This window comes from Cucumis sativus, chromosome 1, assembly GCF_000004075.3.
Source record: "Cucumis sativus cultivar 9930 chromosome 1, Cucumber_9930_V3, whole genome shotgun sequence".
NCBI lineage: Eukaryota > Viridiplantae > Streptophyta > Magnoliopsida > Cucurbitales > Cucurbitaceae > Cucumis > Cucumis sativus.
In genome coordinates, this window is record NC_026655.2 from 21,233,502 (window position 1) to 21,305,590 (window position 72,089).

At 29.8% G+C, this 72,089-nt stretch overlaps 5 protein-coding genes and 1 long non-coding RNA gene across 12 annotated transcripts; 4 read left to right on the plus strand and 2 right to left on the minus strand.

Annotated features, from left to right (window-relative positions):
• Positions 1-7,427: 7,427 nt before the first annotated feature.
• LOC105435939 lies at positions 7,428-9,852 on the plus strand. Of its 5 annotated transcripts, none has more exons than XR_004215678.1 (3): positions 7,428-7,911; positions 8,462-8,702; positions 8,804-9,604. It is a non-coding gene; the product is annotated as an uncharacterized LOC105435939 (long non-coding RNA). The 5 variants fall into 5 exon arrangements; XR_004215679.1 differs by having other exon boundaries at positions 7,429-7,911; positions 8,483-8,702; XR_004215680.1 differs by lacking the exon at positions 7,428-7,911 and adding an exon at positions 9,667-9,852 and having other exon boundaries at positions 7,943-8,702; positions 8,804-8,955.
• A 4,432-nt stretch (positions 9,853-14,284) lies between these two features.
• LOC101217620 (inner membrane protein PPF-1, chloroplastic) lies at positions 14,285-20,074 on the minus strand. Its single transcript, XM_004150134.3, has 11 exons — positions 19,597-20,074; positions 19,220-19,330; positions 19,004-19,078; positions 18,817-18,877; positions 18,618-18,691; positions 18,417-18,521; positions 16,570-16,677; positions 16,380-16,483; positions 16,054-16,200; positions 15,854-15,980; positions 14,285-14,551 (listed from the first exon to the last, which is right to left on the minus strand). The coding sequence occupies exons 1-11, from the start codon at positions 19,936-19,938 to the stop codon at positions 14,444-14,446; spliced, it is 1,362 nt and encodes a 453-aa protein (XP_004150182.1). The 5' UTR covers positions 19,939-20,074; the 3' UTR covers positions 14,285-14,443.
• Positions 20,075-20,637: 563 nt separating this feature from the next.
• On the plus strand, positions 20,638-26,407 carry LOC101217858 (2-dehydro-3-deoxyphosphooctonate aldolase). 2 transcript variants are annotated; one of them, XM_004150135.3, is made up of 14 exons: positions 20,638-20,754; positions 21,747-21,854; positions 21,981-22,078; positions 22,351-22,447; positions 23,091-23,156; positions 23,438-23,497; positions 23,602-23,676; positions 23,805-23,889; positions 24,237-24,295; positions 24,446-24,490; positions 24,730-24,828; positions 25,697-25,744; positions 25,845-25,892; positions 26,106-26,407. In XM_004150135.3, the coding sequence occupies exons 2-14, from the start codon at positions 21,822-21,824 to the stop codon at positions 26,160-26,162; spliced, it is 870 nt and encodes a 289-aa protein (XP_004150183.1). In that variant the 5' UTR covers positions 20,638-20,754; positions 21,747-21,821; the 3' UTR covers positions 26,163-26,407. The 2 variants fall into 2 exon arrangements, with proteins under 2 accessions (XP_004150183.1, XP_011658088.1); XM_011659786.2 differs by lacking the exon at positions 20,638-20,754 and adding an exon at positions 20,811-20,996.
• Positions 26,408-30,598: 4,191 nt separating this feature from the next.
• On the plus strand, positions 30,599-32,032 carry LOC101219515 (WUSCHEL-related homeobox 2). Its single transcript, XM_031886605.1, has 2 exons — positions 30,599-30,794; positions 31,686-32,032. The coding sequence occupies exons 1-2, from the start codon at positions 30,599-30,601 to the stop codon at positions 32,030-32,032; spliced, it is 543 nt and encodes a 180-aa protein (XP_031742465.1).
• A 6,684-nt stretch (positions 32,033-38,716) lies between these two features.
• Positions 38,717-39,980, plus strand: LOC101218094. Its single transcript, XM_004150136.3, has one exon. The coding sequence runs from the start codon at positions 38,928-38,930 to the stop codon at positions 39,732-39,734; it is 807 nt and encodes a 268-aa protein (XP_004150184.1). The 5' UTR covers positions 38,717-38,927; the 3' UTR covers positions 39,735-39,980.
• Positions 39,981-57,357: 17,377 nt separating this feature from the next.
• LOC101218334 (dof zinc finger protein DOF3.6) lies at positions 57,358-59,431 on the minus strand. 2 transcript variants are annotated; one of them, XR_969913.2, is made up of 3 exons: positions 59,049-59,431; positions 57,843-58,878; positions 57,358-57,639 (listed from the first exon to the last, which is right to left on the minus strand). XR_969913.2 is itself a non-coding variant. In XM_004150137.3 (2 exons), the coding sequence occupies exons 1-2, from the start codon at positions 59,103-59,105 to the stop codon at positions 57,904-57,906; spliced, it is 1,032 nt and encodes a 343-aa protein (XP_004150185.1). In that variant the 5' UTR covers positions 59,106-59,430; the 3' UTR covers positions 57,358-57,903. The 2 variants fall into 2 exon arrangements, 1 of the variants encoding a protein (XP_004150185.1); XM_004150137.3 differs by having other exon boundaries at positions 57,358-58,878; positions 59,049-59,430.
• Positions 59,432-72,089: the final 12,658 nt, after the last annotated feature.

Below are 72,089 nucleotides of genomic sequence, written 5' to 3' on the forward strand. Positions count from 1 at the left end.
AGTTATTTTCTGTCGCGAACAAAATTTGTAACAGTTATTTACAATTATAGAAATAATAGTCATGGAAAGTCCTTCCATGACAGTTTTTGAAAATTGTCGCAATAAGCTTTTTCATGACAACGAATAAATGTCGTTAATTACTATTTGATGACAACAAATAACTGTCATATTTTATATTATGACAACAAATAACTATCATAATTTGCGTATTAATGACAGTTAAAAAAATGTCATAAATTCATTTCTTATGACATTTTTTAAATGTCAAGGATAGAACAATTGTGACAATTTTTTTAGAAATAAACATCATTGTTTCGCTATTGACGATATTTTTTTCTTGTCAAATATAGGACAGTCGTGATAGTTTTTTTTTTTAAAAAATTAAATGTCATTGTTTTGCTATTGACGATATTTTTTTTCATGTCAAATATAAGACAATCGTGACAGTTTTTTTATAAAAAAATGTCTTTGTTTTAGTATTGACGACAATTATGGAGTGTAATGAATTCATATATTATGACATCTATTTCCTGTTGCAAATTCTTCAATTACTACCATTTTTTTCTGTTCTCCTTGTCGCTTCGCCATTACACAAACCATTTGAATGACAATAATGTTATAATACATAAGACCCATATAGAAACAAATAATCGATACTTCAATATATATATATATATATGCTATAATACACTTTGTAATATTCGTACATTTCTAATCAAGTTTGAACAATTTACAAGTATGAAATTTACAAGGTCTTTAAAGAGACATACATGCAATATCCTTTAGCACCAGAATTATCACTCAAGTATTTGGTAAATTTCCTCAGGCCTCCTCCTTCTTCTAAAATTGTTGCAATCCTCCATTTTAAAAGGTAAGCATATGTTTCTGCATCCTGTAGAACATATATATCAAATGTTCAAACATGAAAAGAATCCATAGAAGGAAAATAAAAACATACACTATTGAGAACAAAACTTGTATGTAGTACACTATATCAAATAATAAATTAATTTCCAAGTCAACTTCTTCACCTTTGTTTTGGAAAAAGTAGAAGGTTTAACACGAATAAGAAATAATAGCAGATGTGGAATTTATTCATGTATACAATTTACTTCTTAAATGTGAACATAATCGATTGCATTTATCAAGCACTAGCAGATATAGAATGAATTTACAGTTTCATGTTGTCATATGGATCTTTGAATATCCTAACATAGTAATAAGATAAACTCAAAACAGCAAACAAAGGCATTTATGCTAAAGGGGTCTTACATTGGCTTACTGATACCGATCAATACCATATCGTGACCACTATTTAGTTCTTTAAATTAGACAAAAGATGCAAATAGACATGGTTGCCTAACATGTAACTCGCAAGTATCTTAAAGAATAGAGAAGATCAATCTTAAGCACACCAACAAATACATCCACATTGGAAGAAAACCATTTTTTTAGGAACAAAAAAACAAAGAGAACCAGAGGATTAACCATGACGACAAAAAAACAAAGTTTACTACTTGTATCATTATTTGAAGCTTTATACCGTGGATTTATACTACAATCAAAAGAACATACTCAGAATACAAGAATTTCAGCCTCTGAACTAAATTCAAATAGTCTCACATCGAAAGCGCAAAAGCAAAAAAAAATAAAAAATAAAAAAGCTCAATTAAAATGAAAACCCAAGACCGGATAAACAGTTTAATTCCAACAACTAAAGAATCTCCATACAAACATACCAATATGGATGAAGAATGAAGCTAACACTCAAATATTAAACTACACTCTCTATCACTCTTTCCATTTCTCTCCATTTCTAATAATTTTTCAGCGCTTTCTCAAGAAAAATAAAAAGAGTTACCTCTTGAAATTTTTGAAACAAAAAGGCCATTGAAGGAGTTGAAGTGTGTAGCTAAGAATTCAAGTGTTGGCAAATTAAAAGCTGAGGATTCAAGTTACGGGAAATAAAGAATTGATATCAAGATATCCTCAAATTCACAAAAAAAAATCCAGAAATTATAAACAACCAAAAACCATGGAGAAAACTAAGAACTATTTTTAGCTGAAACATAACATACTCTACCGTACATATGATATACACGGTTGACCAATAATACCCAAAAACATCAATATAAGCATAAAATCTAAAAATGTAATGAAAAAGTAAAAAATACTGCACAAGTTTCTGTCAAAAAATAAGTTCAAGACGTACAGGCATTAATATGAAAAAAGCTTTCCACACATTTCAACATACCTGTTGAACCAGGGTATCTGTAAATGAGAATATTTAGAACTCCAAAACCAAGGAATTGAGACATTAGTGAAAACAAATACAAAACTGTATAAAATACATGAGTAGACACTATCTTTTTAAAACCAACTGACCAAGAACACATAATCAAAAGCAGGACTTCATCAATCTACAATATGCATTCCACAACCATTTCAGATGATTAATATGTATGAGACAGAAGAATTGCCTTCATGTTGCCATTGATAGAACTGGCTGCTTGGCTTGCCATTTCTTTCCTTGTTTTCACATCACAACAAGATATTTATTAGTACCCTCAATTGATAACAATTAACATCAAAGTAATTTTCTCTTAACAAGAGAATCAACATTTTCAAATACAAATTTCATCACTCACGTAAAGCAAATTTTTAACAACTGTCAAGACCACACATTAGTGTAAATTTTCATCACCAACATTTCTTTTAACAACCTTTGAATAATATTGAAAGTGATTTACAATAATCTAATATAATTGCATTTACCTTTTCATCATCTAGGAAGATCACATTATAAAGAACAATAACTCATTCATCAAAGATTCAAATCAAAATCTCAAGTGTATTTTCTTTCTCATTCAAAAAAATCTAAACTTTTCACTAATATATGAAATATTGCAAATCTTTCCTCCTATAATAAGACATATTATTAACATACTTATTTCATAAGATGAAATGTTAAGGATACCTTCTTTTTAAGTTTGGACCTTTGGTTCCATTCGGTTGTTTGAATTCATTTGGCCCCTAAATTTTGCACATGTCATTGTCCTCCTGTAGACATATATATTAAAACATATTGTACAAAGAGGTCAAAAGTTAATACTCTCAATCATGTAAGATTGAAACAAGACAATAGTGAGATTATAGGAAAATAACTAGATTGCCAAAAAATTTGTGAGAACATTTTCGGCCCTTGACAGATGAGGTCGATGGGCGACGATAGCCGATGACAAATGATTATGGAACTACAACCCACACTCACATCATCACATCCCACACATGAGTTACTATTTACCAACTCAATGAATTAACAAGAAGATCAAATGTCAAAACAAAGGTATCTTATAACGAAAAAAAAAAAGTCAAATATATATAACCCCAAACTGCAACTTTCCTTCCAATTGAAAACTTCAACACAGTCCTTCAATGTTTATAGGCTTTTGATGTACATATTGTTCTAAATTATGATGATATTTGGATTATTATATTTATGTTTGATGTAGTTTAGGAGCTTCCGTAATCTCCAAGAACAATGTAAAGCCATTAAACAACATGGAGAAGAAAATAAATAAACACGTGACAAAATAAAATAAAGTTAGGCATTTTCTTCTTCAAAATTAAAATTTATTACATGTGAATAAAAAAATTAAGAGAAATAATTCAGTCCATATGAACCAAATATATTATTCCTAAGTTTGATAAGACCTTTCAACCTTAAGGAAGATATCATGCTCTTTCAACCTTAAGAGAGGTTAACATTAAAAATTATGGATTATTCTCTTTTACGTAGCCAACCCGTTATTCTTAAGAATCTCTGCAATTGTGATGGGGCGGTGGAGGTGACGACACCGGGAGATGGTCGGATGAAGATGGTTAGATGTAGATGGTCGGATGGAGATGGCCTTGTTCGCATGAGGGTTTGGGAAAATGTTAAGGACTTTATATTTGGGGTAAAAGCTTTAATAGACTTTAATTTTCATTTAAAATTAATTTTATTTTAATAAATTAAATAAATTATTTATGTAACTTCTATGACATCAAGTAACTGTCACAGAAAGTGTTATCCGAAAAATTCCATCTTTTCCTGCCAAAAACGCGGATTTTTACTTTTTGTGACAGTTTTTTTTCCTCCCTTCTATTTTTTGATGTACACAACTGTCGTAGTATGTAGTTTTTGTTGTAGTGCGGGCTGTAAGTGATCTCGTCGAACCACACATCAAAACTACCCACACGGACATAAATAGGTGGTGATCCCAAGGGACACCCATATAGTACAACTCTAACAAGCCGTAAAGCTAACAAAACATCATAATCTATACATATAGCATAACATAAATATCATAAATCAAACCTATAGTATCTCAACCATAGCATATCTCATTTATCTCGATCATGGTATATCCCATTCATAAAACAATGATTTTCTATGTAGCTATCATTATATTATCTAACATTCTTAACAGTCACATCACATGCATCATAGCTACATTAATGCATACTAAGAGGAAAACATAATATAAGGGTTTCAACGGTAGAATCTCTTACCTGGAGATTAGCTAAAATATAGTCCCTTCTTGATAGTAAATTCCAAATAATTTAGTCCAAAACATAAACAAAATCAAAATTATTAATTTTGACATTTATCACCCAACTAATTAATTAAGCATCCAAATCCAAACTTACCCTAAGACTAATGTTGAATCCAACGCAACCTTAAATGGGAAAAATTCACAGCCTCAATTCCTCAAATTAACACTTGAACCTTCAATCAAACATAATTCAACTTATTCCAATTGCAAACTCATTTAAGATCCCAAAATATTTATTTGGACGTACCAAACCCAACATAAACTCACCTAAACCCTAAACCCTAAACCCTAAACCCTTGATGATTGATTGCTATGATGGTCAATGACCAACCAATTGTCTTAAAATTGATGACTGTTGATCATCTTCACCATTGATCAACGAGTGTCTTCAGTAAGGCATCTGACACTCTTTTCCATGGAATTGAATAGTAAACACTATTCAAGCCCATGGATTACATTTTTTTTAATTCAATCTAAAAAATTCATCAACCAACTCCAAACACCACTTTAACGACCATTGTTGGTCGACCACTAGGTGTGATTTCTAACAAACTCGATCAATAAACTTTCGACCACCACTTTTGCTATTGCTAGAAACTTTGAAAATTAATAAAAATGAATTTTTGAAAACAATTTTTTTTGATGTGAGTCATTCCATATACGCTTTTGATTCAATCACAAAAATTCTTTTAAAACACACATTTTTCAATCTTTTATTTTATTTTCTTTGGGAGTCTTTTTTATAATAATTATTATTATATCATTTTTTTAATTATCCATTTCTTATTCTTTATTTAAAATTAATATTTCCTTGGTTTTAGGAGATTTTGTTTATTTTGTTTTATTTTTTCAAGGTGAAAATTAATGACCTATATATTGTGATCTCGAGTATAAATCAAATATTAATATATTGGTAATATAGTAGAAATTGTAATTATATACCACATATATACCATGGTTTATTTTTAGTTTAATAACATTTTTTTTGTTAGTCAATTTAATTAGAAGACTTAAAGACTTATTTTGATTGACTTAAGAAAAAATGCTTTTTTTTTAAAAAAAAAAACTCATTTTTATTTAGATCTCTTTTGATAAAATTGGTTTAAATTGCATGTGTGTCATAAAAAGACAATTATAACTAAATGTAACTCTACTTAACTGTCTCTTTTTTGCACATGTATTGTAATAAATACTGGGGTGTGAATTTGAACCTGAAACCTCTTGTCCACAGGAACATACAAGTGCTTTTAACTTTCTCTTTTGCAAGACCCTTTTGGTTATGTTTATTTCGAATCTTATTAATTAGACTATTTTTAATGTTACTTAACTAGAACTTTCGTAAACTTCATACGATTAAATGATTTGTTATATTTTGTGAATGATTTGTAATATTCCTACTTAGACCATTCATGTTAATGCAACTGCAATCAAAATTATTATTGTCTAATATTAAATTTTTTCATTTTAACAATATTTTCATCGAAATCAATATAGCCAAAAAAAAAAAATTAATTAGAAGTACAAATTAAAAAATATATAAAAAAATCAATTAAAATTATGATATAAAATAAATTTAGGATGTACAATTAATAAAAAAAACCAAACAAATTAACTAAACCCAGGAATTCAAGATCAACACCCGAACACAACATAAAAAAAATTCACATTTCTAATTCTTGTCTCTAAACACAGGTATTTGTAATACCCAGACATCAGAACCCCATCAAATAAATGCATTTGATTCTGAACCTCCATGTCAAACACTTCTTATAGTACAAATTTTGGAGAAGGGATAAAGCTCAAAAGTCTCATCTTACAAACATGAGAAGAAACGTTTCTAAGATCTTAAAAAAAATAATAATAAAAGCCTCTAAGTAGTTTTGTTATTAATCAAGAAAGATTAACCATCTTGAAATAGTCTAACTCCATAGTTACCATCAACTAATTATTACTCGATGACATTGAGGCTAGACTCTAAAAAATGGCCATCGCTTTAATATGTCACCACATTCATCTCATTACTTCAATTAAGACAGCATTCATAATATTTAATTTATTAGGTAAGATAGTGATCAAGATTATTATCTTTTACTTTGATAACTTTGATATATTACACTAATGTTGATGGAAATGAGAAAAGTGATGATAAAGAGTAGGATTTCATGATGAGGGATAAAGATTATTAATTAAGATTATTCAAAGTTAAAACACAAATTGAATTTTTGAATGCTATCCCTAAAATCTATTATTTTGAATGTGTTTATAAAATTTTAATCTAATAATTATAAGTTTTGTTGTTAACATCATTATTTACACATTGATATGATTATATTAGTGGAAATCAAAAGAATGATGAAATTATATATTGCTTACTACTCTTACATTAGCCAATAGTAATAGTAATAAGCTCTTAAAGCATACTTGAAATCGAGTTAAAATAATTACTTTTGTCTTATTTAAAATCACTCCACTATTAGAAAAAGTGGTGTTATTGACGTTTGTAGTTTTAATGACTTGAGAGATGATTTCAAAGAAAAAAACGTCAAGAATTTCTATGAAAAGGCGGAGATATGTCAATCTTCAACTTTCTTGACGTTTCTTAAACGTCAAGTAATATTTATTTATCCTTGATGTTTTAAAACATCAAGTAATATCTATTAAATTTTTGACGTATTTAAAACGTCAAAAATTTTATAAGAAGCAGAATGGAGGTAAAATTTCTGAATTTCTTGATATTTTTTAAACGTCAAGTGAGATGTTATTCTTGACGTTTTAAAAACGTCAAGTTCTATTAAATAAATAACAATAAAAAAGAAGAAATGCGTCGTCTCCCTTCTTTATCGAATTAATTGTTTTGCGCTAGAAATCTTCTTCTTCATATTTCCAAATTTCGCATCTTCTTCTTCACGACTGAGTATTCGAAATCTCCACCTTCACATTGTCGTGGCGCTCTAAGCTTCCAAAATCTTCTTCTCCACGCTGTCGTTCGTCACGCCGCCGTCTCTTCACGATTCTCCGTCTTCGAAAAGTAACCATCGGACCTTCACTTGATCCTCTCGTCTTTGAAAAATACACCCTCTGTCATATGAAGTTGGACATTAGAAATCGCCGTTCTTAACGTTGGGGAAGCCCTATCCCACATCCGTTCTTGAAAATATTCAAAATTGGTTTTCACACTCGTTCGAAATCACCATTCGAAATCGCCACCGGGGATTAATTCCATCTCTTCATTCTGAAACATCCTTGATGCTTTTGACCACCGACTGAAGTCCTTCAAACAAACACATTTTGTTCTGACCACAAATTGAATTAGGTACGTTGTTTTGTTAAGTTGATGCTTTAAAACTATTTTGGATGCTTATGAAATTGTCTTGAGCTTTTTAGTTTTATGGTTTTTTCAAGAATTTTGTACTATCATTTGCATCTTTTCTCAGTTTATCACCATCATTTTCATCCTTTTCCACATTATTGCATTCTTTTAACCTTCATGGTTAGCAAAGAAGAGATGGGATTCCACAGAACATTCTAAAATGGTGTCTTCCAACTTTTTGTGTAGAATAATATATGATACATAACATTCTACAGTATTTATTTTAAATCTAATTTTCTTCCGGAGGTAAATAAGTTAAAAAAACTGCACTTGTTTAATGACATAGAAGCATTTTAAGGTAAAAGTAAAACCACTCTGATTTGAATGATTATGCTGTATTATCCATTGAAAGACTTGGTGTGGTGTTGTGATTGTCTTATCTTCCTCAGGTATTATATAAAAGATTTTGTACAGAGGTTTAGAGTAATTAAAAATACATTTTGCAATCAAATAGTGGGATGAGAAGTATAATGATCATGCTATGATAGGGCAGATGGTGTTTATTGGTTTTTAGGGAAGAATGCGCTGCAAGAAAGTGTATGAAGAGATTCATATATATGTTCAAATTTTAAGATAAGCCCAAGATTATACATCAAGAGTAGAGTAGCAAGAGGAATGAAGAGATTTAACAGATTATTGCAAGTGAGGACAAATATGCTTTTGGACATGTCTCGTGAGAGGAAGAGTGTTTTAAGTTCTGATTCTATGATTTTATAGAAGACAGGGACAATGAGGTAGATACTTTTTTCTAACCTTTTCAAACTTCACTTTTAAATTACCCAAAAAGATAATACAAACAGATTTTTTTTAACTAATAGACTTGTAATGGGTTTAGGAGGAAACAAGGCACCTGTGTTATTGCAATTTCAAAGGTGTCAAATGCATATGGACCAAGCAACAGAGTTGGGCTTCTTCTATGATTTCCGAAAGGATTTCTTTAGTTGATTGTGATGCTTAATTCAACTGCGTAAGTATATCTTTCCCAAGGTACAACTTAAGTATTCTCTATGCTATGGGGCAACCTTTTAATTGTTTAATTTTGCTAGGAAGGTCATTCATATTTTCATGTGTGGGTTGTGTGTATGTGAGACAATGACAAGTATTCATTTTTCTTTGGGATGTAGTTATCCAGAAAGATATTTTATTTTGGTCTGCAAATTGTTGAATAGCAATTGCTATCATATATTTTGGCTTTGTTAAACTTGGAACCCATTACTACATTTCAATCAAGTTCCCCTTCCTCTCTTCTAAGATTTTGATAAGCTTCTTTGCTAGCAAATAAGTTCTGAATCGTATTGCAATTTGTATATGAGATAAATTATTACATATTCATTTGACTTCTTAAATATCAGATATTCTTACTTCTTATATCTACACAGGCAGAGCTAGAAAGAGTTGCTAAAATCACTCTCAAATGTTAATGGAGCTTATGAATTGATGCTTTTGCACTACATTGCACATGGGATTCTAATTTGCTTATTCATTTATTAGGTGGTCAAGTTCTTGGTAGAACATAATAGTAGTAATATACTTTATGGTCAAGTTACTATTGGAACACTCATCTTACATGTATTTTTCTGTCCCGTCTTTCCAACTATGGACCATTTATACTCCGAAATAGCATTTAATTTGTTGAGACTTGAGTTAATTAGTTTGTTTGGATTGTGAGTTAATTAATTTTATTTTGCATGTTTATAGATTGATACACAAAGATCATACTCACAAACCGAGTTAGATGAGGTGGGGGTTGAGTTAGCTGACTTCCTGGATTCGTACATGTGATTGTGACTTATTTGTGATTCTGAAGTTTATATTGTTTCTTGTTTTTGTAAATGATCTAAAATATTCGTATATATATAAAAAGTTTTGGAAAGGTTTTATATATTTATATATATATATACATGGTGAAGAGTTTTATTTATATATGTTCAAGTTTTGAAAAGTATATTTGATGTATATCGTCATTCATATATACTTAAGAAACTGTTGTTGGACAACTATGCGGAACTATGGGAGCACAATACAGGAACAAAAATATAATTGAATTCCAATTTTTTTAAAAAAAAACTCGAAACATGCTTGACGGTTTTTAAATATCATAAAGAAGTACATTCTTGATGGTTTTAAAATATCATAAACAACTATATTCTTGACAGTTTTTAAATCATGAATTTTTATACTCTTGACGGTTTTTTATTGTCATGAAAAATAATATACTTTGACTTTCTTGACGCTGATTTCAATGACGGTTTTAAAACCGTCAAGATAGTGATTCTTGACGGTTTAAAAACGTCAAGAAAGCTTATTTTTGTAGTAGTGCTCTCAAATCTAATTTTAATATTTTTAATTATTACGTAAAAATCGTGTTAATGAAGATATTGTAAAACTAAATATAAAAACAACTATATGAAAATCAAACAGAATTAAAACAAAATCAATTTTAACTTAGATCACTATTCTTAAAGTGAAAAACAACAAGTATATAAATTTAACTTATTTTATTTAGTCATTTATCTTCTTTTGACAATATTCACTTAACTTAATTCCAAAGTTTCTTAATTAGCTAATTAAGCTCATCATTATCCCCAAAATCCTTCATCATTCTTCCTTTTCTTCTACAACTAATCTGAAAAGACATGACTCAATCATCTTTTTTTTTCTTTTTAATTTTTGTTGTTTGTTCATCATTTATTTTAATCTCATTTTAATATATTTATTACTAAATATTCGAATTTTTAGTTAAATTAAAAAAATAATTTTATTTTGAAAACTACTAATTTCTTTCTTTCTATTTTATTTAAAGATAAAAATAATACTTATAAACTTAATTTTAATAATCAGATAATTATAAAATAAAACCTAATTTTTTTAGTTTTTTAAACTTGACCTAAACCCTAAATACTCCAAATAAAAGAAATGAATTGACGAAATCAAGGTATGTGAGTATAATTTTCAAAAATAAAAAGAGTAATTATTTTAATCGATAAAATTGTAGAAAATATTTACAAATTTAGCCAACATTGTCAATTTAATGATAGACAGTGATAGACATTTATCTGTGTCCATCAATACTTATCAATGATAGATGACAATAGTTTGTCAATGTTTGTCACGAGTAATCATTGACATTTGATTATATTTATAAATATATATATATATTCTTTTTGTTAAAAATCAACCCAGCTAATTTGATAAGATTTAAAAGTTGAAAGAAGAAAGAAGAAAAAAACAAAAATGAAACCATGATCAAGGTGGGCATTGGATTCTCTGTCTCAAATGTCAACCATTCCTTTTCAAAGAAAGGCCATAATTAGCAAAGAATGTTCCTTACACAAAACCCTATTTCATGTCTTCTTCCTTTTTGTTAAACAAGTAGGCTAAGCTAAGTGCCCCTAATTAAACTAATCTCTCTTATTATTTTCTCTCAATATAATGAAAACAGTGACACTTTATCATCTTCTATTGTCATTGCTTCTGTTTGCTGCTTTCCAACCATCTCCCCTCCATCTTCCTTCAACGGTGGCTCTTGGAGCGAAGATCACCAACAAAGGTAGATGTCATCACTATATATGCTTTTTAATTCACTTTCTACAAACACAACTTTTGTAATTTTCTATATGTAGTAATTCTAATTTCTAAACAAAGCTTTTTTCATATGCCTATAGCCATTGTTAATTGAACTAATTACTAGAGATAACATGGCAAGATAATACATTGAACTTTTTTAGTATAATAATTGGAGATGAGGACATCTCATCCCTCATCCCTCATCTCTCATCTCTAAGATGGTTAATTACCACTATGAGTACTTGAAGCTTGCTTTGGTTCTTAGATACATATATAGTTAAGAGAATAGATGAGAGACTTCGTACGAATAAGGGCAAATAAACCAAAAGCTTCAATGGGATCACCTGCATGTGTGTGTTATACATATTTTAATTGGAGTTTTTTTCTTTTCTCAATTGATATATATTTTAGCTTAAAATACTGTTTAGGTTCACGTTTAGTTTAAGTTTAAATGAATCAATTATAGCCTTGTACTTCTCATCAATTTTGAATTTAATCAATTTTTATCGAAATTGATTAAAATACGTACTTTCAAGTTTGTTCAATTTTAATTTATATAACTTTGATGGTCCAGTATTAGTCTATTATTTTTAATATATAATAACATTTTTATTCTAAAAATAAAATATGAGAATATGTTTTCAAAGTTTATAGAAAAAATATGATAGATAAAAAGATTTTTTTTCTCTAAAAAATAAAAACAACAGTAAACTAACATTTGAAGATTAAATTTAAGATATTTATAAATATAGTATCAAACTTATTTAAAACAATTGTTTAATATTAGAATTCAAAATTTTGATTTGGTATATAAATATAGTATTAAACGTATTTAAAACAATTGTTTAATATTAGAATTCAAAATTTTGATTTGGTATAAGAAGACATGAGATATAATTAACTTCAAATATAAATTTTGATTTGGTATATGAAGACATGATATATAATTAACTTGAAATGTAAAGTTGAAATATAAAATGACAAAATTGTTGTTAGTTCGCTGTTGACGATATGGGTCAAATTGATATTTAACTCTGATTTAGGTGTTAACATGTCGAGTTTAGAAACCCAAAACTTGAATTGCTAAAATCTAGACCTTATAAACCAAAAGTGTAATTAAAAGAAATAATTGAAAAAGTTATGGAGTAATTGTAATAACTTTTGATTTTTGAAAAAAGAAAATAAACATAATTCAATCAATTGTGTGAATCTATTTAGCCAAAGGGCAGAAGGAAGAGAATAAGCCCTTTTAGAACAACAAACAACAAACTTTGTAGATTGTATTTCATTCTTGTTCTAATAGTGAAAATGAGGTTATAAAGTAGTTTATAAAACACTATTTTGTTGATTTTATGTAGAGCTAAGATCTGTTCATCATTGGAGCTCCAATTCAATGCATATCAATGGTGAATTAGTTTCAAAGGTAATTTCATCCTATTATTTTCTTTTATCCAACTTTCTTTTTCTTCACAAATTTAACTTTTGTTACTTGACTATAATAGCGATCTCGTCAAAATCTAGTTCCAAAAGCAAAAATGTTATGGACTTGAAACTTGATATCCTAGAAAGAATACATCCTTACACAGACAAGTTTTTGTTTGAAATTGGTGTGTGAGAAACAAATGTAATGACTGTAATATTTTATAAGTATTTTGATTTATGGCTATTGAAATTTGGTTATATTTTGATTAATTTTGTTACATTTGAAAACAAAACTTATAAAAATGCATTCTACCCATGAAACCTCAAAAGCAAGCAGTCATAGTATCCTAAAGATCGAGCATAGCTCTATCCATTACCATCCTAAACAACCGTTCGATTGTTAAAATTAGATTAGAACAAGGGTAAAAAAAAGTAAAACAGTCTCCTAATTGTTTTCTTATTTTTAATAAGATGCAAAGGACTCATACCTGAAACTGTGTTCATTGTTATGATGATTGAAAGCAGGCAATTGAGAAGAGAGTTTATAAAAAGCCATCAGTCCCAAATCCAAAGGGGAATCATCTGCCTCCATCAACCAAATGACCAAAGCATCCATTTGTTTCTGTATTCAAAAACATAAACATTGTATTGTATTCCTCAAAGGCTATGTCTACTAAAAACTGGCTTTCTATCATCACTTCGGGTGGACACTCCTCCTCCCTTCTCTTCCTTCTGCCCTTTGCTAATACATTTCACATACTAAAAACACATACTCCTTTCACGCACCATATTTCTCACCTTCTTACACAAGTATGCTGCATCGTTAAATTCATAAGCTTCGTGTTTGTTAAGATGTCTCAAACCACAACAAATCAGAAACACACGTTAGGCATTGATATCAACATGTACTTCTCAACAAAACAGTAAACAAGGTCTCTCTCCCAAAGACTACATTTAACCAAAATAACTGATTTTCCCCCTGCAGTTCCCTCAGCTCCCTATCTATTAAGAAACCCGTTTGCTAACCTACTACTGACTCCTAGTTTCCCTGTTTACCCTTCCTTCATACCTACTTACAATTGGATGCTTAACACAAATAAATCCAAATAGTCTGTAGCCTTCCTATATGTAAGGGAAAGCAATCACTAATTCACATATATCCATGAAAAATATGTTTTAGCTGAGTAAATTCCTAACCTTCACAGGTGAAATGGCTATAGGTTACTTCTAACTAGAGATTCCCATAATAAGCATTGCAGTATGGGACAAGTCACATTCCCACTCTTGCATTCAACCTTTATGAACTTACCAAAGAGTTGCAGGATAGTTTATGTTTAACTAGTAAGAAAGCTAATTGAATTTTTTTGTACTATATTCAAAAATGAATTAGCAATATAATTGATGGTCACTATGTTTTAACTATTTCGCAATGTGTTAAAATATACACGGCTCAAAATTACCTACAAATATATCAGTGTATAATCTTTCATACTGCACGTTTCCTCTTTGATCGCTTGCTTCTCTTTTGTCGATTATAGGCTGGGACGTCTTTGTCTGCACTTGATGCATATGCCTCTTCTAGACCGTCCTCACCCTGTTAAGCACTTCAAATTAGTTTTTCATGAAAGCCCAAGTAATCAGCAATTCAGCACAAGGAGATAAACTATAACAGCAAGCCATCAGCTATCATAAAAATAAATAACCAATGATGGTAAAAAGAGACCAAGAATGAAAAAATAAGGACAACAATAATAACAAGTAGATAAAGCAGAGAAGTCAAAGGCATCCATATAGTTTCATTTAATATCTATCAGGCTTCAAGCCAATTTGAATTTAAATTGGAGAAAAAAAATATCTTTTCCAACATAATGAGTAATAACATAGAAGAAATTTCGAAGATAATCTTAATAGGATTGTCATACCATCGTTTCATGCACTAAAAATTTATCATATGTGCATTTCAGTAATGCACTAGAGAAGGTAATCTTTGATAAAATTTAACACCTAATTAGGTTTGAGCATACTACAATTAGCAGCAAAAAAAAAAAAAAAAAAATCAATCTTTAAGATCACCATCATCGAACTAATTAACTTGCTGCAGAGCAACCCTACCCCACTGTGAACATCATTTGATAGACTCGACAACAATGCAAGTAAAAAATGTCACACAATCAATTGAAGTCCATACTTTGACAGAATAGTAATTTCTATCAGTATTTGACAAGCACACTGAAAAAAGGCCATTTAGGGTGCCTTGCCTCTCACCCTCACTGAGGTGTGTGGTTACAAAGAAATTAATAAATCTATTCCAAACTTTCATTCCCATAAATAATCTATTGATAAAGAGCTCTAATTTCTTTAAATTTTCATGATCATAATACTAAATTTATTCAGATAGTATTATGTTAGGATCCTTCCACCTAAAACTCAGAAAAAATTCAACAGTGGCCAAAACTAGTCTGCTATAGTATAATTCAACAGAAACCAAGAGTTCACGAGATATTCAAAAGATAAACCAAACGCAAGGAAAATAGAAATAACACCCAGCTCCTTCAAGAAGTCTAGAAACTTCTTCCTAAAAGCTCTCTGCAGCTTATACCCAAAATAAAACCTACTTTCCTAATCCCAAAACATTCCCCTTTTATACCCACATCAACGTGGGACCCTCTGGTGAATTCCTCCTCTCTACTAGCCTCTCCGGTTGCACTCCTTGGTATAATTCCCTACTTTCTTCCAAAATATTTTTTTGAATGACAGCACAGCAAACAAGAAACAGAACTGAATGTTTCATTCTGCAGTGATAGCCTGATGATAAAGTATTTCATAAAAAAATGGCAAAGTAAATTCCATTTGGGATTTATACTTTCAAGTAAAAACATTCAAGGCTGAGTTTTACCTTCTCAGTTGTCTCCCCATCATACCCATCCTCAGTATCGGACTCAGAAGCCAAAGTTTGAATATCTTCTGATCGAGCTGCCTTGGTTAACTTATTCTTCTTCTCATCTTCCCTTACTTGCCTAAACCTATTTAACATTTTTTTGGTCATTAAAGAAAGTAAAAAAAGTATTTAATAAGCCTCTTTGGTATAAAAATTACCTGTCACCCGTTCTTTCTGATTCAGGCGTTCGTTTGGCACGTCCAGCTGTTATGATTCCAGGAGCATTCTCATTTACAACAGGCTTTGCACCTCCTAATTTGCGTAACCATACTTGCTGAGCCGTGCTAAGAACATTGTTCGTGAACCTAACATATAACATTATTTCTTAGCTAACGAAAACCATTTTTCTAAGAATAATACATGCAACAGAAGTTGAATCCACATAACAGGCCATTTGTGATGTCTCAGCAAATGGATGTCAATAAGAGCACAACAGAGAAAGATACATGGAAATAGTTTAGAAAAATCAGAACCATCAACCAACCAGTAAATTGATAATCCAGACGGAACAGACAATGAGAAGTAACCGATCATGAGGGGAAGAAACTTGAAAATAAGAAGTGTGTTCTTTTGTGCTGGATCATCAGTCTGAATAAAGCAAATCAGATTCAGAATCCTTAAAGAGGCTTGAAATGGTCAATTAAACAGCACATAAACTTGAGATATGTTTTCACCTGGGGAGGCTTCATGAGTTCCATCGATACATACTGAGATATGACAAGGAGAACAGGTAATACAAGGTATGCTGCAGTGTCAGACCAGCCCAATGGTGGATGGCCATCCTGCAAACATAAATCATAAAACCCAGGTTGAATTTTCTTTTATTGTCAATAGTATCATTTTTGTTTTGTTGGCAGAGACTAACTTTTCTTTTCTGTAGCAAGTACCAAACTTTCATCGAGTAAAAATGAAAAAATGGAAGGGCATACAAAAAATAAAGCCCGGAAAAATAGGATACCATGAGAGAGATCTAACTTTGTTAGACAAAAGTATTTTCAGTGTACATGAAAAAACCAACAAAAAGAAAAAAAAAACTAACTAAATGAAACACTGATCTCATTATCATTGTACTCCCCCATCCCCCCACAAACGGAGTGTATTGTTATTAGTGGCGGATGTAGTGTAGGGTCAAGCCCCCTCAACTTTATGCTCGTTGTATAACATATACATATATACATACACACAACTAACATTACATCATTCGTTGGCTCAGTGGTAAATTAATCTTCCAGCCCCCTCTAAACCCAGGTTCAAACTCCACTCTTTACAATGTATGTCGAGTCATCTATCGAGGACAACCCCCTTTACTTATTTAAGTTGTATTATTAAGCACAGGTATCAACAACATAAATTTGGAATTTGCTTTATTGCCAAATTAGGGAGTAGCAAAAGCCAATTAATGAAGAGTTTTATTATTAATTGATATATGAGTAGCAACTTTGTTACGGGCTATAGAAACAATTTGGATAAATAGAAGGGTCGTGCTTTGCTAGATGTAGGCAAATGATCAGATCCACAAGGACCATAATTGGGAATTGTTTGATCGTCTTTCTCTGAGGAAGAGGCAAAAATTCTGATGTTTTAAAAGAGGGCTGGGGTGCACACCAAGGCTCAAAGCACAAGTCTGGCACCTCGCCTTGGAAAGGCGAGGCTCACAAAATAAGGTGTGCCTTAGGTGCGCGCCTTTTGTGAAGCCCCAAGGCTTAAAGCCCTAAGCCTTGGGGCCTTTTTCATTATTGTTAAAGTAATAATTAAGGGGTTTTCTTCTTTATGAACTTAAAGGATCAAGTTTACTAAGCCTAAATGCAAAATTTCTTGTGTTTGGGGTCATTTTTTTCCATATTTCCAGTACAACTATCCTTTCTCTCTAATATTTTCATATGTAGTGTGCCTCTAAAAAAAAAAACTTGTGCTTTTTTGTGCGACTTGCACCTAGGGACCAAAGGACCATTGCACCTAGTGTGCCTTGAGCATTTAAAAACACAATTTAGTTTTAAGAATTCAAGGAGAGGGTCAAAGTATTTCAAATTATTTTTGGTATTATCAAACCTTCAATATAACTTCCAAGTCTTTTAATTGGATTTCTGCAAAAATAAAAGGTATCTAACCATTGAGTAATGGCAAATCCAAACTAGATTGGGCTGTGGGAGAGATTGGGGGCATTTGACAACTTTTTCTATAGTGATCTAATGGGAAAATAATTTTCTATCAGTAGGAGAATGCATTTGTGTATCTTATCAAGAGAATGAACAAAGCAGCCACTTGTGGATATATTTGCAAAGAAAGAGTGAAAAAATGAAGCATCTCAAAATTTATATCTACAGTTTTTCAAAAGCATGAAAGTAGCACATCCTTAAAAACAGATAATATTCAATTCAGATTTAAATGTTCAACAAGAAGCATCGAAATCAAGTTCTGATATCAGGAAAGTAAGATTACTTAGATAACTAACAAAAGGGCAGGCTGGGCAGCAGTCTAAATTTGGGCAACGTAAGTCATAAAAATGTAGAATTCAATTTACCACAAAAGGCAACAACCAAGAGATTCCAGCTCCACTTTGTCGAGCAGCAATAGTAGTTGGTCCACCAAGAGAAGGAATCCAAAAGAAACCTTCAGTCAGTAATCCCTTCAAGAATTAGAAACAGCAGAAAGAGCGAAATAGTTATAATTCAAGTTGCCTATATAAACATCAATGACCATACAGAATCAATAACTTAGTTACCTCATTTGCCACATTAGAAAGAGCTTGATATAGGCCAATCCAAACAGGTATGGTGGCTAAAGTTGGGAAACAGCCTACAGAAACATGATATAGTACTTTGAAGTATGCATAGATATCAAGCAAAATCATCTATAAATAAACAATGCAAACAACAAAAGTAAGAACAAGGGAGTAAAAAAGATTTATGAGTCTTCTGTACCTGCCAAAGGGTTAACTCCTGCTTGCCTATAAAGCCGTGATGTCTCAAGTTGTATTCTTTCCTTAAAAATAGAGAAAATAATACGATAGAAGGAAAGAATTACTTTATAATTGAAACAAGGGAGGAAAAATCCTCTCAATCCAAGCTCAAAAGTTTGCTAGCTCCATAATGGACAGAAATGCCCCACCTGATTGCCTGCATATCTTTGTTGGATAGCTTTAATCTTCGGTTGAAGATTTTGCATAGCCAATGTTGACTCAACCTACACATCAAACAAAAGCATTGATTCGTTTTAATTATCCTATACCAACGCAGGAATGCACTCATCAGTCATTAGAAGAGAATTAAATGTCATCAGATTATGAGAATTCCTTTTTCAACTGTCATAGCAGAATCAACTAACCTGCTGCTTAGTTAGAGGAAAAGTTGCAACTTTAACGATAATAGTAAGTAAAATAATTGCAAATCCATATGAATACGGGATGTGCACAGCCTCAAGGCTACCCTTCAACACCTGATACAGTAGAATTACCACATCAAAATTTCGTTTCACCATTCAGTCACAGAGCAACATCGAGAAGCATATATATTTAAGCAAATGCCAAGAAAAAAAAAAAAGAAAGACACCATATTCATAGTTCCTCTATGGATGCACATACGAAAAATTCAGTTTTGTGGTGCTTGACATCATCCATACCCCAATAATCCCCGAAATACATAAATTCAAATGAAATGAAGTATCAGTAAAACAAGGGGAGTTGAATTGGGCGAAAAGCTTACTTTAAGAACCACTTCCATGGCATCGGAGATAAATCCAAACCATCCACCATTCTTCTGCACCGCAGTATCAGGAGAAGTAGAAGTAGCGGCAGCTGAAAGAGTAGAATCCACTGCAACGGCAGCGTCAGCAAGTGTATAGAGCAGGCCTTCGGTTCTGCTAACAATTGCTTGAAAATCGAGGGAAGAATGAAAGGTATGGACAGGGGGAAGTTGATGGAAGCTGAAATTAACTCTGGTGGTGAGGTGTCTCCGGTGGGGAAGAGTATGGAGAGGAAGATGGCGAGAAAGGGATGGGAGAGAAGAACCGACGAAAGGTGAGGATGAGATAAGAGTTTTCGCCATGGGAGAGTAATGATTCAGCAAAGGAATCAAAGGAAGAAGAAAATTCAGGTTCTCATGAGAGAAAGAGAGAGGAAATGGTTGAGGAAGAAGGGGGCAGACAGTCCAGTGGAGGAGGAAGAAGAAGAAGAAGTCTCAAATTAAAATCGAATTATCCTTTTTCCTATCGAAATGCCACGCTGTACTCCCCCACACGTACGGAAAACCAAAAAAGAATCCCATTTCCTCCCAATTATATATACAAATGATGAAAATTAAATTTGTAAACTTATATTATTACTATAATTTATATAATTACGTTGGTTTGAATCTTCAAATTTTAAAATTAATATGTTTGATAACTTCATTTTTAATTTTAAAAATTTAAGAATATCACTGTAATGTTTTTAAAATATTTTTTTTGTAATTTACCCTAATTAAAACCCCTAAAAGGTATTCAAATTCAGCATGCTATTATGGTAATGTTTATGAGTGGTGACCGATGCATAAATTCTATTAAAGAAGCAATGTACTCTGTATAATAAACACATTAAAAAAGTTAAAAAAACATCTCCACTTTAGTAATGATTCAATAACATTTTTCATTAAATATTGTTAGAGAAAGTAAAAATTTGATAATTCAAAATTAATATTAAAATACAAAATCTGATAACGTGAGAGGGACGTGGCTTCCCTCTTAGTAAATTCAATTTTTTTTTTTTTTTGAGATTTTACTCCATTTTATAAATATTTGTTTGTTCCCTTTCTATAATTATTATTTATTATTCTCTAGAGTTTCTCACTCCCAGCTCTTCCACGGCTAATCGCCAATCGTCCAATGTAACTTCCTTGACCCATTGGTCTCTCATTAGCGATAGATATTCTCCTTCTTTTTCATATTTTCCTATCTGAAGCTTTAATTTAGTTATAGTTATAGTTATAGTTATTGATTTTTATTTTGGGTATTTTTGTATTCCGAATCTCTACTATAAATCATTCGCTTGATCCCATGTGAAAAGGGTAGAATTAAGGTTCATACTTTTCCGGCTATTGATCTTGGTCGATTACTCTGAGAAACTTATGTAATGCACTTCTTCTTCTTCTCTGAGTTTGTAATGGATTTTATGTTTTCTTTTTAAGAATCAACCATGCCATTTTGTTCTTCTTTTCACTAAATTTTCATTTGGGTTCTTCTTTTTGACTGAAATGGCTACTGGGTTTTCTTTTTGGGGTTTAGAGCGCCAACAATTTCCTGAAGATGAACATGTTTTTAGATCTTTTTCTTGGAAAACTGTCAACTGGCATTTTCCCAAGAAACAGACAACAATTCGAGAAAGCGAAAATCAGATCACATTCTCCTTCTTCCTGGAGATTATGGCTACTGTCTCAGCTGTTTTTGTTTGGCAACTGTATTGTTGGATCTATTATTTTTTTTTTTTTGTTGTCATCTTATTTTACCATACATAAGAAATTGAAAATAGTGATTGAAAATTGAAGCTCTATTGGATTAGCGTGAAGTTCTGAGGCATACTGAATCTGCCTCTTATATTGTCTGTGTGTGTTTTAAGGTTTCTCTCATTTTGCAATCTACGTGTGCTTGACTACACTTTGAAATGTTATCATGTGTCGCTTTGGACTTTGATTTCGAAGAACTTTTGTAACTATTAATTTTACCTAGTTGGTCCCTGTTTTGTAAGTAGGGTGGCTTGTTGGACTGATTTTTTTTGTATGCCCATGTATTCTTTCATTTTTTCTCAATGAAAGTTGTTGATTTCATAAAAAAAACTGCACTATGCAATGTTGAAAGTTAACTGGATGGCTGTTGATTTCAGATCTAGACCACCTGCTTCCGTTGAATTGGTTAGCAGTAATTGTCTGAAGTCTTTAATTGGACATAAGTAAACGCCATGGAATCTTCGCTGCTCTTCAACCAGCTCCGGGTTTGAACATTCCTTATCTTTTTTAACTTCTTCCTCTACTTTTAATTCCCTGATCATTTTTTTTTTGTACATCAGCCATTAATCATCTGTATGCACTTTATATGATGAGTGTATTAATTTGGACAGGCTGCTGAGCCCTTTTTTCTATTGGCTGGTCCAAACGTGATTGAATCAGAGGAGCATATATTTAGGATGGCCAAGCACATCAAGAATATATCATCGAAGTATGTATTCAGGTTCCTTGAGTTTTAGGTCCTTTATTCTAAATTCCTGAATAAGATTATGCAAAAAGTTGTATTTACTCCTCTGTATGACATTAAATCATTAAGCGATGAGAGAATATATTAGATCTCAAGTAGTTTGATGCAAAATGTAAGTTTATAGAGCCAACAGTTTCATGGTATGCCTGATTTGTGGGTGACCATGGATTCACATTGCCCTCGTAGTTTGGCTGTCTTTTTTCACTGTAGTAAAGATTTTATATGTTATCTTGCAGATTTGGTTTGCCACTGGTTTTCAAGTCCAGCTTTGATAAAGCTAACCGTACATCTGCAAAATCCTTTCGTGGTCCAGGCATGGTTGAAGGCTTGAAGGTTTCTAATGGTTTACTTGTTTGGATTGCATGGCCATGCATAGACATAGTTACAACTTTTGAGAACATCATATGTGTCTGACGATTATTTGTGCAACTATTTTCTATTTCACTTCTCTGTGATTATAATATAATTAAAGTATAACCTCATATAGAAAGGATGTTCGGTACAATTATAGCATGGGGAACAGATAATAGTAAGTGAATTTAAATTAATATTTAGCTACTCTCCCGTTGACAAATTTCATGTGATTGTTGATTTAAGTTGTCACTTTTTGTGTATTGGACCAATATGACATGTTCCTGACAATGCACCAAAGGAGCCTCCACTGTTCTTTTGCTGCAAGCATTGGCTAATTCATGTAGATCTTATTTTCTCCTCTGTTTTATTAATTATTATTATTATGAGGAAGGATGAGTAATTCAAATTGAAGATAGTAATTCATATTTTTATTTGTTAGTTCTTTTCTAAATTGTCAGGTATCATTCATACTGTCTGGAAGTCACATCCCCTACTTGTGTGTTCGATGTGCCATTTGTTCCATGAGTTTATTGCTGTGTTGTTTCTTTTGTTTCCAAAATTTATGCAACTTATCGAAACAATCCGGGTATTACCTAAACTTTTGTTTTCTCCATCATCGCAGATACTTGAAAAGGTTAAATTAGCATATGATATACCCATAGTGACCGATGTGCATGAATCCATACAGGTATTTTACTTCCTTTACTTCAGACACTTAACACTCTGTTTGTGTGGTCATTTGCTTAAAGTTTAAAAAAAGGTCTTGTTAGATCCAACCATGACTGGAATAGTCTAAGATCTGGTTTCTTACACATAATTTTTCTATTGATGTTCCTTCAAGTTACTGCCATTTCTGAAAGTAGAAATTGAACCTCTGTTGTACTTGTAAGTATGAACTAAGAATTAGTGCATGAATATGGAACTTTAAAGTCTTTCAGAGAGTAATTTTTAATGTATAACCTTCTACAGTGTGAAGCAGTTGGCAAAGTTGCAGATATTATTCAGATTCCTGCGTTTTTGTGTCGACAGGTAATTTAATATTTGTTGATGGAACCAATGTGTCAATGAGTTAAGGCTTGATAGAAGTTAGAGTCTTAATTACTCATCTCATTTTTCACCTCATACCATAACAGACTGATCTTCTAGTTGCAGCAGCCAAGACTGGGAGAATTATAAATATTAAGAAAGGCCAGTTTTGTGCTCCTTCTGTGAGTGAACTCTGATAACGTGAAAAAAATTAGAATTTTTTCTCAGTTCTTTCATGTATTTTTTTAAATGTATATTTGTCACTACTTGGTAGTATCATTTTTCATTTTCCAAGTATCTGTTTCTTCAGGTAATGACAAATTCTGCTGAAAAGATCAGAATGGCTGGAAATTCAAATGTGATGGTTTGTGAGAGAGGAACTATGTTTGGTTATAGTAAGTTGCTAAATTTTTTCTCCCTAAAATGCTCCTGTTTACATTGTTTGTTGTGGTTGTTTGGTTGAAGAGAAGATTGCATTTGCTTCAACTTATTCTGTATGGTTAAGATCTGAATCCATCTGGAGCTTTTCATTTTTTTAGAAAACCAATTTTCTCAATTGAAATATTACCATTTGGAGTTTTTATGAAACATTAACTTTTTCTTAGTTTGTTTCATCAGTCATTCATTTAGTCATAGTCTGTGTTCAGTTTCCGAGTTTGGACATATTCCTCACTGTTGAGGTTGAACTTTTTTTTGCCGTCCCATTTAGTTCATCTTATAATATGAATGGTTTGGTTTGTAGATGATTTAATTGTTGATCCTCGGAACCTTGAGTGGATGAGAGAGACAAACTGCCCTGTTGTAAGTTGTTTGACCTTGCAACTTTTGCTTCTCTATATTGAGTTTTGCAAAAGAATAGCACTTCACATATTCAAGACATTGTTCTCCAGTAGCACGACGTGCTTCATTCTAATCCAGGCCAAAGTAATCTGATAAATGCTTTCAATTCAGGTTGCTGACATTACGCATTCATTGCAACAACCTGCCGGGAGACAGGTATGTATAGTATAATATTGTATTCACATATTATGAACTGGACAGTTGCATGCTAACTCTATTAAGAGTGCAATGACAATATTTGTAAGTTAGTTTCATAAATTCATTGAACAAAACGAGATGTGTAATCACATCGACTTGTTTCCTATGTTGTTTGTTACTCAATATCTACTGATAACATTTTTTAGTGTATCTTTGAATTTAGAAGGTTAAATTTAAGTGTTTTAATCTCTTTGAAGTTGGGTGATGGAGGTGTCGCTAGTGGTGGCCTACGTGAATTAATACCATGTATAGCGAGGACAGCAGTGGCTGTTGGAGTAGATGGGATATTCATGGAGGTATTCAATTTTTTCTGATACTAGTCAAGTTTCATCAGTCACATATCTAATTATCCTCTGGGAAAAACAAAAAGAGATTTAAAAAAATGGTAGTAAAAGGAAATTGAATAAACAATAATTGAAGGTAATTTCTTGAATTACTTGCTGCATTTCTACTCTGGTACAAGTTCCTGGAATTTATTTATTTTTGGTTTGAAAGAATTTTCTGGAGTATAGTTCCTTCTGTTCAACTAGTTTATGCATGATATCTCTGTTTTTGGTTTACATCATAGCCTTTTCTTTTGAACTTTTGTGTTTATTCCATTTGAGTTTCTGAACTTTTCGGTCCTAGTTTTATTGGATAACCATTTGATTTTTTGAAAATTAAGCTCAACTCTACTTCCACGTCTAAGTTTCTATGCTATGTTATCACATTTTACCAATGTTTTAAAAAACTTGACCAATTTTTATACTAGAAAATAGTAGTCTTTCAAAAACTTGTTTCAAATTTAGAATTTGGCTGGAAATTCGTGTTTTTTTCCAGAAAGATGAAAGCCGTAATTCGAGAACGAGAGGAAACAAACATACATTTCAAAAATAGAAAACTCTGAACAAAATCATCATCAAACGGTAGTCCCAGAACGGTAGAACCTTTCATTAAAAAACCAAGTAATTTGCCGAAAATTTTTAAAATTTTATTTATTAGAAATCTAGCAGTAAGACATATTTCGTTTGTTCATTTATGTGATTCGATAAATGTAAGAAAATGTGTTTGAATTCACGGTAGATGAAGTTCGGGTGACAAACGAAATAGTTATGAAATGTTTTTGGAGTTGGGATATTTATATGGGTAATTTTAGCTTCTCAAGAGTTTCTTTATGGTTTGAAGGTACACGATGACCCTCTGAACGCTCCAGTTGATGGTCCAACACAGTGGGTGAGTTTTACTTAAATGGGCAGTGAGTTTCATTTGTAAAAATGAGATCTTTTAAGAGATTATTTACTGAACCTTCCAACGAATTTCCTTTTCTGATTAGCCTTTGCGTCATTTGGAGGCACTGCTGGAAGAGCTTGTGGCAATTGCAGTAAGTTCATTTACATTTCTTCTTGAGTCTTTTTGCTGAGCCATTTCTGGCAAAACATGACCTTAGATTAATCTGAAGTTGACCGAATAGGACGCATTATTGTCTTAGTCGATGTGCTCTATCCATAGACCTATACCAATTTTCTCATACACGTTTTATTATATGTAGTAAAGTATCAGAATTGACCTTGATTGTTTCTGTTTTAATCCTCAGCGGGTGAGCAAGGGTAAACAGCGTTTTAATATCGACTTGACGCCGTTTCGTGATTAAAGGCACAATGGACCATAAAAAGTTCAAGGTATGAGAGCTATGATTTCAATACTCCATTTTTTCCCTACCAAATTAGTTTGGTTTTGAGTAGATACTTCCGATGTATGTTCTAAGGAATATGTTGAGTTTGTTTTTCTTTTACACCAGTCATGACTCACGAATCATTTAAGCCAGTTTATGATTTATTATTATTACTTTCGTGTTTAGATTCTAAAATCATGATTTCTTACCTTCAGTTTTCTTTATAATCTACTGTCTATATTAATTTATTTTTTTTTCCTGCTAAGATTTTGATCAGTTCTTCAGTGAAATGAAATGTAACCAACTTAACTCTTGAAAACAAAAAGGAAAATGGAAAAAAACATGTTCAAACAAGGCAATGAAGTTTCTTTTATGTTGTAGGCTATAAGATACTAAATACAACATTTGGTGATTCAATTTCCTCAAGAATTTTAAATTGGAGATCTTGTAAGCCCTAATTGAAAAAGAAAATGGCACACTACTCATAGGTCAAGTTTTAGTTGTTGAACTTTAAATAAATCTTAAATTTAGTCTCTAGATTTTTTCATTATTAAAACCACGTTCACTGTAAATTTTAAAAACATATTCACATAACATGTTTCTTTAGCTGAGAATTATTGTAAATTTTTAATTAATTTCAAGGGATAAACTTAAGATTTACTAGGAAGAAAATTTAAATTATATGGATCAAAATGATTTTTTAACCTAATTTTAATTATAATGAAAACTTTTACTAAAGTGAAACTAAGTACATTGGACGAGTGAGGGTAAAAATTGATAAAGTAGGACAAATATTGGTTTATATTAATTAAATGTACCGATCCAAAATAAAATCTATTGCACTTAGTACTTAGAGTATTTCATCTTTGACTTGTGTCGAGAAATTTTTAGAAGGTAGAGCGTAGGGGGAGAGAAGAGAAAAAAAATGGTTAACATCTATGTAGATGATTAGAAGAAGTGTTATTTAAAATGAAGTTGTAATAAATGCTCTAAATTTTCACTTATGAAAGTTTAATTGAGGTCCAACAGATGTGTAGTTGGTGTAATTGTAGTGAAAATGGTTAGAGTTTATTGAACAGAAAATTAGAAATGAAGAAAAGAGAAGAGAAGAAAACATAGAAGGAAGGGGACAAATAAAAGAAGTTAAAAAGAGAGAGTGTGGAGTGGTGAGAAAGAATATGGGTTTAGGGTTTTGAATCTGCATCGTATTCGGTGCTATAGAGAGAGTGGCGCAGAAAATAGAGCAGAAGCAAGCAGCGAGCAGCAATCAGCAATCAGCAAGCAGCAGCAGCAGCTGAGTTTCGGTTAACGAGGCGGCGCCACCTCTCTCACACTTCAAAAACCATAACTAATCCCATTATTTCTCATTTTCCAACCCCTAATTCTCTTCTTTCATATTTCTTTTCCTTCCTTCTAATCATTCTTTTTCTATCTCATCTAATTTATTCATTTTTCTCCTTTTCAATTCTCTATCTAAACACATCCCCCTCTATCGATTGTACAGTTGTTTAATCAATTCTCACCTTTCCATTTTATGTTTAGTTTACACACTTTTACAGTTCATATAAAATTATACTTCAAACGCTTTCTAAAGTTCATAGTTTAATTTACTTCACACAAAATTAATTTTTCAACCATTCACTCCATTAATGATATACTAATTATAAAATTAATGATATATCCTATTACATGTTTCTAAAATTCAACTACATATTAAATTTCAATTTGTAAGTTTAGGCCTCATAGTCTCCAAATAAAAAATAATGGAACCATTCAAGGGGTGTTTTCTTTTCAAGTTTAATTTGTCTTTAGTCATTAAATTTTATAATACTTTAGGGGTTATCATGCATCTTTGAGTTCTATTTTTATTTAATCTATGAGCTTGGAAAAGTTACGTTTTTACATTTCAATTTTAGTTCTCATTTCATCGTTAGATTATTTACATTTTATACTAAAGTTTTAACTAATGTCCACTTTTTTTTTTACTAGTTAAACAATACTTATGATGTGAATTAATTTTAATAGTGATTAAAATTATGGAAAATTAGTTTTTATGATTATTAGTTTAATTTTTACAAATTATGTAACATACCCGCTAAACTGAACAACTTAAAATGCAAGGTAAAAATGTAATATTTTGAAATAAAAAAGATCGACGAAGAAAAATTTATATGGGCGGAAAATACATTCTTGGTCCATAGATTTTTGGTATAGTTTTTATTTGCTCCCTAGGGTTTAAATGTTAAACTTATATTTAGTTCCTTGCATTTTTATTTTTTTCATCGTCGTTAAATTTAAAATTTAAATATGAAATATAAATTTTTTAGTTTATGATTATTTAAAATTAATTAATAGACATTAACACTAAGTATTAAAAGTGAGTATTTAGTGAAAAACTAAAGTTAAAATTGTAAAATTTGAAACTTAGACCATACATATGTATATATAAAAACAAAATACTAAATGACGTGAGTATATGAGATAAGTAAGTTCAACAAGATATCTCTACTGGGTTGACATGTTAATAGCACCGTCATCATACCCTTAATCCAATAATAATGTATATGTATAATCGAAAGATAGCTAAAGTGTTGTGTACAATAGAACATGGAAAAGAGCTCAGAACCAAAATAAACAAGAAGGGAGGTTAGAAAGAAGATTACAATTACAAAAAAAGAGCATTTTAGTTTTCCCACAGTACTCACAGAATTAAGTGAAATAAAATTTCATCCCAAATTAAACTATATTAATTGAAAGATCCGAACATTTTATTCCAGTCATAGACATGATCACAACATAAGATTGTAACACTTTGAAATTTAAGAAGTAAATTGAAAACTTAACAACTACGAACATAACGTTTCAATCAAAAGATCGAATTGAAAGTAGACCTATAAAACTCAAGAACTAAAAAGACAATTTTGAGCGTATCTTTTTTGGTAATATAAAATTGAGTGTTGTGTGTGAAGCGTATCTAAAATGGTAAAAAAGCTATGGATCCATCTCTATTGCCTTAACACTTCAATTCCCAAAGCCTAGGCCTTACCTACACTACAACCCTTCAAATTTACAAACCCCAAACAGCCTGTCTTTCTCTTTTTCCCTTTTCCCTCTTCTCTTCTTCAATGGCTTATCCTACTTGGCCTTTCCTTCCTCCTCCTCCTCCTCCTCTCTCTCTCTCTCTCTCTGTCATTCCCAAGATTTTATATCAATCAATATTACTCTTCATCCCCACCAACCAATCCCATTCCCATTATTCTTTACTATTCATCTTTTCAAACACACACTAAAACCAAAACGATTATATTCATTTGTGTGTGTTCAAGTTCATGTTCTCTTATTCATCCAACTCATCACTTAGCTTGGTTTGGTTTTTGGATCTTGATCTACATTCATATCCATTCACTCATCCAATCAACCCTATTCATATACATATTATATATACAATAGCAACATGTAGCCACAAATAAATACAGGCCTATATCTATATATATATATATATATATTAACCTAATCTTTTGAACTGAGTATGCATTCGTCATTATTTGAATTTGTTTCTTAACATGTACACAGTTTAAGATATATTTGAAAGTTTAGTACAGGTTACTAAACTTTGAAGTTTGTGTGTAATAAGTCTATGAGAAATTCAACCAAGTCTAAACAAACCCTAATTTTTCAATATTGTATCTATTTGGAATGGTGTGAGTTCTGGAAAAAGTTGAAAACTTTAAGGACTAAATAAAATCTTAAATTTGTGGGCAAACATCAATTTTAATTTTTTTTTTTTACCCCTAAGCATATGTGATTATATCAATTAAGATATTAATTTTATCAATTTAATTAAACTCCTCTCTTTCGAGAAATATCATTTGAAATTCATATTTTAATTATTGACTTAAACTTTTAATTAAATCTTCATAAGTCAATATTCAAATATATGAACGATTTTAGAAGAAAATTCTTACTAAGAGTAGTCTAAAACAAGTTCATACATTTATTTGAAAGTGTATAATACAACAATAAATTTCATAGAAGCATTTTTTTTTTTCAAACAAAAACGTAATAAATAATAATGTAAAAATCGATATACAAGTGCAAAAGTCATTTCTATCCATGAAGGATAGGTTTGGATTGGGAGGGTAGTTTGGTGTTTTCACACATCCCCTCTTAAAACCCTAGTAGTGGTCGACCCTCGCTCTACCCACCATGTTTTCAGAGATTTTGTAGCACCAAAAACGATACGCATGTCCTTCCCTCCATTTCAATCTTCAAACCTCATTGGCTTTCAATTCAATTAATTATTTCCTATTTTCTTTGTATTTAATTTGTTTGTATACATATATAAAGGTTTTGCTGATGATCATGGAGAGAAAATATATATTTTATAATATAATAACAATAATTTGATGGAAAAGATGACGGCGGAGGTGGGGGACGGAGGTGGTGGTGTTGGTGGTGGTGGTGGTGGTCCTCCGGTGAGTTCACGGTGGAATCCGACAAAAGAGCAAATAAGCATATTGGAGAATTTGTATAGACAAGGAGTGAGAACGCCAAGTGCTGATCAAATACAGCAGATAACGGTTAGGCTTAAGGATTATGGTCATATTGAAGGCAAAAATGTGTTCTATTGGTTTCAAAATCATAAAGCTAGACAAAGGCAGAAGCAAAAACAACAACATCATCATCATCATTTTAATTCCTCTTTCCCTTTTTTTAATCACTTCCTTCACTTCAATCACAACAACTCTCCTTTCCCTCCTCCTCCTCCTCCTCCTCCTCCCAATAATGGTTCGTCTAAACCTCATCTCCCTCATACATACTATACTATACTAATACTTCTGTTGAGTTATGTTCGTTTTCAGATCTTTTATTACCTTACGTTCATGGAGTATCTTTTTCTTTTATTCTCTTTTGATTTGACCCAAAAAAGAAAAAAGTTCAAATCGTGCTACTTTTCTTTTCTTTCAATGTCAAGATATATCTTTTCATACTGATCAAAACATCTCAAAATCCATTTTTTCCGTTTGATCTCTTTCAAACTATCATATGTGATATTGATTGATTAGGTTGTTAAGAAATTAAATTCACATCTAATCCCATTAGGATAAATTTTGTTGGGTTTAATTCTAATTTCAACTTGTGTTTTTAGTTTGATAAATATTTTGTTTATGAAAATTTTAAGTTTGTTTATTCATTTAATTCTTAGTGAAATTTCAAACACAATACAAAATAGTTAATACTGTTTTAAAATTTGAAATATTAAATTTTTCAAAACATGTGTTGGATTAGAAAGTTATATCCTAAGCTTAATATTCAAAATCTAAAATTGAAAGACATTTCTATGTTTGAGTATTGTAATGTTATTTGTTGATATTCACTTAACGTTAAAAACTCTACTTATCGATAATCTTAGAGCTTCTTCTTTTGTTGTGTACAATTGTAATGAAATTATTTTTGACTAATATGAAAATTTCTTGTTTTGTTTATTGTTATTCTGATCAGTGGTTTGCAGCCCATACTACGTACATCAAAACGACGTCGGATTATATCCACAATACCAAAACAATTCAATGGTGATTCAAAGCGGTGGGATTGAGACGAAAAGATCAAAAAGTGAGAGAAGAAATTGTATTATTAATATCAATGAGGAATCAACTATCAATGATAATAACCTTAGTTATCAAACTACTGAAACTCTCTCCCTCTTTCCCACGCACCCAACTGGGGATTTACAAGCCAGCCCGCAGTCGCCACCGCCACCGTCGATGGTGCCCACTTCGGCCTCTGATGAAATCTCTGTTGACGATTCTGCCCATGGCCGTCAACCTTACTTTGAATTTTTTATGTAGGAACAACTTGTGTTGAGAAAAATAGGGGTTATATATTTTGAAAGGTTTTTTCTTTTTGTTTATGTAATGAGGTAGGAATTTCAATCCATTGATAGAACTTTTCTCAGTTTAGTGATATTTGTTTTTGTTATAATATGTTTTGCTGTCTCTATAATTTAATATCCAATTGAAATTATGATGCAAGAAGGGGTAGGATGTTGGCGTTGGAATATGAAGAGTTCGCATTAGTATTTCCATTCTTACACATATATATTAAGAAAAGACATGAAGGAAATTAAGTCGATTTTCACAAATGCATTTAAGAAACATGGAAGATTGCATTTTAGTCCTTGATCGATTGGATCTTTTTTTCAATGTGTTTCATTCTCCAAAATTTTGAAAATGTAATTTATTTAATTTTTATTTGCTATATTTTGTAAATAGTTTCAATATTTCATATCTATAACAACCTTTTGTTTTATTAAAAATATTATAGTTACAAATATTTTAAGAATATGTTTAGAAGAGTTTAAGCAAAATTTTAAAATATTTTTCTTAGATTTGTGGTGTTGGGTATATATGTTAAGACTTCTAGCTTTTGCTTCTCGGATTGTTAATATAGATTGTATTTGAGATTATTTTCGATGTGATCTCGTTTCAAAGGTTGTTACTTAGATGTTGTCTCTACAAAATACTTCTTCACATGTATACGTAGAATATTCTCTCTAAGATATATTTTCCTTTTATGGTATTCTACTCATTATGTGTCGAGATATTTTTCTTATTTTGATTGTGTGCTATTTAAGCTCGACAAATGGTGTATTGTCACTTAATTGTGTTACATATGCAACACCTCAAGCCCAAAGATTTGGATTAAGATTCAAATTTTTTGATCCAACACGAGTTTTTATAACATGTTTTATTCTTTCTCACATGTATCATAGGAAAATTCCTAAGAGATCACCTAACATATAATTATTCTGAACTAAACATGCTTAACTTTAGAGTTTTTATGGTTGAGCCACCAAAAATGAATGTGCACATTTGTTGGTATAGATATGTAATTTTTTTTTTTTTTTTAAAAAGATACAGAGGGTCAGTAGGTGTACTAGGACATGTCCACTAGGTGGATACCCGTTTAGTACTCTCATCATTCTCGCTTCATTAATATATATGAGAAAAATACAAGAAGTTGGAAAAGTACAAAAAAAGCTAGAGAGAAGGCCGTTAGAACTTGAATGTACTCTTCCAGTATCATGCCAGGGAAATCTTTCTTCATCATTGAAGATCCTCTTATTTCTTTCATTCCATATGGACCAAAGGATGACAGCTACAGTGTTCAAGAGAATTGTTTGGTTCTTTGCTTTCACCTTTGATCTGTATATATATTTGCAAAGGTAGGTAGTATCCTCAAATATGAAGGATCGATTAAACAAAGCACCAACTTTTTTTCATATATCATTTGCAAATGGGCAAGAAATAAAAAGTTGATTTTTGTCTTCATCCGCAGTTTTGCACGTAGCACACCAGGATGGTTTCAAACTCCATGATGGGAGTCTCTTTTGTAAATTTTTTGCAGTGGTTTCTGATTTCCATCTAACAACATTGAAATCTCCTCCCATAAGCCAATTTGGTAAGCATATAGATTTAATCTCCTCAAGCTCAACCCAAAATTCATCTCTATTATTTCTGCTAATTGGCCCATAAATAGCAATAAGCCACCAACTAGTATTGTTAATATCATTTGGGAAAGAAATTGTGATGGAGAGAGAAATTTTTCACAACATGATCAGTCAGCCACACTGAATCTAAGATCATCTCACATGATTATAATCCCACTCGAGTTTCCAACAGTCTGGATATAATGCCATTTTGTGTTGATAGAATTCCAAAGAGATTTTATGATTTGTTTTGTCACAATATGTAATTTGGTTTCCACAATAATCACAAAATCAAGAATATAACATGAAAGTAAACTTTTTATTTGAGCTCTTTTTGAGGGAGAGCTTAACCCTCTAGTGTTCCAACATACAACTTTCATGGGAAACTAGTTTGTGCCATTTGGTACAGACCCACATCATTCGAAACATAATTAACATTCTTATCGTTGTTAACACATTCAACATTAACATTTGAAGCTAATTTCAGGTTGTTTTTTAGTCAGATCGCGAGTTTTTTCTTGAATTTCTCCTCTTTATAAAGACTTCATTAACACATTCAACATTAACACATTCTTTGACGTCAAAGACTTCATTAAGAGATTGTTCTTTGTTTCCACTAACTTTTTCTGAATTTGTTATCGGCAAGTCCTATGGCTTAATTGGGTTTTTGACTCTGCAGATTTGTTTCCCCTTTTGCTTTAGATTGATTGGGTTGGCCGGACGATCTTTTTGTGGGTTCTCCTCGGAGCTTCTAACTCTGATGGGCTTGAGTGGAACACTTCTTGGGTCAAAAAATAAAATTTATTTTTTAGGGAGGTGAAGAAAACTTTCCTTTTTTAATTTTTAGATGACCGTTGGCGTGAACTCTTCCCTTTGTAAAGCTTATTTAGTATGTAGTAATTTCTAATTCTTTTAAATTTTTTTCTTAACTTTATTTTAATGTTCTTAAAAACGTCCCTCTCATTTATGTGTGATATCATTTCATTCATGTTCCCTTCCTAAACTCAGGTCGTTACACCATAATTGATGTGTGATTATTGTTTCTCTCATCTTTTGATCCACGATTGTTTTTGTGCTTGTTAGATCATTTTGTGTCACATGTGTTTAAATATTTCTGCGAAAGAGCCAACACTCCAATTATTCAATTCTAAATTAAAGAAAAAATTCCTCTACCTAGAATTATTTTCCTAATTTAACGTGCTACATAACTATTTCAATTAATAAAAAGATTACTCTAACTTAAATTTGAGACTTACAAAAAATAGTTAAATTTAGAAACCAAATACACATTTTCTTAAAAAGGAAATTGAGACTTAAAAAGATATATTTAGAAAATTTTGGACGTACAAACATTATCTTTTTATAATTTTTGACTTCAATGTACTTAATATAGGAGCAAGTTATCTACATTTATAAGCAACTTCTTTGCAGTAGAATAAGTTTAACATGTTTGAAATCTTCAACATAATGTTGAGATCTCAATTTATTTAGAAATTTGGATAAAAATATAAGCTGCAAAAGTGTGGATAAAAACATTCACCCTTCCTAATTTACATTTTTTTTAAAAAAAATTATATAATAGAAATGTCGATTCACTATTTCATATTAACGTCGAACATCTATAATAACTACAACAATTTTCACTTAGGTGCGATGTCATATTTATGTGTGTGATAGGCAAATGACTCTGGGATAAATCATTGGAAAAAGTGTGCACTATATATACGCTCAATTGTCATAAAACTCATACTATCAATTTTGAGGCTAGAAGTTCGGCTCTCCCACCTATATTTTGTCAAAAAGAAAAAAAAAAGCTAAATAATCTCGTATAATTTAGAATTGAGGCCACATTTATTCAATGAAGGAGAAAGATAATCCATTATATTAATATTAGTATGAACAAATATATATAGACCTCATTTGATTACATTTGTTGTTACTTGTGTTCTCCATAATCGTAATGGAACGTGGGTCTACTACCAAACTTTAATAAAAAGAAGTTAGAGATGATCAATTAATCCAATAATTGGGTTTGACAAATATGTGGGATATTCCACTAATTTTTAAGACATTTTCCCAATTTTTGCATGTACATCGATATTATTACTTGTTAACTACATCAGGAGAATTCTAAAGTTTCACTGTCAAAACAAATAGTATTAACGATTAACCCTAAACCATGATAATAATTGTAATGATAAAAAGATGGCAATGATCTAGAGAATGCCAACTACACACTATCTCAATGATAAATTAAATTACGTGGGTAACATGCCTAAATAAACTTGATTAAAAGCATCCAATTATGTTTTTGACCAACCACGTTATTCTAATAATTTTTTTTTTGGCTTCCATATACATATTGGACGTGTTTTTATATGCAAAGTTGCGTGAGATTGTTTTTCTCTTCCAAATTTTTGCAACAATAATTTGGTAGAAAAAGTCATAATACACAACAACATAACATAGTGGAAATCGATTGAAGAGGCAAAAATAATGGAAAGCAAACAAATTACGTAATTAATGTAATTGCTAATAATAGCTAATTAACAACAAATCCCTTGTTGAGATGAAATACTACCATATAAAATATTCTACAAAAAAATCCAATATAATATTCGTAAATTGGATCTATATATAAATGGTCTCTTTTTTGTTTGATATAATCTTTTAGAATATATATTTCTATCATTAACCAATTAATAATTTGGTTAAGAGAGATGGATCAAGCTAAGATCTAATTTCTAATATATGGGTGTGGATGAATGTTAAATTAGATATATTGCCAATCTAAGCACTCAACAAATGGGATTAGGACATTTGTAATTGACCAAGGAGATTTAGAGTTTGGAATTTTCATTTCCATATAATTGAACTTTAAAAGCAGAAAACAACATTAAGTGAGTTAATTGCATTAGTTAATTAATATACAAAAAAGTCTTGATGTGCCTACTCAATATGAAGATAACCTCCATCATTAATTAGTTAAAAGATATATGAATTTAAACTTTCAAAATTATCTCCCCTATTTCACTTGTTAATCGTTAAATTTGTGTTTATTTAGTTCATAATGTCTTTTAAATGTAACAAACAAATTCTTAAACTCTTAAATGTAAACTTTGACTAAAACATTGTTGTATCAATTAAAGCCTATAATTAGCTTTGGCACTGACCAAGCGTTTAAAAAATAGGATACATTTTGGCATTGTCGGTTCCCCTGCATCATCAGAATGCCTTTCAAAGCTGATTTAATAGTTTATATGAATTTTGTTATTTCATCCATAGTTATTCATATAACAGACCAGATGCATTTTTAGTCCCTAACCTATAGATTTTGGTTCAATTTTGAATCCATTTTTTACACCTTAACAAAAAGACACTTGAATTTGCATTTTGTTTCATTTTATTTTAAAAGTTTTAGAAATAGATTTATAACAAAAATAATATAAAAAAACAAATTTAATAAGAAAGAAGTGTGTCACGTCAAACTTTATATTATGGGTTAGTGATATATTTAATAGATGGACCAAAAGTGCCACTAAACTCAATGCTTAGAGGCTAAAATGTTACACAAGAAAATAGATGGACCCAAATAGAACGAAACCTAACATCTTGAAATTTAAATTTAAAGTACATATATTTCTCTTTAATAATATTGAAAATAGGAAAAGATATTAAAATTTATAGAATTTATTATAAATTGGCAAAAGTTCTGAAAATATTTACAAATATAACAAAATTATATAGTCTATGAGTGATAGATACTGAAACATAATATATCAGTATCTATTAATATCTACGAGTAATAGTATCATAGTCTATTTAGTGTCAATCAACAACTATAAATGATATTTTGTTATATTTGTAAATATTTTGGTTTATTTTGTTATATTTGAAAACAAACCTAAAAAAATTGTAACGTGGAATCAACTTTTTATCGAGAATTAATCAAAGAACGTTTAAGGGACTCGTAGTGGTACAAAAAACAAATAATTTTCTATTGCAAATTCTATTTGTTCATAACAAAAGAAAAAAAAAAACAAAAAAAATCATAATAATGTAGAAATTTTAGGGTAATGAATTAAGTAAACTATTAGTTGTTAGAGACTAAAATGGAAGCAATAAATTAGTAGGAAATAAAAGGGGTAAGTTGTTAAAAATTAAAATAGGTTGTTAATTAATTTCATAAGAGTTAAAGGAGCAATGAATCAAATAATTGAAAGGGAAAAATGTATATAAGAAAGGGAAATTGGGAATAACATTGAAGTTAGAATTAATACCACATTTCCAAATACTCCTAATTCCCATGTGCTCGGCTGCCCACAACTCACTACAAACCAAATTATATATAAAAAAAACCACTTCTTTGGTTCTCTCGCTCCAAATTTCACACCCTTCTTATTAATAATAATAAACCAACCCAACCGGCTCTTAGGTCAAATATCTCCCATTTCTCCAAAACTGCACTACAAGTATTTTATTATTTAATATCGCTTAATGAATTTCATTTTTACTCAACAAAATTATATAGGTAATTCTAACTATTTACAAATTGAACTCTATAAATGAATTAGTTGAGAAAGTAAGCTTGAGTGTAGGAGTGCATATACCATCTTTATTCTTGATTTGAGGTAAGGAATTTGTGGGTCTCGTTAACTTATAATTCGACTTCTTGTCTCAAATGTATATAAATTTATTTAGAGAGTGTTTGAACCTTTAGTTTTAAGTGGAAGAGAATGAGTTATAATTGTCCATTTCATATTTGAAACACCCATTGTAATACCAATTATTATAACTTATAATAAACTATGTATTACTGTTTCAAACATGTTTTGATGTATACGTTAGTTTTTACAATTTCATATCTAAGGTAAAATATAAATGATTATAGCGAAATTAAAATAGTTTAATGTACACCTCAAATAAGAATTATCATACAATTAGCTATAATAACCGAGTCAAGTTGGTAAAAGAGTGGTGTTTTATAAAACAAAAGAAATGGAATTGAACCTACACTCATAACCAAAGAACCAACCGATATTTTTTTTCCCATTTCTTTATCATCCAACTGCTTCGTTTTTATAAACAAAACGTCAAGTCCCTTTCTCCCATTCATTTCAAAATTTTGATTGTGAGTAGTTGGATTCCAACTCTTTTCCCTTCTCTCATTTCCTTATGAAAATTCTTCTTTCATAAAAAGAAAAGAAAAGAAAACCCTTTTTTCCCATTTGAGTGATGCAAAATCCCATCTTCAAATGGCTTCTTCAAGTTGGTTATATATTGGTTTAGGCATAATTTTAGGGTTCCTCTTCTTAGGCATACTCACAGAGCTTTACTACCTTCTATGTCGGAAGAACAAGAGAATCAATGACACTTCAGAGGTTGAAGAAGACAACCACCACCACTTCTCTAAGCAACCTTCCCTTCGTTTAATCCCCTCTGAAACTCAAAACCCACCTCAGAATCGTTGTGGATTCGATGTCGAACACGGCTCCGGCGAGGTTTCCTTGCTGAAAACAACGGGGAGAGAGGAAGAAGATGAAGGTGAAGAAACAGAGGATGATTTAGAATTACAGGGGATTTATAATCTTGCTGGACAACCAAGGTTTTTATTCACAATTAATGAAGAAACAAAGGAAGATTTGGAATCGGAAGATGGGAAATCGAGAAAAGGGTCGAGAAATAGAAGTTTAAGTGATATAATCACAGCAATTGAAACTCCTTTTTTTACTCCTATGGCTTCTCCGCCATTGAAGGCTTCTTCACCTTTGAGTTTGAATTTAGAGACTTACAATTACAAAGTCCATGGATTTAATCCTTTGTTTGAATCATCGGAAGAAGTGGAGCAGAATTTGAAGAGGTTGAGGTCTTCACCTCCTCCAAAGTTCAAATTTCTTAGAGATGCAGAGGAGAAATTGTACAGAAGATTAATGGAAGAAGCTCATCAGAGAAAAACAGAGATTCCCAAAAATGAACAAAGAAAGGTAATTAATAATAATCAAAAGTTTATTTATTCTTCAAGCTCTTCTCAGGTTCTTCCTCTCATTTCTTCACCTCCGTAGGGATTTTCTTAATTTAAATCCTGTTTTAATCTTAGAAATATAGGCAAAAAGAAAGTTCTTTCTTTTTTCTTTTTTTTTTTTGGAAATATATAGTTCTAAGTTTTGGATGATATCATCTTGTTCTTGTTTCTTCGTGATTTGCTACCATTGCTAATGTGTTTTATTTATTTCTTTAATTGGTAAATTGATTGTAAATATAAAGTTTTTTAAGTTTTGGATGATGAATCTTCTTCTCTGTTTCTTCAAGCATTGCTATTGCTACCATTAATCTTTTTTTTTTTCTTTTTAAAATTTAATTTGTTTATAATCTTATTGAAGTCAATATGTTTGTTAATTACATAGACTAAGCTTTTATTAAGGTATGGAATTGACTTGTCCTTCACCTAATAAAGTTTGTGTGTTTTTTGAAAGGAAAGTTTTGGTTAAATCAAAAATTTAATTAAGATGGATTTGAATCCATCACTTTCTAGTGTTAATTTGGAAAAACCTTTAGGAACATTTTTAGTTGGATATTTATTTGGTCATTAAACTTTTTAATTATTTCAAATTTAATTAGTTTCAATTTTCAAAATTTTTAAAATTTAATAATCTAATAATTACTAAATAGAAAAATTTAGGATTCATATAATGCATAAATTCAAGTTTATAGATGGTAGAGCAGTCTTAAATGATAAAAATTTAGGATTCATATAGTGCATAAATTCAAGTTTAGATTATGTTAGACACTAATAAATACTAATAATTTTTTTATGAGTATCTATCTGTGATATCTACATTGATAATCACCCATGAGGAGTATCTACACAAATAAAATATGATTTTTTTTGATTTATTAGGTTTTTAAAAATTAATTTGACTGAATAATAGCCTCAAAATGGGTGAGGTGTTCTACAATAACAAGAAAGTCTATGCAATCTGTTTTGTCAAAAAGAAATACAAAAAAGTCTCGGCATTTATTTTTTTTATAAATTATGTCTATACTATAGAGCATGACTTTATGGGTTTTATTTATTTATTTTCAAATAAAAAGGTATTTGTAAAATATAATTTATACTTATATATGATATTTTATTTATACAAAATTGAAATTTAGTTTTCCAAATTTATCAACCTTATTAGTGATGGATAATGTCTTTATTATCTCATACATTTAATTATTACAAAATTTTAATATACTTATAGTATTTTTGACAAATAATGTTTTCATTTATTGTTTTAGTTTTTAATTAGAAAGTGATCTTCTTTCTTTACTATTTCTTTTCCTTCTTGATAATGCTATACAACTCTTATGACCTTAAATTATTTTTTTTTTATAAAAAGTTAAAATATATCCATTTTAATTTTTGAAGTGTACAAACAATATATTAGTTAGTTGTTGAAGTGTATGTTATATAATTTTGATTATTTTGTTTTGAGTTGATTGAATTGTAAGGTTGTTGAGATGATTTATTTAAGGAGTAGAAAATGATAATATTTTTACTACTTTCTTGTTCTCAATTTTAAAACAAAAATAAAAAAATACCAACAAATGATTTAGAAATTAAATTTAAAACTATGCAAAGATCATTCATATACTCTTCATTATTTAGAATTAAAAATAAAAATGAAAATGTCTTCTTTTCCCTCGTTGATTTGAATATGAATTTGTCAACGTTTTTAATGGGTAAAATGATAACTTCATACAAATAAAATAATATAATTATAAAAAACAATTGAGATTTAATTTTTATTAACATAAAACAAAAGTCAAACATTCCTATTTTATTTTAAACCTAATTTTTTGGACAATACATTTTTAAAATAAATAAAATATAAAAACTATTTTTAATTAATTAATTTTTTTTGTAAATAATTTTAAATTTTCTTTTTACTATTCATAAAAGGTGATACGATGAGTCATAAATAAAAAAAAAAATCAAGAAATTAAAGGGACAAAAAGAAAAAGAAAAAGTGAGAAGAAAAAGAAGGAAGAAAAGAAAAGAAAAAGAAAAATGGTTGTGAAAGTTTCAATTCATCACTTACCCAAACAACAAGAAATGTCATTGTTATCATCACGCGATTCGGCCGCCGAAAGTTATTTGCCTTCCAACCATTCTTTTTAATAATTTACCCTTTTTTCTTTTCACTCTCTCAATCATTCTATTTTTCTAAACTAACAGTCTGTTTATGATTGATCATCCCTTCCTCACGTAAATGGATTAATACAATAATATAATCCATCAACACATCCGAAATTTAAAAAAAGTTTGACAATTCTCTCAATTTTATGTAAAGGATCCGAACATTATATAATAAACACATTAAAGTATGTTAAAAAAAATATATTGACGTTTCGTATATGCTCTAATAATATTTATTATATTTGAAGCAATAAAAAAAGACGAATTTTTCATCTGATTTATTATAATGTAAATGTGAATTTAAAAATTGTATCAAAAAAGTCAATATTTGTTAGATGTAAAAAATAAGTTATTGTTTTTTTTTTTCCTTAATGGAATTTAAATTTTTGATATTTAAATTCAGGATATAAAAAACATATAAACAGTTTTGTTTTCAAAATGTGCATAAAATCACATTCAAACAGAAGTGGATAAAATCATTTTCTTTTCTTTTGATGAAAAAAAAAAAAGGAGAAGAAAAGTTTCAACAAAAGTATGATTCCAGAATTAAAAAAGAAAAGTGTTTAATAAATATATTATAAATCTAAATTTAAATATATGGAAATGATGAATGCTTTAATGGTGCTGTTGATAAAGAACAAAAAGAGAAAAAAAACCACATTTATCCGTAAATAAATTAAGATATATACAATTATTCAAATAAATGTCAATAATATTTATATCAATCCAACTAATTGACGAAATATTCCAAACTGATTGAAATTTTCGAAAATGGTTGGTAAGCGATAACGAAATATGTTTGTATTGTAATAATATAATCCAAAAATTGATGTTTGGATTTAACGCTTTGAATGTAATTTGTAATACAAAACTTTTGTTCCAACAATTTTTAATTTAACTCTATTTTTTACTCTCTTTACGTTTTACAAACTCATTTTTATTTCATTTTTTATTACTTATGCATTTCCAACGACTCTAATTCTCGATAATCCTAACTGTCCCAAAATTTTATCATTTTTAGAAAAGTTCAATCAATCAAATATTAAAAAGCCATTTCAAATCGATGCAAGACAAATTCAACTTACGACTAAACACCTTCTTGAAAAAGAAAAAGCACAACAAATTTCTAAAGTGATGGCCATTAGTTTTTTTTTTCTTTGGTAACAAATAAGAAAAGAAGAAAAGGCTAAGCCGTGCAAAGCTTTTGTAGATCAATTTTGAAATTAAAAACACAATGTTAATTTATTCATTCTCTTCTAGAGAGGAATTTGAAAACTAGCTAGCTATAGCTACCTTTTCAAAAAGCTAGTGAGATGATCTTAAGTTATTTAATTAATAATTCAATCTATAATATTTTATATTTTAATAGCCAACAATACGAACATATATAGTTTGCAATTTCGACCAATAAATCAGATGTTTGAACCAAAAGTAGCCTATAAAAAATAAACTTCAACAAGAATTGTAGTTTTAAGAGATTAAGAGTTCAGATATTATTGCAAAACAAAAAAACTCTTATAACATTTTTTAAAATAATTTCATGTATTTTTATTATCTTGTATGCTTAAATTGATAGTGAATTCCATGTTAGTATTCTAAATTAGGCTATTAAAAAAATATCATTAATATAAATAATAAGTCTATTTCCTACATCTAGTGTTCAAATACATACAACCGTTAGATGAGCTAAACTTTTATTAACATAAATAATAAGTATTTAAAGTTAGGTAAAAAGTATAAAAAATTTATTTATTAAGTAGGACATTTTTAAATACCATAAAATGGATAAAAAATTTATAGAAAATTTGAGACCTATCATTAATAAACATTAAAGCTATTGTTGTACTATAGTAATGAATAGAATGTAAATATTTTCAATAGTTTATCATTTAGGATCATTTTATTTATTTATTATTTATTTGATATTTTGCTGCTTTATTTTGTTGCTTTATTTTGAAAGGGATGGATGAGCTTGGTTCATGTGGAGGTGGTTGTGATAAGTTCTTTCCCCACAAGTTACATTCATTGTGGATTTGAATCATATGGCAAACAAAAGGGCATCTCATTTTTATTTTTTTCTTTATTTCCTCCACCAAATACTTTTCGAATTTAAGTAACAATACGAGAGGACATACAAGAAAGAGTATTTTATCAGTGTTCTAATAATAACTTATATTTACTTGTTAAAGGCGTAGAGACATCATTCTAAGGTTTGTAATCACAGTTTTCGATTAATAAATCACCCTTGAGAAATTTTTATTGGTATAAAAGTACCTATTCTTCTCATATTTATATCAAATTAGATAACCTCTTAATTAACTTCATATCTATCTAGAGCTTGGCTACAAGCATGCATGTCATCAATGTAAAATAGCAAAAATACAGAAGACCCTCCATTATTATGTGTAAAGTAAACACAATGGGTCCAGCATGTGCTTCTTTGAAAACCACAAGACAACATATAAATGAATCAAATTTAATGTACCATTCCCTATGTGCTTCCTGTAGAAACCATACAAGACTTCTTAACAAAACACATACCTTATTTTTAGTTGCCTTACTTATTACTTAATCTCCATGATACAAATATTGTTTATTTTGGAATTCATCTAATTCCAGTTTTGAAAGTGACGACCAAGGATAACAAACAATTGCAGGGAAGAGTACCTGACAACCAATGAAAATATTTTGATAAAACAGTGAATAAGTCAACAAATGTTCTTGGAGTAAATATTCCAAGTTAATAACGGACGATACAACAAAAGGATCATATAGTAAAAGTAGTAGGAACACAAGATGTACATTGCTTAACCCAATTCGATGACCCAACATCTACGTCTGGGGTCTTTGACTCGAGAGATGAGATTTTGTATTACTTTGACAAATAAATCACAATAACATCTTCATGATCATAAGTCTAAAATTTACAACTCAATTTCATCCTTACGTACTTAAGTGATTTTAACTTATTAAATAGTAACTCAATCACTAATATCTTTCAAACATAATATAAATAAATAAATTTTTTTCCCTTAATCATGTATCTCATTTACAGATTAAAGTCCTGTTTTTCTTCATCATCATCGTAAAGCTTGATCTTTTTGTTTAAGCCAAAAGGTTTTTCTTCAAATAAGAAATCAACAAACATTAATTTCAGGGCAATTTATATAAGCAGCTAAGGTTTGGCAAAACCCATGGAATGAAGAGAATTAGAATATTGGAAACAAATTTTTTCATGAAAATACACTCCTATAGATTTGGTCTTTTTTGAAACATGCAAATTTTGATTTTTTGATAGTCAAGAAAATAAATCATGGAGAAAAATATTTTTCTTGAAACAATGTTTGTCTTGACGGTCATGTACATAAAAAAAAATCTCCTTATTTTGGTAAAAAAATACGAAAAAACTTTTAAAAATGTGGATTATCTTAATTTCGTTGATGAACAAAGTTTTCTTATTTTTGTTGATGGTCCACAAAGGTCAAGTTAGTTAATATATTAGTTGATTGTCAATGTCAATCAAGTTAATTAGTTAGGTTTTCTTGATGGACAAAACTTATCAAGGGATGGATTTTCTTGATTTGCAATGGCATAAAAAAATTAATATATTTGTTTTGGATTTTTTTATGGGTTTAGTATTTTCTTGATGGACAACAAAGAAAGATCATAGGCAAAGTTCATCAAGAAAAATGATATATAGATGAACATTTCTCATCAAGAATTTTCTTTTTAATATATATAATTTTGGGTTTAGAATACCTATAAAGAAAAATGATATCTTGATCAGCATTGCCTATAAAAAAGAAAATTGTATTGGGTGGCACAATACAAATATCATTTAACAATATTGGCACTAAGCTTTTCAATTTTGCAAATATAGCAACTTTCTAAATTTTGTTGATATTTTATATTTTAATCTTTTCTTTATTCTAAAAATGTCATTCTCTAAATATCCATTGTTTTGTCTTTCTCCTTCCTTCTCTTTTTATTTTAATCGTTCTCTGTCACTTTTTCATTCTCTTTTTATCGTTCATGTTATCGTCACTTTTTCTCTTCCTCTTCGTGGTCTTCTCCGTCACTCCTTCAATCTCCATCACTCTTAGTTTCTCCTTTTCGCTACATATCTTCTCCTCGTCTTCTTCTCTCTCTTCCCTATTGTTCTTCTTCAGGTATGTATTTCTTCCTATATTCTTTTTTAAAACCTTAATATTCTTTCCTATATTTTGGTGTCCGAAATTGGTAAGGGACTTTGATTATCATCTTTTTTTCTTTCTTCTTTTGTGAATTGATCATCATCTATCCAAAATTAAGGCTGTGATTTGTTCTTCCTCATCTCTTTTATTTGTGTTTTTATTTGTTACTCATCTCTTTTACCGAAAGAGCTTTTCATAGCTTTGTTTTATTTATGTTTGGTTCTTTTTTTTATATATATAAATTTGTATCAGTTTCTTATATTACTTATATTATATGCATTAGTTGACTAATACACTTGCTACATATTTTTTATTTTTTCAAAATTGTTACAGTTCATTGTAGTTATGGTTAAGCTCGCAATAATATTGTTTTTCATGTGGTCAATGGATGAGCGTCAATGCTATGTGCAAATTGTGTTTTAGTTGATGGAATGATATCATCATTTGATTCTTTTTTTGTGTGAACTTGATACGTACCGAAATTCAAGTTGAATCATGGTATAGAACTTTCAATTTTGTTGCCTATAGGTAGTAATGGTGTTTATCGCGTTCTTAAGATTGTTGAAAATAAAGATCTGACTTAGTTCTTAACATTAATTAAGGATCAATCTATGCAATGTCCTTTAGTTGCTCATTTTATATATGCAGTTTTGGATGTTTAATTGATTCTTCAGCTTCTTCTTCCATGGTTGAGACTGATTTGAGAGGTGAATTAACAATTTTTAAAGATGTTGATATTACCACTATTAAGAATGAGTTAGCTTTTATGGAGAAGGAGTTGTTTTGTATGTAGTAAAGAAATGTTGTTGAAGTCCTTCTGCTGTCAAGACAAGTTTTGAGTTTAAGACATTGAGATCTAATTCAAGATCTATTGAGTTAGGATGTAATGAAGATGGTTGTCTTTGGTTTGTTAGAGCATCACGTTATATGTATTAGTTTTGTATATTAATGTTGTAATGTACTTATATTATATGTATTAGTTGATTGATATACTTACTACATGATTTTCATTTTCTCAAATTTTAATGCAATTCATTTTAGTATTATTAAGTATATGAATGATATAACTTAGTGTATCAAACATATAATATGTATCCATGTTTACTAGTGAAGTATATTAAGTGTATCAACAGAGAACCTAAAATGTATCAAGTGTATTTTAATCAATCGAGTGTATTAGTAAACATAGAAAGTGTACCAATACATCAAGGGTATCAAACATATGAACTGTATCAAGTGCATTAAAATTTTCGAGTGTATCGATGAAGTATAAAATTTTTATCAGTAGCGTATTTGGTGTATTAAACTTATAGAGAGTGTATTAAACTCATCAAGTGTATGAAAAAAACACAAGTTTATGAACAAATTGTAACAAGTGTATCGACAATGCAACAAACGTATTATGCTTAGTGCATCAATGTATTTAATTGATTGAGTGTATTTGCAAAGTCAACAAATGTATCAACAACATATCAAGTTTATCAAACTAATTATGTGTATCAAATGTTATTTAATTCATCGAGTGTATCAGCAAGAATAACAAGTGTATCAAAAACACATCAAGTGTATCAACAACATATCAAATAATGCGTAAAAATGTTTATAATTCTAGAGGGTAGGTTTGTAATTTTGCATTTTCCAAATGTGGGTTAGGCTTCAATTTTGCCATTTTTGAAAATCCAAAAATGGACTTAATTTATAAAATCAATTATGCTATATTTGCAAGTGCCCCTATAAAATAAATACTATTTTTCACCAAATTCAACTTTAATGAGTTGAATGGAAAATTTGTAATTTAAGGCTTTTAAAATTTGTAGAAACTGAAAAAGCTAACTAAGACGAGTTTATCTCAATTACCACTTTGTACGTACTTGTGAACCAGAGATCTCAAGTTCAAATCCTCGCCCCGGGATTAGTTTAAAATTAGTAGAAGCTGTCTATAGATTTGAATTTCTTCAATTCTTAGTCCTATTCAAGAATAAAGAGGCCTTCCACGAAGAAGATTTTGAAAACGGACCCACACACCTTCTAACATATTTCATCATAATCCACTCCCTCTTTAATTCTGATTAAAAACCTTAACAAGTCTTGTCTTGAATCTCGAACAATTAGACTTCTCTATATCTTGTTTTAGCTTGTAGCTTTCTTCTTGCATTGTTTGCTTCCATTTAGCACTATCTTTTGAATTCATAGCATCAGAAGTTAATTATGGCTCTACATCAATATCTTCTAACTCAGCTAAGAGTATGTCATGACTTGTAGGTGTCTGACTTGGTTGTTCCATTAGAAGATGAATTTGACACACATCAAATTTATTGAGTTGGTTGTTTTTCTTGAGCTACTTTTAGCTTCTTGAATATCTTTAGTATTTGCTATCTCAATCTTGGTCTGATAAAATATAACACATCGTTTCTTATAATAATGCATTTCGCTTGTCCATGATCTTTATACACCACACTCTATAACCCCTTACTCCTTGTGGGAAACCAACAAATAGGCATCCCTTTGACCTTCTATTTAATATTCCTTCTTTGAAGTGTTAGACAAATCTGGAGGATATATCAAAGACTCAAGTTAGACAAATCTGGAGGATGAGGTTAGTCCACTTTTCTATTGCAATTTTGAACTCTAATTAAGAAGAAGAGTAACCGTAGTTATGAGATTGACAAATAAAGAACATGTAAAAGTAGGTTAAATTAAGGGGTGTATAAGGTTTATAAGGCTAACCGTGTGTTTTATGTATATATATGTGTGTCCACGGGCCAGAGGGAGAAACAACTTTTATTAGAATAATATAGATTAGAAAATTAAAGAATGTATAGGTTAAGTAGTTTATAAACCCATGTTTTTAGTAAAACAACACATTGAAAAAAGATCTAGATCTATTCATTTGCTTGGTCAATACTTTTGTGAGAGGTAGCGTTTACGTACTGTTTTTTTAATTCTTCGGTTTTGTAGTCATACCATTAGCCATTTTCAAGAACACCCTCTCTTTTGTTTTGAGTTTTAGTGTCATTAATCAAAGAATTAATTAAGATGTGCAAGTTTTAAGATTGCACTCAAAATTGAAAACGTTTTGAGTGAACTGTTAGATATCTTTATATATAGTTTAAAATTATACTGAGATACAAAATTTACACACTTTGCAGATATTATCGATTTATACACACTGGTATATAAGGAGTTGACGCACAAATATACTGCATCAAGCAGAACCAACTTGAGTTTTCATGACGTCCTATTGAGATTCATATATGCTTCAAAGAATTCTTCAAAAGAAAAAAAAAGTTGTATTATATATAGGGCTTTGGTGTTGTTATATAGGGCTTTTACATCTCCATCTTTTATCACTGATAAATTTCCTAAATGTCAATGATGTACGTTAATGATCTAGACTTCTATTAAAACATGTACTTGTGCAAGAAGGTTTATCACCATGGATCAAATATATTATTAATAGATAGGTCTATCTTACATTACACGTCTAACAGGCTTTCCTATATTTACAATTTTTTTAAAATTATTGCTTAATTTTATCAACAAGAATCAAATAGACATACATTGATCTTGTATCTCCCAGCACAAATAATCAAAATACACAACAGGTGATCATCTTCCGTTCCTGCTATTGCCACCCTTTGGACCGTTTAGAACGAGCGAAACAACGCACCTTCAGGGATTCACTGAACAACTTTATAAATTTATGGGAAGATGTCTGTATTCTCTAGTGGTTGCTGGTCTTTTAGGTCAAAGCACTTCAAAGGCTATAGACCATCCATAGCGCTATTAATATTGATGCTTTCATGTAATCGGGCTAATATATATATATTTTTTTTGTTGAGATACAGAAAAACTCACCTTGAAAAAACAAAAGAAGTTTACATTTTATAAGATTGATATTTCATTGTTAATCAATTGGTTTTTGAGATGAAATTTTAAACCATCAAATCAAATCATTTGAAATATGGGAGATGGAAGTGAAATTTCTCGTTCCCTTATATATTATGGGAATAATCATATATCTTTGAGAATTACCTAGCAAATCCAAGATCAATGTCATATATCAGTGGCAAAACAATAGAGTTGTATAATTGGTCTTATTCTGATGCGGGTGGCAACATGCCAACAATTCTTAGGATCAAGAGCAACCGCTAGCTGCTTAATAATATATATGAGGAACCGTCAACTCTTTCCAGCAATGAAAATATAATGAAATCGACAACTATACTGTTAGAGTTTATATAGTAAACACTAACAAAGAAAAGTGAAGAGCAATTTAATTTGCACACTTTGGAGACTGTACGTTGAGAACAACATGCATAGGAAAAATTGACTTTTACCTGTCATGAGTTAAAGAGAGCCCATATAATATAGTAGTGTAATTGAGGATAGAAGAAATGAAAAGGTTTAGTTTGTCCAACAAGGAATGTGTTATAAGAATCTTTGTGAAAGAAGAAGAATTCCCAGACAAATAAGATTTTTACACTGAGGTTGTTACCATACATTGGATCTAAATGGAGAAAAATCAAATTTTGGTATATGATGTCAAAGGAGAAAAACTTCATGAATGATTTGATAATCCAAGCACAAGAGGATTTACGTGGAGGCCAAGTAGAACACGTCCTCCTCACATTATCAGCTTTTGTATTTTAATAGTAATTTTGGAGTGTCAGAGTTCAATATATATTAAATAATACTTTATTTTAAACAAGTAAGGTTGTAGCGCGCAGTAGTTATTCCCTTCTCACAACCATTAGGTCGAGTCTACTTTTCTTTGGAATTAGAGTTCGATACTATAATAGAAAAGTGGAGACCATCCCTTTACATTTTTCTAACTTGAGTGTCTTAGCTTTGGGTATGTTGCTTATCCATGGAAGGAAAGTTAGATTAGAAAGGTGCAAAGAAATGCTTATTTATTGGTTACCCCCACAAAGCATACGTAAAGTAAGGTTATAGATTATGGTGTACATGGACCGTCTATTGAGATTCTGGACGATTTCAAAACTCCAATCACTTAGAAGTCTTCGCCATTGGATTCTTCACACAGGTCTGCCTTGGGGTCCTTCAATTAGGTCCTCTATGAGACTTCTAAATTCTCTGTGAGTCATGTAGAGATCTTTCATAGATCATCCAAGGTTTTCTATGTGATTCTTAAATATTAGTTCTTCAAAAGGGTCTTTTACGACTCATTCAAGGTTTTTCATGTGACTTTTAAGTCCTCTATACATATTATACAAAGCTCGCCATTTGTGGCCACGAGGTTCTTTCAAAGGTATTGATCATCTCCCTCTAGGCTTCCTCGTAGATTCTGTGAGCCTACTCTAGATCTCATATCTTTCTAGACCCTCGACCTTGGTGTTTATCTAAATATAAATATGCTTACTAACTAATTTTGATTTATATACAATATGCAGAGCCTAGGGGTAAGGAGAAAGAGAATAAGCAGTTTTTCAAATATTGTGATGATGATGTCCACGAATACAAAATAGAAGGTCCCTTCCAGATTCGTTTTATATTTTAGCAGCCCATTCTTGATGCCCACTTAGATGTGAAATGTTATACCGTTTAATCATATATATATTAAAGAAAACACATAATATAAATAAATTGAAACAAAAAAGACGTAACTTAAGTGGGTATATCTACATAAAACATAAACTGGTGTTTACAAAAATTTATAGTCTAACAAGATTTTATCTCAAAATCAATATAATTAATTTTTAAAGATAAAACCTCCTATCTAGAATTTGACATCAAAGATATGTTAATTATTTATGAGAAGAAACTTCAAGTCAAAATCAATATAATTAATTTTTAGAGATAAAACCTCCTGTCTAGAATTTGACATCAAAGATATGTTAATTATTTATGAGAAGAAACTTCAAGTACATTGTTTGATATATTTCATTATTTTAGGTAATCATCTTAACCAAATGCTATATATATCAATATACTGATAATATATTTGATACATTTTTTAATTTTTTAATTCTCTATCTCTTGATATACTTGATATACTTTGATAATGACACCTGTCAATCATTCATTTTTTTAAAATAGATAATAAACTTGATATATAAACTATAAGAAAATGGAGATCTCTCGACACACAAAAGTGTTGGGAGATATATGAAAAAGCATCGCTAAATGATTTTTTGATGCATAAATTCGCGTCGGAATTGAAGTTCGAAAAAATTAGTCGGAAAATCCTCTATTTTTTAAAAAACAAAATACTGCAACCTAGATGAAGCCCTTAATGTAAAATGAATGAAAAATTAGAAGAAAACAAATGGAAAAATATCAAAATTAATAGAATAAATTGAGAAGAGTAACACACATCTTTAATATTTTTTTCTCAACCTCAAACCAAAATAAAAAAATAAAAATAAAAACAAAGATTTACCAACGAGGGGCAGACGACAACGACAATAGAGAGGCAGCGACAGACGACGACGACAAGGAAAAGGCACACAAGAGAAGGCCTTGACAATCACAAAAACATACCTATTTAGTAAAAAAAAAATTCAAACTCAACCCAAAACAAAGAAAAGAAACAAACACTTGCCAACGAGGGATGGACGACGAATCACAAGAGTTGACAGCGATGACAAGCGATGGATGGTGGAAGGCGAGCTGTGGTTGACCTTCTTCCTCTTTCAGCCTTCATTTTTCTCCCTCGTTTTTGGTCTCCCTTTCCCTCATTTTTTGCTAATGCACAAATTTGTTTTACAGATCTGAAAATTGTATTTAAAAGAGAACGCCCGACGCATGATTAAACACATCGGAAATGTGTTGGACATTCTCGACGTTCATTACATACGACATTGAAAGAAGTTAAATATATTAAAAAAATTATAAACATCTCTCGATGTCATGCACGATGGTGTCAGAAGTTAAATATATTAAAAAAATTCTAAACCTTTCTCGACGCCATGCATAATGGTGTCAGAAGAAGTTAAATATATTTTAAAATTTTATAAACTTTTTTCGACCCATGCATAACAATGTCAAGAGAAGCTTGTAAATTTTTTTATTATTAAATTACCTTATACCGATGTCGCCTTATGTAGCGTTGGAATTGTCAACATTTCCCAATAGAGCTTCTACAGTGTTGGGAGAAGCTTTTTCTCCTGACGTCCGTATTGTGCGTTGAAAAATACATATTTTCTAGTAGTATTGATACTTAACTGTAATGTAATTGATATTACTTGGTAATGATGCATGCACTTGATAATGATTAATTAATCAAACATTTACTCGTTGACAATGCTAATTATAAACATGTTACATATGATTGATTTACTATAATGATATACTTGACTAATGTATTGCTGATAAACTTAGATATTGTTGTTGCACTCTTTTATAATGTTGATACACCGGTTGGTATACCGTTAATACACTTAATAAGGATACACTTGGATGAGTTGGTTGATATGTTTTTGAATGATGCATTATTTATATTTATAAGAAATAATTAACTAAACCTAAACTTCTTCTTCTTCACATGCAATAGACCCCCCGCCCCTACATCTCTCTTTCACCAACCAAACACTGCTTTAAATCATCTACTGTCGGCCATCGCTCTACCTCTCTATAACTTACCTTCATCAACTGGATTACGTTACGTGTCTAGTCACATATCAAATATTAACTTAGACAATTAATAAATTTTAGTAGATTGCAATTAGTATCTTTATGTTACATCTACATATATCATTGCTAGATATTTTTTTAAAAATACTCTTATAGTCTAGTTTCGTTGGAATTTGATTTATTGCTGTATCCATTCATATGATTTTTATCTACATCCATATTTTATATAGACGATAAACAATAAATTCATACCATTATAAAAGAATTTTGTTCAGCTGAGTAGCTAAACTTGGTTGGAAGTCTATTTGAAAGATTAGATATGTATAGGATAGTTAGATGTAATAAATTAATGATTGGAAATGTAATGTATTTATGTAATTGTGATGAAAGTAGAAAAGAAAGAAGAAAGAAGAAAGAAGAAAGAAAGAATGCATGTGGGTGGGGAGAGAAAGAGAGGTGTGTGGAGGGGTCTTGGAATTCTGCGCCCACCTTTGATTGCTGGTCTTCGTACGTACCCACAACAGCAACCACTCCTCTTTTATGTCTTTCTTTTCTCTTTGTCACCCCATTTCCACACACACATCTTTACAATCATATAATTTCCCTCTCTCTTTCTTTCTCTCTCTCTCTCTCTCATTTTATCAATTTCATTTCTTTTTCTCTTGGTTTGTGTGAAAGTTATGTATGGATTATGATAAATGTTATTCTCTCACCTTATTTTCAAATTCTTTTCCCATATTTCCTTATAAATTACCACATAAAAAACATAAACTCATTTGGTTGGTTGAGAACTTTCTTCCTTATATTCATTCTATATTGAATGAAAAAAAAAATTAAAACACCTTCATTTGTATCGAAATAAGTGTCATAGAATGAATTTTCCATCACCCATGGCTTAAGCTTTTGAAATGATGGGTTATTGTGAGAATATTTTATGTTTGAATTTGTGTATTTAATTATGTCACTACTTTTGCAAATATTAGAGTAAGATTGTTGGTAAAGATTCTCTCCTACTAAATTTTTTTACATTAGATTATGTGGCATCTTCTCTTTTACTGGTAACTAGAAGTTTTAGAGTTATGCACGGAGGAGAGGACAATATTGTTTCAACATGCATCGACCTAATCCTCTAAATCCTATGGAACCTATATGACTTGAGAGGAATAAATCATATTATCAAGTTCATATAAGAGTCGCAACCACGCACCATCATATATGTTGGGGAATGATTATAGGAATACTAGAAATGCAAACAAAATTCTACATCCGTTAGGATAGAGAGGTGATCATGAATATATATAAATGAGAACAACTATCTTCATAGGTACGATGTTTCTTTGGATGGTACCAAAAGTAGAGTGTATACTAAAAGTGAACAATATCATACAATTTTAGAGTTATTGGAGGGAGTGGTTTCTTTTGCTGCTCCTTCGTCTACAAAATCTTCTTTATTTCTCAATGTTAGTTCCTCTTTTCGTTGGGCTAAGTTGACATTTTATTTTGTAATTCCCTCTCCATTCATTCTTTCAATACATCAATAATGTATCTTTTTTTCTTTATAAAAGAAAAAGACTCAGTCCCTTGAATAAGTAAATGGAAAGTCCTTGCTGATTGCTCTCACTTAGTATACGAAGAGTATTAAAGTATTGTTATAATTAGCTAGATTGATGGAAGATTTTTGACTGTATACGAGAAATGACCATTTTGAAGAATCCCATTTGTCAAGGGGAAATTTTAGAAATTTCTCCTCTCTCTCGAGTCAAGGGACAGGAAAGCAATGGTACCTTCTCTCTCTCAACCTTTTATTACAAAACATAGCATAAAATAATTACTCTTCTTAGTCATGCGACAGCAACAAAAGAAAAGAAGAGGCAGAGCAGAACAATTGTTTCCTCTTAATTGTCTAATATGTTTTAAACTCGTAGAGGTAAAGTCTTGTTAATCTCCAATACCAATGTGTTGAGATCGATCTATTATTTGATACTTCAAATGATAAAGTACGGATCTCATTAATCTAAGTTATATTCGTAAATATGCTAGTACAATTTGAGCCCAACACACACCTCTCTGACTACCTACAATGCCTTAGCAATTTGGAATATGATATTTAATTTCATTTTAATAATAAAATGTTCTCTCCTCTTAATTGTCAACATAGGTAATTTTTTCTACCTTTTTAGTATTCTTTGTTTGTCAATTTCATAACGTTTCCGTTATATGGACACAACAAAAAAGAGTAACCAACTCCAAGTTAGTTTGGATTTTATACGCATACAAATCAACTATAAAAACAAGAAACAAAAAATGTTCTGGAAACATTAAATTGGATGTTCTTAGTTTTTTAGTTTGGTTCTTGGCGTTTTCTTTAGATTGTTGTCTTCATAACATCCGTACCTGTACACTCATATTCTCACATTCATCATTTTTATTATGACCATATCATTGTCTTTAACTTTGTCCTTTTATTTTTCTCTATCATGAACACACACATGCACATATAGATGTTTCAAAGTTTTGACGAAAAATATGAACCAATCAATAAAAGCATTTGACCATGTGGGTAGGAACACCATTATCTGTTAAAGCTACCCTTCATGGCTTATCCTACTTTTTCGTTTTTTAATATCATGGATATGATATGTGATCTTTCGATTGATTGAGTATATATTACTAACTTTGGTAAATGTATTTTTTTGTTATTTTTCTCTTGTGAACGTTACTAATACATTGTTAGCGAACCACGTAAATTTATATATCTATCGTTTTTTTTTAATTTGTGAGGTGAGTATCATACTCTTTGAAGATAAAAGCCACCAATAATAAGAGGTGTGTTGAAAGGACTTGTAGGGATCAAATGAAGTGTTTCAACAGTTTTCTCTTCAAAATCAGAGCTGTGCATTAAAAGGTGTGTCATTGAGAATAATGTACTGAAACTTTGGGTCTGATCAAATCTTATTCTATATACTTTTATTTCAATCTTTATTATGCTCACGTCAATCTTAATTTACTTTTACTATAAATATATTAAAGTAAATGACCAACATCAATATTAATACACACAGTTCAGATTCTTATATAACGTATAGATTTTTCCATAATTTGTATGCTGTAAACTTACATTACTTTAATGTATAGAACTCCTATATCATCAAACTTTTTACATCAGTGTTTAGTTTATATGGAGTTTTAGAAAAAAATGAGGTTAGTTTTTTGTGAAATCTTAATTAGTAGTATATTAATTTTTTTTTGAAGTATATATAAGATTTAAATAGATGAGTGTAAATTAGGGTTTATAGAAAAATTCACTTGAACTCCTAAGGTATACTAATTAGCTAAAACCTAGTTAGATATATATATAATTTAGTTAATTAGATCAATGAAAAATATGTGTTACTCTCAACTTTGTCAGTGTGCTTGAATCTAGTACACATATATACAATAATGCAAATATATTGTTAAAATGTTAAATCAAATGCAAGTGTTGTTTACATCAATCAATTTAGAAGAATTTAATTAGAAACCATAAAGATATGTTATGAATTCAATTAAAACAACACTTTTTAAAATATAGATTCAAAAGTGCTACCAAATCCATGCAAATTATTCAAGACAAAATGAATATATAATATATCAATATAATTAGACAAGAACAGGGACTTTCTTTCTTTTTTTGGATATTATTACTCTTCAAGATTTAATAAAAAAAATGGTAAATAAAACTAAATCCCATGGTCCTAATTAACCATTTCGCATTCCATTTTATACACAAATAAAAAACAATACTCTTCCATTTAAATCCAACAAACATTAGCAAATCATAGTCACACACATTCTGAAAAAGAAATTGAAATGGAAAAAAAAAAACCAATATTTCTACAAAGCACAATCTTTTTGTATAAGATAAAAAAGATAAAGAGAAGAGAGCACAAACTATCTACCATGGAGATTCAGTTTCTGAGTGTTGATCAAAGAGGCTGAAGAGAGGTAGAAGAGTGCCTGGATATTTTGTGTTATAATATATGATTAATTTCTATAAAGCCTAAGTAGCTTAATTAATAAGAGATTTAATTGATCAAGTGAGGGTTTTTACTTTTTTTTTTTTTTAATTTGTTCAACTTAATTAATAAATTTGCATTAAATCACTTGACCATTTAAATCTTGGTAATAATTAAGTTGATATATATATAAATCAAACTTACTACAAAGATGTGAGCTGAGAGATGCCATTTTGAAGATGATGATCTGATCAATTTGGGGCTTTTAATGATTGAAGTCACAAGAAATATGGCCACTTGAAGTAGAACTGATAGCTGAAAGATCTGTCCAACCATTTGATCCATTGCTCCAAAATTGATTGTTTTCAGAATTATTGATACCCAAATTTGATGATTTCAACAAATTCAGTACTTGGGTTTCTTCAATCTTCACTGGAGGCAAATGGGTTCCCCTTGAAATTGGTGTTAGGATTGAATTTGTTGTGTTGTTTTCATCGCCGTCGCCGCCGCTAATTTGAAACGGGTACAAACCTGGCTGGGTTTCTAGGCCACCTGAGAGAGGAAAGTTTTGGGAACTCCGCCACGGATGATGATTCAGAAGGGCACCGTTACCAATAATGTTAGTTTGAGTCTGGATCTCGTTGAAATTCAACCCTAGACCCGATGTTCCGAATCGAGAAAAATTATTCAATGAAGCCATGAAGGAAAGGTGAGGGTGTTGAGGCTGTAAATGACCAATAAGATTCTCAGCACTACTATGCAAGGGAATTGTAGTAGTGGTAGGAGAGTTTGAATGGTTATTCATCACTTGACTTTCATTTCCACCCGCCATCGTCGCAGCCACTGTTGGAGACTTCGATCGTCTAGTTTTATTCTTCTTATTCCTCCGACAACCACCCCCAACCGGGACGTTCCTTAGGGCACCCCCACGAGTCCAATATCGACGGCAACTCTTACAAAAGTGGCGAGGCTGCGAGAGACTATAGTTATTAAAATAACAAAACTTCGTATTGGTAGAATCACATCGAGGACACTTTAGCGCCGTCTCTGGTAGTGGTACGTTAGCCATCCGAGCTCGGTCCGCCATCGAACCACGCCGGATCGAGCCAACACCAACACCCACACCGACATGAGATGATGGTGCGGACGAGAGTTGTTGAGTTGGCAATGAAAGAAGGTGTTGATGTTGAGGAGATCCATTACTATTACTTATCTGAGGATGATGATGATGATTTGATTGCTGCAAAAACCAAAAGAGAAAGGAAAAAAAAAGTAAAACCCCAATTAAGAAAATTGTTTGGGATATAGAAGGATATTCAAGAGGAGATTACAAAAGAAGAGAATAGAGAATAATTCTTTGTATAAATAAGTGAAGAACAAGGGAAGAAGAAAAGCTCTTATTATTATTACCTGATGATGCCAATTGGGAGGAGGATCTAAATAGATTGGAACAGAAGAGAAATCCATGGGAGAAGGGATTGATATCTTTTTATAAAGCAAATTTTTTTTTTTTTGATGTGTCTTTAGGAAAAACCAAGGTGGAGAATCGCATGCACTTGGGGAATACCAGAGCCAAAAACACACAAAAGAAAAGAAAAAGAAAAGAGAAAAAGAGAAAAAAAAAAAAATAAAGGCAAAGGCAAAGGGAAAAGATGAAGGGAAGGGAAGAAGAGAAGGCGAGAATTAAAGCTATGGTGTGGAAGCTTTTGTTTAACTTTGCTCTCTTATTCTCTCTTTCATTCTCTCTTCCTTATCTTTTTGTTTTATTATATTTTTTAGGGTTTTAGTGGAAGGAGCTTCCTTCACTTATAAGCTTCTATTCTTTTGAGCTGTGTATTGTGTGGCTAAGAGGTTCAAAAGGGGAAGATGGGGAATATAGTGCCCTCCCATCTCATGCATTATATTTTTTTAAAAAAATATTATTATGTCTATTACCTCAACATACATGTAAACGTTTTTCTCGGTCTCGTCTTGATATTTTCAATAAATCTTACTTTTTCTTTTTAGTTACTTTAAGTTAATTAACTTTCTCTAAAATGATCAAATACTAGAGATCAAGAGATTCACAGGTGAACTCGAATATCTTAACTAGGTTAACTCTTCCTTAGCACCTTCATCATTTTCCCATCTAAAAAGGATGCATGTTTGATAACAAACAAAGAAACATAGGTTTTGAAAATAAGTTTAGGGTTAACTTTTATATTGAAGATAAGTTAATTAATCTTTATTCCATATTCCTTTTATAAGTTTTGAAAACATATCCACGTTGGTATCATTGATGAAATGAAAATTAAATAACACGAGGCTACTATTTTTCTCTTTATACACCCTATCAAGGGGTAGCGTGATAACTTAATTTCAAATTACATAGATCAAAATGATATTGTAAAGTTTGAAAGAGAAGTAATGGGAAAGAAATTATATAGATTATTTTTTTTTTCTTTTGATCAAAAGATAAATAACTATGATTTTTTGAATGGGTCCAATAGGAAAATATCAATTAGAGAAGTATATTATTGATGAAGATGGGGTTTTGTGATTTGTGATTGTAAAAGGGAATTGCCAATATGTAGCTATTAGGGTTTTGGTGGTGGGGTTGAAGAAAAATATGTAATAAAAAACACATAATTGAGGGACTTTTTGGCAATGAGACATTTGCCTGAAAACCCTTTACCTTTTTATACGACCAGATTGGTTTCAGTGAGCTTTCATTTTATGTGGGACACACTCCTAAAATTTCACCATTTTTCATTCTTGTTATTTACCCATATACAATTCCCATTATTATTCCATACACTTTTTCTTTTTATTATCTATTATCATCCTTATTATTTACATTGGTATAGGTTATCTTTTTGGGATGTTGTGGTTTCATGTGTACGTCAAAGTTAAATAAACAGCCACACCCAAAAACAAATATATACTGCTTCATAAAAGATTCAATCATTAACCTCTTAATCACAAGTTTATTCGCCAAACTAAACATAATCGCACTTGATTGTGATATTATATTCTTTCACTATATTTTCACAATATTATTGTTCATTCTCCATAATCGACATAAACCATTTAAGTCTTTTTCTTTTTAACACAAAGGATTTTCATACTTTTTTTTTTCTTTTCTTAAAAAATACTTTCAATGCATGGAAAAGAAGTTAGATAGGACATCTATTAGGTAGAAAAGTTCTAGTATTTTGAGAGTATAGTGTGTGCACGTTATGTACTCTCTTTTTATATGCGATAATTTTGCTTACATAAATAAATATTCTTTTATTTGGTTGTGAAGTCCATCACATTTTGAAGAGAATGCAAACGTGACAGTTGATTAATATAAGTAGTATCTTATACTACTGTACTATATGAAAGTTTTCCAAAATAAACCATAAACCTAATACAATATTAGGGAGATGTGTGATTCATACTTATGTATTTTTTTTATAGTATTTCTTTTATCTAGTCCATTATATATAACTTCTTGTGTCTCCCGTTTGTGTTTATTGGGTGGGGTTGAGTTTGAATCTAAAGAGCATGTATCATTCGATTGTGATCTCAGGCCTAGGGGATTCGAAAAACCATTTTCTAGTTTGGAAGCAAGTTGATTTTCGTTATGGTAGTTGGATCTGGATGATTTTAAAAGAATAAAGACCAAAATAAACATTTTGAAATTAAATGGTAGAAACTATAATAAACAATAAAATAAGAAGTATAATGAAAAACATAATTGAAAGTATAAATCTGCTTCTGCAAAAGATAACACGCTTATTTTATAAATAAAGGATTTTGAGATTTCTCCATATTTTCAAAATGTACTCTCAAAATGTCATTTTGAGTTATCTTTTCCTTTTTAGGTTACCCAATACTAATTTAGGCTTCATAGACGGACAAATGTCATATTAGATTATGTTGATGTCAAATTTTGGTCAAAGAAAAGCATACACGATCACCATGTGATATAAATGGTAAATTTGTAATTTGGAAAGAGAGGATCTTGCTAACACCAAATTGTGCTATCTAGCTCCCGTTTAATAATTTGGGATTGTTCCATGATTTCAAATTCTTAACTATTTGACTATTTTATAGATTTTGAGCAAGTTGAGAGATAATTCAAGTTTGCTATTGATTTAGAGCTTAATTAAGCAAAATAGAAGGTTATACGACATCAACCGAAGCAAAGATGTGGAGTAAAAGAAGCTTAATAATTAAGCTTTCTACACTGCGACACTGCAATATTGTAAGACATAATAGTCAGAATACGCGAAAGTGACACAACGTCGTGACGCTACATTAGAGCGTTGTGGCGCTCTGAACATTTTTCATGCACGAGTTTTTGTAAGCATTACGACGTTATCGCTAGCGCCACGATGCCATATTAGTTTTTTAAAAAGAACGACATGTATGTCAAGGGACCACTATTTCTAGTCATACTGATATGCATCCTTTCTCTCTATTTTTCTCCATTTTCGTTTCTATTTATGCACTTGAAGATTTCTTCATTGCTCAACATGTTAAGAAGTGGCTAGATTTCTGTTTAGATTTTTCCATATTTCAATGTATTTATGATTTTTTAACTACGTTGAATCAGTCTAACCTATAATTGAATTTAGTACTTAACCACTTGGAAACTAATTATTTTACCTAAGGATCGACCATTGATTTTAATGCACAATTGATATTAATTTTGATTTTATGTTTTTCATCAATTTAATTGATATCAAAGAAGGCCAAATTTATAGTAGTAAAATTTAACTGTCTTTTTCAATTGATTTTGTTAGGTGAAAGCAACCTAGAAATTTGGTAATATTAAAAAAATACTAGTGAATAGAGAATTCTATTGACCCAGCTAGATTCTTTTGATATTATTAAATTAAGTTAAATATACTTCTTTTGCTACTTTTTTTTACTCCCACCATCAACCCCTTAGTTACCTTGAGTTGAAAGAAATTTGTTTTTGAGTTCAACCTCGACTTGCCTAGACAAGTTTTTGGTGTGTAGTTCGATTAAACATTTGATCTGGATTTGGACGATAAAATCTGTTGATTGGACCTTACAAAAAAAGACTGATGTTTAAGTCAATATCGATAGAATAGGGAAGAAGGTGATAAGCTTTTAGATTAAGATCTGATATCGTCCCAAATTATGATAAGTCATACGGAGGAGTTAGGCTCATATTTTGTAATCTAGTTGATTTAATATAGAATCAAAACAAAACAAAACATTTCTATTCAATTCTTAGAAAAAAAAAGAGTTGATTATTAATTTATTTTCCAATTGATATTATTTTTCATATCATATTTCTTTGAAATATTCATCATAAAAGAAAGAAGCAAAAGAGAAAGTTGAATTTCTTTTATTTCCTCAAATGTTGAGACATTGTGGTGTCTTATTTACTTAATTCTTTGACAAAATTGCATTTTATTTTTTCATTTTTGATATTTTTGAAATGCCAAGAAAAAGCCAAATGCATTCAAACATAATTATGCCATATCTTTATTATTCAACATCTTTTTTTGGTTAACTTTTTCACTATTTATGAGTATATATGGGACTTTAGTCTCTTTTTAACTTTAATGCTACAATCATATTACTTTGGAAGTGAAGACTTTTTGACTGATTATTATATAATGTGTTTGTTATTTGTTTTATTATATCCTTCCTATCATACATAAACCTCTTTTTGTTTATTTAATTTAAATAAAATCTTCACCTTTTTTTTAGATTGAGACTTCAAATAAAAATCCATTAAATCATCTCACCATCAAACCGATCTAATAGTGAAGTTCTTTGTGTATAGTTTTGATAGGTTACAAAAAAAAATTGTGACTTTTCTTCCTTATGAAGCAACCCTTCAAAACATATGTTTTATGAAGCAACCCAATCAAAACATATATGTTTTTTTTTTTGGAATAGTTAAAAGATATAGTTTATATGATAAATATTATTTTTATAGTCGTTACTTTTTGGTTAAATTTATTTTCGAAGATAGTTCTAAGTATTCATAACTAATACATTTGGAATGTGTGTTTATATAATTATAATGTCTTCACAAGGAAATATAAATTTGTTTAGATGAGTTTAAAATTTTGTTGTCGTATTTCTCTATTGCCTTAAGACTTTAGGATTCAAAATCTAGGTTAAGAAGGTCATGCATGGCGACAACACACTAAATTAAATTAAGTTTATTTTAACAATAAATAAATACACTTCTAGAAAAGTAATTTCAAGTTTTTCTTTTCAATAATTTGTAATTTTATGTTAAAACTTACACTTAGAAAGAAGACGTACTGATATAATTTTTGTCTCTCACATAAAACCCTTTCATATTTTTCATTTGGTTATGAACCAACAAATTAGAAAAATAAAAACAAAAAACACTTATATTATAAGCAGTTCTAAAAGAAGGAAGAGATCAGTCAAAAAGATATATTTGATTATTGGATTTTAAATTCCGGCAGACACAGAAGTTAAATTTTTTTAAGTTTTAAGACTTAAAATATATCTTTAAAAAGAAACCATTTAACAAAAAAGAAATGGGAATTTTTAAAAATCCAATATCACAAAACCCAAAAAAGATGCCAACTTTAATTAATTGGTAGAATTAATTAGGGAGGAGTTTACACATACTCCCATCAACCCCATGTCATATCCTTTACATATTAAAGAAAAAACTTCGTCAAATGACTAATGAGTGAGGGAAATATCTTCTTTATTATTTCATCTCTCTCACTAACTTCTTTTCATATACTTTGAAATATAATACATCCTTTTAACTTTAATGTCTAATAATCTAGTGTTAGACGTGTTATTTGTTTGAAAGGACACATTCAATTTTAGTGAGTTAATCCACAATTTAACCATTTGAGAGGGATTTATTATTATTATTTAGTTTTAATTAATATGCTTTTAGACTTTTAATTTTATATAGAATAGATCTATTAAAAATACAAAATGTAGTAATTTGAAAAAACATCTAGACCATATAGGTATTCAAACGTTAAAGTTTAATATATCTAAATATTTGTTATTTACCTTAAAATTATTTTATATACAACTGTAAATATTTGTAAGTATTTATTATTTTGTTATAATGAATAGTTAATATGAGAAAATTACAAGTAAAATAACTAAGAATTTTTGTGATGTTACAAATTGATTCTAATGTAGTGCATATTCATTTTTAATTTATAAGTTGATCAACTAGAAAAGATGAAAAATTTTAAGCTTATGATGACAATGGAAAGATAATCTCTTCCTAATTAAACCATTTGGATATATGCAACTAGCTGGTCACTATATTATTATATATTTTCATCTTTTATTTTTAATTTATATACTACTTTCTAATGAGGACAAAGTAGTGAAGCCATATAGTAATTTAGTTAAACTTTTTCTTTTTCTTTTTCATTTTTGTCAAAACTTGTTTTTATATATATTTTGAATTTGATGACTTTGAACAACTCACGGAGAATCATAGTCATAAATTAGTAACCCAAAGAAATTGTCCTTATGATTGAAAAATCCAAAAGTTTTCAACATTTAATAACTGCAATGTACATCATAAATTCGTAACAAGAAAAATAATTGTCATAAAAATTCAAAATTAAACCCAAAAAAAAAAAAAACATTTCTTTCATATAAAGAACAAGTGAATTTAACCTTTATGACTAATTTTCTTGAAATTAATTTGTTGCGATTTATGTGTCATAGACTAAACTTATAATTTAGGCTAAAAAGGAAATTAAAAGAAAAAAAAGATAATGTATTGTTATAAAAGGTTTAATTTAATCTTTTTGTTAGAAAGAAGAAGAAGAAAAAAAGTTGGATTTATAAACCCTACCCTATTTCTACCTGAGTCTCTTTTTTCATTTCTTATCATCAACCTAGCTAGATCTTACAAAAATAAATTCAAAATCTAAAAGTAAAAAATGAAGGGAAAAAAAGTGTATTTGCAAATAAATATATCACTATCTCTATAATAATGAATAACGATAAACACATATAGTAATGTATAATAAATAACTTTTCATAAAACTAAGGCAAAAAGAAAAGGTTATGGATGGAAAATTGAATATATATATAAGAGAGAGAGGGCCGGGAAGAGTTAAAAAAAGAAGAGGTGGAAGTGGAAGGAACGCGGTAGCGTGGAGAGAAGGCTGGAGATGGGCCAGGAATAGCCGTCCGATTGGGGGACAAATCATCTTTACTTAGATGCTCTCTGTTGGATATTCCTTATTTGCCACGTCACTCCTTTCTACTACAATATATATATATATATAATGATCCAATTATTTTTCCCATTTTGATGATCTGGACTGCATCTCATATTATCATTATTGTTATTGTTATTATGATTGGTCATAAGATTAACATAAGTGAATGCATATGATGCATATTGTGTGTTTTTTCTATTCCCCCATTCATTTTGATGACACCAACGTGGGTTTCTCACCTTCGTTAAATCATATACCCTACCTATATACTTTCTTTTTCTTTTTCTTTTTTCTCTCTACTCAATATATATTCCCAAATATTATTTCAACTAATAACTTTTAACAAATTGGATTTTTTTTCTTTTTCTTTTTAAACTGAGTACTCATGATCCAATTGTTTCTTTTGTAGATGTGAAAAGCTATTATACTACAAAATCAGCCTTTAAACTTTGAACAATCAAATGTGTTGGTGAAGAAGAAGCGTTGATGACAAAAGGCGGTTATATTCAATGAACAACAAGAACAAGGTATGAATATGCAAGATGCTATGTGTATGTGCTTTGATACAATAAAAAGTTGACGAAGAAGACATGATACTCACTTAAATAAAACCACTATTAGAACAAAAAGTACCTAAATCAAAAATTGATAATCTTTGGGATCTCTCCAACCATCAAATTGCAGTCAATCGTACAAACCAAACTACAATCGAAACGCCATCAATTTTGCATGGTTTGAATAGTTTAAGCATGTGATTTGGTTGGATTTTACTTGCATCCCTAACTTTAACATGACATTAGCAACAAATTTATAATTTGAGAGGAGATTTTGTGCAATAAAAAAAAAGGAGCATTGGTGTGGTGCTTATACTACATAAATTCTAACGTTAGTTTCTAGTCAAAGTCATAACGAGCATTTTAAGAAGAAGATGAACTTAAATGATATGGAGTTATCATGATTGTGTTTCGTATGTAGTGGGGTTAAATCTAGTTTTTTTCTTTTTCTTTTTACTTCAAAAGGCTAGATCGAGCCTAGAAAGAGGGAATCAACTTTAGTATATTAATTAATATTAGCAGCTTCGACCTCCAAAGTCAAGATCAAGGTTTTAGGGTAAAATGGCCCACTCCTGCTGCCAATTGTGTGAGTTTGCTAATTTCAGAGCTCAAAACATGGACAAACTTCTTGTTCTCAACCTCAAAAGATAAGCTAACCTTTTGAATCGAATGTCCCAATTGTATTCACCCACTCTCCATTGCCTCTCCTAGACATGTTTCTTGCCTTATCGTATTAGGTTCATTTTTATATGAGATAAATTTTCTGATTTTACTCAAACTTTAACTTCCTACGTTTTGTTATTTACTCACAAGTCCAAAATTACGTATGAGCTATAACCATTAAAAAACCAACTCATAACTTTTAAAAACATAAAACATAAAAACAAAGGAAATCATTACCAAAATGAGTTCTAACACATAATTCAAATCCATATCCCATTCTAAAAGTTATTGGACCAAAATGAAACAATACTATATAATAAATAAATAGGACTTTGAACTTTTGTATTCCAAAAACCATCAAATGAAAATATAAATTGTCCCATTACCATACGGAAAGTGTGAAGAGATTCTTTTCTTTTGGAATTGTGATGTGTCCAAAGGATTGCAAGTTGACAAATTGAATGTGTAAGTATCTTTTTTATTTTTTATTTTATTTTACGTATAGCATTGGCTTACAAACAAATATCCTTATAAAAGATATCATTCAATATTAAGGATATTCCATAATATGAACTTGTATTTTAATCCCTTGATTTTACCCTTTTTTTTCCCCTCATTTAAAATGTATCTTTTCAAAAGAATATATAGCATAAAGATTTCGAATCATATTAATATATAAGTCTTCTTCGAATCTACAACAAATTTGATTCTCATTTGATTATATTCAACGTTTTAATATTCTCCTAATTAAGTTCAAACAAATGTCCATATACATATATTTATTTATAATACTTTTGTTGCGTGTGAAACATTTTGTAAACTTATAGATATCTTTAATGAAATTACACAAGAATAACGTAAATAATTAACCATTAAGAAAGTGACCTACCTCATTAGAGATTAAAGATTCGATTATAGTTAATAATTAACCATTAAGAAAGTGACCTACCTCCTTAGAGATTAAAGATTCGATTATAGTTATTTATATATTAATTTGAGATTGCACGTAACTCATTCCCATGTCAATGTGATTTTCAATTATATAGTTTGACTTTTTAAATATTTATTTTAATTATATATTTTTAACATTAATTCATTTTTATCTTTGTAATTTCCAGAGTAGATGTGTATGATTCCTAAACTTTTAAAATGTTAGTCCTTTTTTTTTTATCTACTTTTTATTTTATCTCATTTTTAAATGGCCAAAAAATAGGATTTCATAACTTAATTTTAAACCAAAGTAAAAACTATCATGTTTGGTATCATTTGATTTTTTATATAAAATTTTTCTTTATTAAGAATCATTATTTCGCCGAATTTCAAAAACAAATAGAAGTTCCTAAACTCTACTTTTCTTGGTTAAAATAGTGCTTACTTTTATGTTAAAATTTTTACATGATTTTTCCAATATTGTTTTAAGATAAGTGGAAACTTATAGAAAAATAGTATCAATAACGGACATAAATTTTAAAAATTTAAAACTACCCTTAAAACAGTATTGATTATGGTATATGAAATTATTTTATTAAATTTTAAGCAAATTATTATAAGTATTTTATCATTTTATCATTCAATTTCCACATCTATCATAAGTTTTAGAGTTCAATTTGTACCACTAAATTTAAATTACAACTATGATTGAATTTTGGGATTTGGGTAGAAGAGTTATTTTTGGCACACACATATGTGCACATCTTTGATTGATAAAAATGACAAGCACATCCTATCAATATTCTTTTTGAATAAGAGAATGGTTGATTTTAAAGGGATTAGAAGAAAGAAGAATGAGAGGGAAAAAAATGTTCAAAGAATAATAATAGAAAAGAGAGAAAAAGGTGAATAATGAAGAGTGTGGGTATGGGAATCTAATTCCCCTATCCAAAATTTGACATATTTACCCCCCTTTTTTTTTTCTTCTTCTTTTATCTTTCTTATGTGTTGATGATTTTCATGCAAAAAGCTTTGGCCTTTTGTGGCAGAGAGGGATAAATTAGTTGCAAAAAAGAAAGCAGATTTTTAATTTTGCAGCCTTAACATCCTTTAAATTGTCCTCTTTCTTTAGTGAAGACTCATCTTGTAGGACCCTTTTGTTTTTTTGTTTCTTTTTATTATGTATATATACACATATTGCATGAAGGGACCTTCCATTTTGAAATAGGGGTCAACTTCACAATTTGGATCCTTTTGAATTTTTGTTTCCTACATTTTCACATGCATTCATCTGTTCTATGTTTTCTTTTCCCAACTTCTTTTTTAGTTTTGGAATTTTAAGAAGTATTTGCATAGTTTTGGTAATCGGTTTGTTTTTCCGTGTGTTCTCTTGCATTTGTATCATGTTGGTATGCCTCACTTTTAAGTATAAGAGTTTGAAATCTTAGCCAAATTATTCTAAAACTAAAAAACCGAGTTTTAAAAAATTTTACTTTTTTAAGTTATCAAGTTTTGAAAGGTAGGGGTGAATAGTAGATTAAATTATAAAGCAAGAAATTTAGTGAGGTAATGAGTAGGGTTAAATTATAGGTTTGCTAAACTTTTTAATTTTGTCTTAAACAAGTCTTGTTGAACGTAGCTTTAGAAAATGTCTAATTAATAAGTTATTAGTAGAACTCAAGATTTTTGATCTCTTGTTTATTAGTTTTGTAAATATTTTATAAAAGATCTAATATATGTCTAAAGATGATCGACTAGCCATAAGATTGAAAAGCTAACATAATTTATAAGAAAAAAATTATCAAAAGTTTAATTTGAGGATCAACGTATACGATAATTTTGAAAATTCATGAAAAGTACCCCGTATATCATACTTAAAATCTAAACTTCACCATTATTCTTATTAGACTGTTCAATGTTCAACATACATGGATACAAATCTAAAAGTTGATATGGAAGGACTAAACTTGTGATCTATCTTTTAGTGGGTAATATGATATTATATATATATTTATTGTAATGAGAATAAAAATAGTATGGGTAGGAATTTAAGAACAGATGTATTTAGGTAATTAAGAATATTTATTAAAAACATTTATGGTGTTTGATTTTAGTTATGTGTGCATAAATATAGTCAAAAGCACACATCTCTAAACAAATTTTTAGAGCATTTTATTGTACTTAAGAATAAACACAATAGCACATGTTGGACTAATTTTGGTGGCTAAGCTGTTGTCATCTCTTTCATTTAAAAAGAAAAAAAGAAAAAAAAAACAAATTAATCATTCTTTCGTGTAATATGAAAATCATCTTTTAAAATCGACACCCTTCCTTCTTTAAATATCAATTTAATTCTTTTAGTACAACAATAATAGAAGGTAAGATGTATCGATCTTTAAAAGCATAATTAGTTCATGTTAATTTACTGGTCGAACTCATTTTCACGATAATTTTCATTTGTATTCAAACATTAGCACTAAACTTTTAGAGGAGGAAAATAGTGAAATATTAATGATCAAGCACTTAAAAAAAGGGAATGGTCAAGAATAACAACAAAATTTTCAAATGAGGTACACCAGATTTGATTTTATATTTTGTAAATAGTTTCAGTTTTTTCTCTTTTTTTAAATATCCAAAAATAAATAATTGTTCTTATATTTTTTTACAAGAGTGGTTTACTCTAAATTCACTCATAAATATTTTTTTAATTATTTTTTTGGTATAGATGTAAATATAAAAATTAAATTTAAAATATTAATAAGTAACATTTTTAAAAATTACCAATATAGCAAAATCTATGGAAGTTTAGCATGTTGTAAATATTGGTTTGAATTTTCAATACTTACGATCTTATTATAAATAAACGAATAGAATTTACTATATTTACAATTTTCTTTAAAAAACATATTATTATATACTCCATTATTATTCTCTAAGGTTGCCCATTATAATTATCTATTTCTTAAAATAAAAAAGTACGATTATAAAAGGCATTTCAATCTACAAGAAAAATGGATTTTTCAAAAGTTCAACTTTAAATGTGCGATTTTTCTTTAAAAAAAATTGTTTTGTGTTTGGGGTTTTCTTCCTTTAATTTTCCTTTTGTTACAGAAGATTCAAAAGAAGACTTTTTTTTTTCTAGTTTTTAAATTTTGGACATTTCATCTTTAAAGTTTTTTTTTTCTTTTTTTTTTTGTTTTATAAGAGAAAAGAGATATTATAAAACAAAATAACCTTTCTCCTTTAAAAAAAGAAAAAAGAAAAAGAAGCTAGGAGATGATTTATAACTTTATTATTATTATTTTGGCTGTGTGTTCGTAAAAGGATTTTTTTAAAAAGAATGGTGGAATGATCTTAAAATTAGTCAAATTCAAATGTGTATTTCTTACGTACCTAAAAGTAATAATTTTAAAATTATTCTACTTTTATGTTTTTGTAATGTAAGAAGCTACATATACATCAGTTTAAAAACCCTATATATACATATACATCAGTTTAGTTTTATAAACAAAATCAATATAAAATTAAGATTTAATACAATAATTATTTAGTGATAGTAAAAATATACATATTTGTAAAATTTTAGTGATGTACTTTGTAATAGTAAGATTTTAGTTTTATGTGATAATTTAGTCCTTATCTCACATGAAAAATCTCTAAATTTTGATTAGGAAACGACTCTAGTAATTATAATTCATTAACAAAACTAGATCTGAGGTGATTTATTAATCTTTCTGTGTAAGACATTTTTAGTAGTATTTTTCACCATTGAGACAAAAACATTACAAATTGTAAAGTATTATAAGGACCGTATCGATATACTTATTAAAGTCGTGAGGTCCGTTAAAGAATTCATTAGCCAAACGAAGAGTGGATCAATTCCACCCCGCCCAATTGGTCGCTAACCTCACACCCTTTAAAGTGTTAAGAAATTCACAATCAAACATTACAAAAAGAAGTAAACAAACAAAAAATCGAACACAAGAATTTACGTTTTTCTCTGATAGCATAGATATATAGCCAATAGAGTTTAAAGAACTTATATATTGCACTCATCCAACACCGTAGAACCAAAATGATAAATACGTAAATAACAT

Excerpts from the sequence above, each read along its gene's own strand:
- LOC101217620 (XM_004150134.3), bottom strand. The coding sequence starts at position 19,938 with ATGGCGAAAACTCTTATCTCATCCTCACCTTTCGTCGGTTCTTCTCTC. Across the intron at positions 16,678-18,416 it reads CTTGGTTGTTGCCTTTTGTG|GATGGCCATCCACCATTGGG; the intron begins GTAAATTGAATT and ends TTATGTTTGCAG. Across the intron at positions 15,981-16,053 it reads TCAGAAAGAACGGGTGACAG|GTTTAGGCAAGTAAGGGAAG; the intron begins GTAATTTTTATA and ends AATGTTAAATAG.
- LOC101217858 (XM_004150135.3), top strand. The coding sequence starts at position 21,822 with ATGGAATCTTCGCTGCTCTTCAACCAGCTCCGG. Across the intron at positions 22,448-23,090 it reads GCATGGTTGAAGGCTTGAAG|ATACTTGAAAAGGTTAAATT; the intron begins GTTTCTAATGGT and ends CCATCATCGCAG. Across the intron at positions 23,498-23,601 it reads CTGCGTTTTTGTGTCGACAG|ACTGATCTTCTAGTTGCAGC; the intron begins GTAATTTAATAT and ends ATACCATAACAG.
- LOC101219515 (XM_031886605.1), top strand. The coding sequence starts at position 30,599 with ATGACGGCGGAGGTGGGGGACGGAGGTGGTGGTGTTGGTGGTGGTGGT. Across the intron at positions 30,795-31,685 it reads GGATTATGGTCATATTGAAG|TGGTTTGCAGCCCATACTAC; the intron begins GCAAAAATGTGT and ends TATTCTGATCAG.
- LOC101218094 (XM_004150136.3), top strand. The coding sequence starts at position 38,928 with ATGGCTTCTTCAAGTTGGTTATATATTGGTTTAGGCATAATTTTAGGG.
- LOC101218334 (XM_004150137.3), bottom strand. The coding sequence starts at position 59,105 with ATGGATTTCTCTTCTGTTCCAATCTATTTAGATCCTCCTCCCAATTGG. Across the intron at positions 58,879-59,048 it reads CTCCCAATTGGCATCATCAG|CAATCAAATCATCATCATCA; the intron begins GTAATAATAATA and ends TGGTTTTTGCAG.